We start from the raw sequence: 72,089 nt of genomic DNA on the forward strand, positions 1-72,089 counted from the left end.
GGGTAATATTACGTTAAGTTAGTTACCGGGTGCCCACGGATAAGCATATACTTTTCATACTGTTTTGATTACGAAATCTAGTGGTCTACATTACATTACTGAATACAAACAAACTATAGTTCACCAACATTCGTGTTGACCTTTTAAGCGTGTATTTCTCAGGTGCTTAGACGTTGTTGCTTCCGTTGTTAGACTTGCCGTCTTGGTGTTATAGACTTGCTGTTACAGACTCGCTGTGTTAGACTTCCGCTGCATTACTTAGAGATGTCTCAATCATGGAACTTTTATTTTGCATTCACAACTTATGTTATTTTGAATAATGGCTTTGCGACGACCTTTAGGTCACCTTATCTTTTGTAAAACATTTGAAGTTATCTTTTCATGAATGCAAAACTCGTTTTAAAAACAGCATGTAGTATTGTACCATGTAATGGACCTGTTGTTGACGATTCGTACACGTTTATTTTGTACGAGGCGTCACATTTGGTATCAGAGCATTGGTTGTAGGGAATTAGGTTGCATTATAGTGTGTCTTGACCGAGCCGAGTAGGATTCGCTAATAGGACTAATCTACAACTTGCTCGTTTACTTGTTTCTGCGGAACTGCTGCATGCTATCGTATTATATTACTGCATGTTACTGCTTACTACTACTGCATGCTACTGATTACCTTTACTGCTATGTGAACTTGCTGTATGCTACTGCTATTTTCTCGCTACTGCATGCTACTATCTGCCTTTGATTGCATGTTACTTTTGTTTGATACTGTTACGATTGCCATGCTATGTACTGCTAGGATGCTATAGTGCCTGATTACGTGCTTGTTATATGTCTTACTAACATGGAAAAAGTTATTTTTCCTTGTTCAGATGTCGGACATGATACCCATGACCTTTGACTTCGAGAGCGACTCAGATACTTCTGCTACCTTGCCTACTATTGTTGTTGACTCACCGCTACCCTCCGGCGACTCTGGCGATTCGTCTTCTGGAGATAGTAGACACGCGCCTGACCTAATGGACATCTCAGACGGAGACGAGGATCCCGAGGAGATTTCAGCTCCACCTAGCCCTAGACTCACAAGCCACAACACTATTCCGGTGGTACTGTAATTCCTGGGGGAGACAGGGATGGTCCCTTCCGTAACGAGCGTGGACATTGGGTTAGACGCACCGCTGACAGACGCGTCGTACCGATTACACATGGCAGATATCGACTTATGACCACCGGCCAGACGCTTTCTCCTGCCCGCGATGTACCTGCACTACCTTCGGACGATTCAGACAGTTCATCATCCGATGACACCAGTAAGGAGGACCCCGAGAAGGATTCCGAGGAGGATCCCGTGCAGTTACCCTCTACCCCGCCGAAGAAGCGGTACCACTTCGATGGTACTGTTATTCCAGGGGTTAATGGAGGTAAGCCGTTCGTGAACGCACATGGACAGTTGGTTAGGGTCACAGCCAGTAAGCGGGTTGTACCGTATCCTGCCGATCCATTTGTGCGTTAGGTCGCCCGCTCAGTGCCGTCATCTGTACCATCTAGACCATCTGCACCACCGGCGTCGCCTGCACCATCTGCACCATCTGCACCACCTGCACCACCTGCCCCACCAGCATCTCCCACCGTCGAAGAACTGACGAGAAAAGTGCATGCCCTCCGTGCTCGGGTAACTGAGCTCGAGGACCAGATGACCCACCTGATGGACATCATTTACCTACCCTCACCCTAGGACTGTTGTATTAGATTTATTTATGTATCCCGTTAGTAGTTTCCTTTTTTTTGTTTATGTATTGTACGAACCTTATGCTATTGTATGCAATTTTCCTACTATAAATGGAATTACTGTTGTTGATTTATTGTACGACGTTTTCTTGCATGTTGACTTTTGTGCTATCTGCTGCTTGCTTGCCATGCTTAGTTAATGTGTATTGTGTTGCTTCCATGTTGTTTACCTTATGCCGTGATGTTTTTGGTTAATGGATTATGACTTAAGTCGAAATTTTTGTTTGGAAGATCGATGGCTAATGGAAGAGGTCCAAGGGAAATGCCCACAGCAGCACAGATTGAGGAGATGATTGCCGCTCGAGTAGTCGCAGCTATGGCGAATGCCAACCCCCAAGCTCCACCGGCTAACCAGAACATTCGGAATGGGTGCACTTTCAAGGAATTTCAGAGTTGTAAGCCCCACAATTTCAGTGGAACAGAAGGGCCAGTTGGGTTGATAAGATGGTTTGAGAAGTTGGAATATGTGTTCTGTGTGAGTAACTGCTCCGAAGTGAATAAGACCAAGTTCGCGTCGTGCACGCTGTCGGATGGCGCTTTGACTTGGTGGAACACGTTCGCCCAGGCTCAGGGAATTGACGAAGCTTATGCTACACCATGGGAGGAGTTTAAGAGGGCTATGATTGAGGAATACTGCCCCAGAATCGAAATTCAGAAAATGGAGCAGAATTTTGGGAACTGAAAGTTATAGGAACTGACCTTGATGGCTACAACCGAAGGTACTTGGAGTTAGCTTTGATGTGCCCCACAATGGTTACTCCGGAGTACAAACGGATGGAGAGGTATCTGTGGGGACTCCCCAAGGACATTAAGGGAAATGTCACTTCTTCGAAACCAGCAAATGTCCCGGAAGCTATGTGAAGACCCGTCCTAATCCATCCGGACGAAGTCCACATCGATTATAAACGATTCAAAACAGTTGATTACATCGCGAGGTACTTGACCTCTATATGATACATTTTACAAACATTGCATTCATTTTTGAAAAGACCATCTTTCATTACATCAAAAGTTGACAACATGCATACCATTTCGTAATATATCTTACTATAATTGGCTTAATAATAATAATCTTGATAAACTCAACGACTCGAATGCAACGTCTTTTGAAATAGGTCATGAATGACTCCAAGTAATATCTCTAAGATGAGCAAATGCACAGCGAAAGATTTCTTTCGTACCTGAGAATAAACATGCTTTCAAGTGTCAACCAAAAGGTTGGTGAGTTCATTAGTTTCACATAAATAATCATTTCCATCATTTTAATAGACCACAAGATTTTCATTTTCAGTTCTCATAAATATACGTCCCATGCATAGAGACAAAATATCATTCATATGGATTGAACACCTGGTAACCGACATTAACAATATGCATATAAGAATATCCCCATCATTCCGGGATCCTTCTTCAGACATGATATAAATTTCGAAGTACTAAAGCATCCGGTACTTTGGATGGGGCTTGTTGGGCCCGATAGATCTATCTTTAGGATTCACGTCAATTAGGGTGTCTGTTCCCTAATTCTTAGATTACCAGACTAAAAAGGGGCATATTCGATTTCGATCATTCAACCATATAATGTAGTTTCAATTACTTGTGTCTATTTCGTAAAACAGTTATAAAAACAGTGCATGTATTCTCAGTCCCAAAAATATATATTGCAAAAGCATTTAAAAAGGGATTAATGAAACTCACCATACTGTATTTTGTAGTAAAAATACATATAACAATATTGAACAACTGAACAATGCAGGGTTTGCCTCGGATTCACGAACCTATATCATTTGTATATTTATTAATACACATATTTGTAACCGAACAAATATATATTATTATTAGTGATATAATTTTTTTTTATATTATTAACTTATATATTTTTCATTATTAATTGTACTCATATTTGTATATAAAAGTATTAATATTGTTAAGTTATATATGTAAATATATTTTTATATCAATCTTTTGTTGAAACTAATAATTGTAATAATACTGAAATAATATTTGTAATGATAAAAATGATAATATTGATAATACTTAATATTACTAATAATAATAATAATATTAATAATCTTAGTAGTGATAAGTATAATGATGTTGATAATAATATCTATAAAAATATTAGATTTACTGTAAATGATAGTTTTGATAGTAAATCTTATAATAATGATAATAATAATAGTTTTTAATAAAATGAAAAATTTAGTATTGATGATAAGGAAAATAATCATTTTGATAATAATACTTAATACTTAATAATAATCTTATTACTAATGGCAATCTTGATAATAATAATACTTTTGTTAATAATAATAAGTCTAAAATGATACTAATACTAATATTAATAATAATAATAATTTATAAATTTTTATTACGTTCATAGTAATAATAATAATCTTAATCATGATCTTAATGATAATATTAATACTAAATGATAAGATTACAAATAATAATAATGTTATTAATACTTTTAATAATATTAATGATAATTATTATAATACTTGTACATATAGTATTAATAATTAATAATATTTATTATAACACCAATAATAACAATAATGATAACATTACTAATTAGTTTAATGATAATGATAATCATTTTAGTATTGTTTGTAATGATATTAAGTAACATAATAACAATTAATAATAATAATGATAATAATAATAATAATAATAATAATAATAATAATAATAATAATAATAATAATAATAATAATAATAATAATAATAATAATAATAATAATAATAATAAAAAGAACTACCTTATAATTCGGCCCAAAAAGAATAAATTAACCCTGCCAAGGTTCGAACCCGAGACCCCTCGTTCCCCGCAAACACTCTGAACCGTTGGACTGTTGCCCAGTTTCTGTTTTAAAACAGAAACTATTTTTATAAAACCTTTATTATTTGTTTCTCCCTTATAATCTTCTTCACCATCTGAATCAAACGAACAGGGAACCAACCCACTAACCACTCGATAATTAATTGGATTCAGGACTAACTAACCGAGACATAAACATTGATTTGAGAAAGTGGGATTTGCAGCAGAAGGAAAGAACATAAATAAAAAAAAAAAAAAAAAAAAAAGCTGTGAACCCGTTAAAAACCAATTTCCACATTTCGAATTCCAATTTGTTTTACCTTATACTTACAACATAAAAGATGTTTTAAATCATTAATAGAATCTTTACTAATCGCCAATTTCTCCAGAAATCCAAAAACGACTTCGAATTTGAATGAAGAACAGAAGTTGACTTTATGATTTTAAAACTTTGACCCGTAAATTAGAGTTTGATACTACAAATTGAACGTTGAAACTTTTCAAATAGTTTAAGCATATGATTTAAAACAACACTGCATTAACAAAATTTGAAATTGCTTACTAGATCGTTGAATGTGAAAAATGAAGAAGAACAGGGTACGAAGGGGATTGGTTCGGTTTCTTGTTAAAATTCAATCAGATAAAATGTTGTAATGATTTTAATTAATAATGATAGTGGATAAAAGGAACGACTTAATCAATAACTTTGTATAATTCGTGGGGCTCGTAGTGAATCGTGGTTGAAAGAAGTATCTAACAGATACTGAAAAATAAATAAAATAAATAAAATAAATACTACATGGTGTATGATTTCATAACTGATTTTGTTATCATCTGTGTTATAGTTCGATAATTACAGACAATAAACAAAATTCGAAATAGTTGATTGTGATTGAAACAGATTCCATCGACATCATTCTTTGTTATAATATTTTTAATAGTAATTACATATAAGTTTATTAATAACAATAATTCTTTGATAATAATAAAGGATAAAAATAATACTACTGATCTTGGTAGATTAAAATTCTATTACGCATTCTCAGTTTATTTTTGTAATTATATATATATTATCCTGTATTATATTCTAATATTATTTATATAAATATATTTTTGTATTTATAATATTTAAATTTATATCATAATTAATTTTAATAATAATAATAATACTCTAAATATTATAAATAATAGTAACAAAATTTAAGATCATATAATAGTAATGATAATATTATTATTAGTATTGATAATAATAATGATGACTATAAAATTTATAACCATAATATTATTAATAATAATACTGATTATAATAATACTAATAATAATTATTTTAAAATAATAATGATATTTTGTTACTGATTATAGAAATAATAATAATTCCTATAATACTAATAATAATTAAATGTATCAAATTTAATATCTATATGTTATTTAGTAATATTAACATCATTGATATTAATATAAATCTTTATTTTTTTATCATGATGAAAGTAATAATAATAATGTCAATACTATATTTTAATCTGTAATTTCCTCTAATATATTAATGTTACAATTTTATTATTTATGTAATGTTTATTATTTATATAATTGAATATTTATATACTATATATATATTACAATACACATTTAATTACACATAGAATCATATCTATTTATATATAGTTTTATTTTAAATTACAACATAATTATTTCATACTTTATTTACATATTTAATGATAATGTTTAAATTATATTTTATTATATCAAATTAATATATATACATTTGTTTACATTTATATATATATATATATATATATATATATATATATATATATATATATATATATATATACACACACACATATATATACATACATTTTTACTTACACACAATTGTTCGTGAATCATCGGGCATGGTCAAAGGGTAATTGAATACATGAATATAGATTTCAAAACTTTCGAGACTCAACATTAAAGATTTTGCTTATCGTGTCAGAAATATATAAAGATTAAAGTTTAAATTTGGTCGGAAATTCCCGGGTCATCACAAGCTATGCGCATGGCGCACACCCTGATGAATCAAATTACCCGCCAAGAGCCAGAGAAGGCGAAATCAGAATCATGATCTAGTAATGGGAAACGTAAGTGGGATGGAAACAAGGGAAAAGGTTTTGATCAAAACCCAGCTAAGAGGTATGAGAATTTTAAGGGAAACAACGACTGGAGGAACCCTAACCCGAACCCTAGCTCTAACCCTAATGTAACGGCCCTACTTTTTCCGTTATCTTTTACCGTTTATTATTTAAAGACCGTTAACTATTTTTAGTGCCACGTCATTTCTATGACCTATATTATTATTTTTGTAATAACATATTAATTATTATGTGCTATGTGAATATTTGTATTCATATTTTAAGTTTTACGTTTCTATGTATCGCGAATTTCTATCCGGCGAATCTTTTTGGTTTTCAAACCAACGGTCAAGCTTTTAGGATTTTTAAGTCCTAATTATTTTAAATATGATATTTTAATGTCATAGGTTTATATATAGTGTTTATATATATTTTTCGCCGCGTATTTGTTATCTCTCCGAATTTTCAATCGCGTAGTCGTGTTTTCGCGTTTCGGGTTTCGATCGGGCATTCGGGCCATAAGGAAGTTGCAAGATATCAAAATTAGGCTAGTGAGGCCCACCCCACACCCACCATTTGGCCGAACCCCTTAGGGGGGAGCGTTGCCTTTTGTTTTTCCCATTTCCACATTTTACACTTTCATATTTTCCCTAAACCTAATTTTAGTATTTTTCTCCCAACTTTTCCCCTCCCTCTTTTCTCCCTTTTGGCCGTCACCCTAGCAACCATCATCATCATCATCTTCATCTAGAATAAAGCTTGTATCACCATATCATTCACATAAACGGATTCCTCTCTTCGATCTCTACAAGTTCATATCCTTCAATTCTTGATTAGGGTATAAACCCTAACCCTAGTTTTTTGATTTTTTATATATTTTACTGATTTTATATGTTATATTAATGGTATGATGATTATATGTTATTGTATTGTTGATTGTATGTGTAGAAATGCTCGTTAATTAATGTTTTCGGTTTGATTGTTTTGGGACAGCGGTTTGATTGTTGTTTTCTGTAAATATAATTTATATAAAAGTGAAATTAAAGTGTATATATGAGTTCCTCTCATCAATACATTAATTTTAGACTCCGGATTCATGTCATTTCGATTCCCGGAGCTCTAGTTATGCTTAAAATGGTGTTTTATTGAGATTAAAATATAAAAATGAATTGAATCAGGTATGGTTCAACTTTGTGACCACCTTTGGAGTCTTTAGGGTGTACGTGTGTGTTATGATTGATGATGGGATGAACTTTCATGTTCGGGTCATCGAAATCCGAGCCACGGATCACCCGGTATGACTAAAACATGTTTTTGAACGGATTAAAGCTACAAGTTGATTTATGACTGTAAGTCACGACTTGGTGGCTGTTCTTGGGATGTTCTTGAGCACACTAATTTTTCGGGTGGGTTGGTTAGGCGAAAATATATATAAGACTCGCCGAAAACTGATTCCCGGGGCTCAAGTTATGACCCGATTAACTTTTAATTTAAACTTATGGTTATTAAATAAGACTTATGATATAAATAATGAATTTCATTATTAATAAATTACTTATGATATAAAATTAATTATTTCAATTTAAGACTTATCATATATATATTTATTATATCATTTATTAATTAATTATGATTTAATTAAACATTTAATTAAACTTATGATTAATAATACTTTTATTATTAATGAAAAATACTTATGGTAAGTATTAAACTTATATTATGAGATTATTATAATAAGACTTATAATAAGGATTAATTAATTATTTAATTATTATAAGGCTTAGTTATTATTTAATTATAATTTAATTATTAAATTCTTATGATTTAATAATTATAATTAGAAACTTATGATATGATTAATAATTCATTATTGATTAATAATACTTATGATATGATTTAAAATCTATTATTAATTAATAATACTTATATTATGATTAATATTTAATTAATTAATTAAATATTTATATTATATTAATTATATCATTTAAACTTATGATAACTTTAATAATTCATTTTAATTTAATTAAACTTATGTTATGACATAATTATACATATATGACTTTAAATAACTTTATAACTTATATTATTAATACAGCTTATACTTTTAAAATTAATGTTGACTATGTTTGACCAAGGTTGACTTTTGAGTTGAATTTCGGTTGACTTTGACTTTCAGTTGACTTCTGTTGACTTTCTAATTAAGGAAACTTTCCTAATTTAGAAACTTTCCTAAAATAGAAACTTTCCAAAAATAGAAACTTTCCTAAAATAGAAACTTTCCTAAAATAGAAACTTTCCAAAAATGGAAACCTGCTAAAAATAGAAAGAGTGTGTCCGTACGCTGTTCCGATCAAACCGATGCATGTTGAGTATTGTTCTATGTCTACTTGCAACATGTACAATAGCTATCATACTAGGACTTGACCTAAGTTGGTTATTTATATCGATCTGCTTTATTTATAGGTCGGCGTTGTGATCATTCCTGATCACTTTACTTCATTGCTGTTCGCATTTTTGTCTGGTTACTTCATTTGCTTTAATGTGAGTTATAGTCCCATTTTTACATACTTTTTAAAGTATATTTTTGGGATGTGATTACATGCATTTTATTTTACGTTTAGACACAAGTGGAAATTAAAGTTAAATTATTCATTATGAGTTGAACAAAAATATTCCCTAGTCTAGTTACTGTAATCACTGGTTTCTACTGGTGAACACGAATCCTACTAATAAATCTATCGGGTTTGACAACCCCATTTCGAGCTAGTCGCGCTAGCAATTTTTAATCGGAATGTTTAGTACTTCGTATTTAGTTGAAGATACACTTGTTCAGTGTATATTATTATTATGTTTGGCAAGGTTAAATAAAGGATTAAGTGGTTACCAGGTGGCTCATTGATAATGGAATAATGTTTAATATTTTATAACATTTTAAATCTTGTGGTCTAAAGTTTATTCAATTATTTAAACCTATAATTCACTCAACATTTTTGTTGACAGTTTACTCACATGTTTTCATAGGTACTTAAGTTTGTTTGATGCTTCCGCTGTGTTAGAAGAGTCTGCATGCATTTGGGCAGATTTTTATTAAACAATTATGAAACTTTGAACTTGCATTCTATTTTGGAATAATTTAAACTTGTGGGTTTTGTTGACAATATTTTATGTCAACTTTGGTATTTAATATGTTGGGTTACTTAAACTACATATTTTTAGATATGTTTCCTTTTTGGGAAACTTTTGAAATAAAAGAAATCAATGTCGTTTATTAAATTCATTTAAGTTCGATCAAGCTGTGGGACCAAGTGACGGAGTCGTTAAGTGTATTGACGGGGCCATGACAGTTGGTATCAGAGCTCTGGTTGTAGGGAACTAGGCAGTCATAATCTGGTCAACTCGTGGTTTTTAGGGTGCATTAGAGTCTAGTCTACAGCCCGACCTTCCTTGTTATAGTATTATTATGCATTTCATTTCGTATAAGGAATAATTATAAGTCATTGCTTATGATATTTCTATGTTGTATGTGGTTTGTGGTTTTACTGTTTGCAGATGTCGGCTTCAAGAAACAATTCCGTTCCTACTCCCGTTTCACCGTCTACTGCCGCTCGTCGTGCATGACAGCCTTGCCTAAGAGATCCTGTTAACTACTACATGGCTACCATCACTCACATGACCAGGGCATATACGAATGAGACTCGTATTGATGCTCTTAGCGGTTGTATGCGCGTTTTGCCGCATAACGAGGTGATGGATGAGATTAGAGCTGCTATAGATTCGTTCGTTAGCTTCGAGCATAGGATCGAGTTCGAGACTAGGAAGCGTAACTGTGAGGTGGACGCTAAGTTCGAGGCTCTTGAGAGCGTGGTTCGTGGTTTAAAGACGGAGTTGGAGGATGTGAAGGGAAAGTTGAGGAAGTATGAGACTCCTGACGAGCCTCATACCGGCCCAGCTTATCACACCCGCTCCAAGCAGATGTGATGTGATGATATCATGATTGATTATTTATTTCATAAGACTTAATGTCCTTTTATACATTCATTTTAGGGTGATGTACGGCGTTTTGCCGAGGATTTTATTAAGGATTTTGTTATGGGATATTTTTCATTTATGTATGGATGGTTATTTCTTTATGACATCTGTTATTATGACAACCCGGAAATTTTTGACTAAATTTAAACCAAACTTCGACTAGTTCCGACGACTCACGAACAATTATTTGTAAATAATTACGCATTAATTTGATATATTAATATTAAAAATATTATTATTATCATTATTATTATTATTATTATTATTATTATTATTATTATTATTATTATTATTATTATTATTATTATTATTATTATTATTATTAACATTATTATTACTTTTATTATTATTAATAATATTATCAAATTATTATTATTAATATATTTATTAATTAGTTATTAATATATTTATTAATATATATTTTATAATAATATCAAAAAATAAAAAAATAAAAGTCAAAAATAATGTACTGAATTATATATAAATCTGATTTTCTAAAATTGTGAACTACTTGTGATTTAAAAAATAATAATAATAAATAAACATAAACAGACAGGAACCTAACACCTAATTTAGGTCGCCATTTTTTTATTATTTTTTTGTGATCTGCTTCTGACTTTACATATAATTTATAAAAAGCAGATTAGGTATTTTGCTTTTTAATTTCTTTATATTTTTTTTCTATTACCGTAGACCATTACAAGCTACTCAACAAAGGAAATCGAATCTTATGGTTAATTTAAACTGATATACACTCTATAAAACCTTGACTACAATTCAAGAAGAAGGAGAAAAGAAAAATCAAACGGAAATTATAAAAAAAAAACCGATAACTCTGTTCTTGTTTCATTTTTCAAAGTCTCGAATTCGAAACTCATTTTAAAATCTAAAAATGCAGTCTTGTTAGTAATCTCATAATCAAACTATCTGCAAAGTTTGATCTCCCAATTCCTCGTAACGATTCTTAATTTTTGAGTCAAAGTTATTTTTCAAAAAGTCAACCGAATCGTTCTTGGTGAAATTCGAATTCGTTTTGATGATTCCAGTTAAATTAATGATTGAGAAACATTCTAGAAGTGATTTAAACATATTTTGTGTTGAATTCTTTGGCTAACATGTTCTCAATTTCAAAATCATAATATGAGTTCATATTTTTTTCGAAGCTTAAGAGCTACTACTGCTATATATATATATATATATATATATATATATATATATATATATATATATATATATATATATATATATATATATATATATATATATATATATATATATATATATATATATATATATATATATATATATATATATATTTTTTTTTTTTTGCAAATCAATCACAACAGATCGTTTTAATTAAATTACAAGACTTGTTAGTTTGGATTTTGGGTTCTGGTCGATTGAGTTTTATGAAGAAGATGATGAAGCAGAAATACGGTTTATATATATACTTGTTATCTATTAAAATAGAAAACCAGAAATGGTTCAATGGTTTGGGTGTGTTTGTGTTGAGCGAGAGGCCACCGGTTTGAGCCCGGCTTGGGGCATTTTTTTAAAGGGCTTTTAAAGGTTCGTGAATCTGAGGTCAACTCTGTACTTGTTCAGTGCCATCCTATGCATATTTACTACAAACTATCGTATAGTATCGTGAGTTTCATTTGCTCCCTTTTTATCTATATTTTTGGGCTGAGAATACATGTACTATTTTTATAACTGATAGACACAAGTACAAACTATTCTGCGACCAACATGAGTACTTTTATTGTGTTCATTTGAAACATGCAAAACTCTGCTTTGTAATATCATTAATTGCTAGATAATGAAGAGGCAAACGGAATTATTATAAATAGAGCTATTGGGAGTAACGTCCCGCACTGTTGACCTCAGGTCAATTGGTGGTATAATAATGATCTCGACAATTACATATGTATTGTTACGGGGTAAAATCATTTAGTTTTGATATTATACGCTCATGGCAAACTTTTGATATACATGATATATCGTCTTTTATTAAATCTTGTGATCTATTACTGAAATCATTATTTATGACAAACCTATGAACTCACTCAACCTCGTGTTGACTTTTTAAGCATGTTTATTCTCAGGTACTTAAATATTGCTTCTGCTGTATATCTGCTGCTTTGATGATGATTTTTGCCATGCTTGGAGTCTTCATGCATTACTTACCAAATCATTTAAAAACATTTAATGCTCTAAATACAATGTAATATATTTATCTTTCGCTGCAAAACTCAATAAAATGTCTCATATAGAGTCATTCTTGTTTATCCAACTGTGATTTGATATAATTAGTCACAAATACCCCAGGCCCTATTTTGGGGTGTGACAGAAATGGTATCAGAGCAGTATTATTGTAGAAAACCAGGATTGCATTTTATGTGTACCTTATACAATTAGGTACCGTAGCAATGTAGGACTACAACTTTTCTTGACTATAGTGCCTTTATTTGTTGCCTTTAATTGTTAAATGCTACACTATACCTTAGCAACTTTGCTTATTGAATTCTTTAATCTTTCTTAGAATGCCGAGCCAAGTTAAGAACTCTGCTCACTCTCCTAAGTACTATCCAATTCCGCCACCATATTTAAATACGACACCATGATTTCTGAAATTCTCGACATTCCTTTGTCATCTATCATAGTTTTGTGTATTACATATGTATTACATGAAATGTTATCCATGATTCTTGAAATCTCTATTATTCATATTCATTACTTTCAAAATCTTTGCTTTCTCGTTATTTTTGATCATTGAATTTTCTTGACGAGTGGCTTCTACGAAACTCTAGAATGGAAGGGTTTGGATTACTGATTTAAAGGATCCTATAGCTCAAGCCCCTAGACCTGAATAGGCCATTACAAATTGAAAGTCTTTAATCGAAATATTATCTGATTACATACTTATCATTTTTAATCTCGACACGTCATACTGCAATTATTGCATAAATGGAGTATAGACAAATCATATCTTATCATATCTATCCCAATAGACTTTGTCTAACACTTTTTCTAAATTTCCTCCGTAAATTACGGAAATCTTTTTGCTATATATACGTATACAAGGAGACGAATATATCATTCAATATCCAACACCCATTTCACATCAAACCTTATTCCAAACACATAATATGGATTAATTACTTGATTCCTCGTGCTCCACAGGCAGCATAACCAGAACGAACCAATCAGTCATCATCTTTTCTGGATGGATTGGGGATGGGTTCATAGCCTACTTAATCAATGGAGAAGTGAAGAAGGTGATCCTTTTCACCCACCACATTGCCCTATTGGCAAATAACCTGAAGCACTTACCGGCGAACCAATCTGAAACACCATTTTCACCCTCATTTCCAGGATATTCCGCCACCAGTATATAATATCTAGAATTCTAGATTTTATTCATCCTCTTGTCCGAACCGCCAATCATCCCGGAATAATAGCAGAGGTCAACGAGCTTCGTGTTCGAGTGGTGGCTCTAGAGAATATGGTGCAAAATCTAAGAGCATCAGCAGCATCAGTAGCATAACCAGTACTGACAGCACCACTAGTATCAGCAACAACAACATCAGTACCAAGAACAACATCCGCATCACACGCCTCAACATCACACTTAGTACCTCAAACATCAACATCATACGCCCCATAGATACCAAGGAATATTAGTAATAATGAGTTAAGATGTATTGACTCATTCTTCGTGAAGAATTATATATGTATACTTTATATATATATATATACATATATATATACATATATATATACATATATATATATATATATATATATATATATATATATATATATATATATATATATATATATATATATATATATATATATATGATTTGGAACAATAATAAATCTTGTCGTACTAAGCTATTACGTGTGAATCTTAACTAGTAAGTGTAGTGACCCGAACTTTTCCATGTTTATATATATTAATTGAGATTGATATTTACATGATTAAATGTTTCCAACATGTTAAGCAATCAAACTTGTTAAGACTTGATTAATTGAAATATGTTTCATATAGACAATTGACCACCCAAGTTGACCGGTGATTCACGAACGTTAAAACTTGTAAAAACTATATGATGACATATATATGGATATATATATAGTTAACATGATACTATGATAAGTAAACATATCATTAAGTATATTAACAATGAACTACATATGTAAAAACAAGACTACTAACTTAATGATTTTTAAACGAGACATATATGTAACGATTATCGTTGTAAAGACATTTAATGTATATATATATCATATTAAGAGATATTCATACATGATAATATCATGATAATATAATAATTTAAAATCTCATTTGATATTATAAACATTGGGTTAACAACATTTAACAAGATCGTTAACCTAAAGGTTTCAAAACAACACTTACGTGTAACGACTAACGATGACTTAACGACTCAGTTAAAATGTATATACATGTAGTGTTTTAATATGTATTTATACACTTTTGAAAGACTTCAATATACTTATCAAAATATTTCTACTTAACAAAAATGCTTACAATTACATCCTCGTTCAGTTTCATCAACAATTCTACTCGTATGCACCCGTATTCGTACCCGTACAATACACAACTTTTAGATGTATGTACTATTAGTATATACACTCCAATGATCAGCTCTTAGCAGCCCATGTGAGTCACCTAACACATGTGGGAACCATCATTTGGCAACTAGCATGAAATATCTCATAAAATTACAAAAATATGAGTAATCATTCATGGCTTATTTACATGAAAACAAAATTTCATATCCTTTATATCTAATCCATACACCAACGACCAAAAACACCTACAAACACTTTCATTCTTCAATTTTCTTCATCTAATTGATCTCTCTCAAGTTCTATCTTCAAGTTCTACGTGTTCTTCATAAATTCTACAAGTTCTAGTTACATAAAATCAAGAATACTTTCAAGTTTGCTAGCTCACTTCCAATCTTATAAGGTGATCATCCAACCTCAAGAAATCTTTGTTTCTTATAGTAGGTTATAATTCTAATACAAGGTAATAATCATATTCAAACTTTGGTTCAATTTCTATAACTATAACAATCTTATTTCAAGTGATGATCTTACATGAACTTGTTTTCGTGTCATGATTCTGCTTCACGAACTTCGAGCCATCCAAGGATCCGTTGAAGCTAGATCCATTTTTCTCTTTTCCAGTAGGTTTATCCAAGGAACTTAAGGTAGTAATGATGTTCATAACATCATTTGATTCATACATATAAAGCTATCTTATTCGAAGGTTTAAACTTGTAATCACTAGAACATAGTTTAGTTAATTCTAAACTTGTTCGCAAACAAAAGTTAATCCTTCTAACTTGACTTTTAAAATCAACTAAATACATGTTCTATATCTATATGATATGCTAACTTAATGATTTAAAACCTGGAAACACGAAAAACACCGTAAAACCGGATTTAAGCCGTCGTAGTAACACCGCGGGCTGTTTTGGGTTAGTTAATTAAAAACTATGATAAACTTTGATTTAAAAGTTGTTATTCTGAGAAAATTATTTTTATTATGAACATGAAACAATATCCAAAAATTATGGTTAAACTCAAAGTGGAAGTATGTTTTCTAAAATGGTCATCTAGACGTCATTCTTTCGACTGAAATGACTACCTTTACAAAAATGACTTGTAACTTATTTTTTCGACTATAAACCTATACTTTTTCTGTTTAGATTCATAAAATATATTTCAATATGAAACCATAGCAATTTGATTCACTCAAAACGGATTTAAAATGAAGAAGTTATGGGTAAAACAAGATTGGATAATTTTTCTCATTTTAGCTACGTGAAAATTGGTAACAAATCAATTCCAACCATAACTTAATCAACTTGTATTGTATATTATGTAATATTGAGATACCATAGACACGTATACAATGTTTCGACCTATCATGTCGACACATCTATATATATTTCGGAACAACCATAGACACTCTATATGTGAATGTTGGAGTTAGCTATACAGGGTTGAGGTTGATTCTAAAATATATATAGTTTGAGTTGTGATCAATACTGAGATACGTATACACTGGGTCGTGGATTGATTCAAGATAATATTTATCGATTTATTTCTGTACATCTAACTGTGGACAACTAGTTGTAGGCTACTAATGAGGACAGCTGACTTAATAAACTTAAAACATCAAAATATATTAAAAGTGTTGTAAATATATTTTGAACATACTTTGATATATATGTATATATTGTTATAGGTTCGTGAATCAACCAGTGGCCAAATCTTACTTCCCGACGAAGTAAAAATCTGTGAAAGTGAGTTATAGTCCCACTTTTAAAATCTAATATTTTTGGGATGAGAATACATGCAGGTTTTATAAATGATTTACAAAATAGACACAAGTACGTGAAACTACATTCTATGGTTGAATTATCGAAATCGAATATGCCCCTTTTTATTAAGTCTGGTAATCTAAGAATTAGGGAACAGACACCCTAATTGACGCGAATCCTAAAGATAGATCTATTGGGCTTAACAAACCCCATCCAAAGTACCGGATGCTTTAGTACTTCGAAATTTATATCATATCCGAAGGGTGTCCCGGAATGATGGGGATATTCTTATATATGCATCTTGTTAATGTTGGTTACCAGGTGTTCACCATATGAATGATTTTTATCTCTATGTATGGGATGTGTATTGAAATATGAAATCTTGTGGTCTATTGTTACGATTTGATATATATAGGTTAAACCTATAACTCACCAACATTTTTATTGACGTTTTAAGCATGTTTATTCTCAGGTGATTATTAAGAGCTTCCGCTGTTGCATACTTAAATAAGGACGAGATTTGGAGTCCATGCTTGTATGATATTGTGTAAAAACTGCATTCAAGAAACTTATTTTATTGTAACATATTTGTATTGTAAACCATTATGTAATGGTCGTGTGTAAACATGATATTTTAGATTATCATTATTTGATAATCTACGTAAAGCTTTTTAAATCTTTATTGATGAAATAAAGGTTATGGTTTGTTTTAAAATGAATGCAGTCTTTGAAAAACGTCTCATATAGAGGTTAAAACCTCGCAACGAAATCAATTAATATGGAACGTTTTTAATCAATAAGAACGGGACATTTCAGTTGGTATCCGAGCGTTGGTCTTAGAGAACCAGAAAATTTGCATTAGTGTGTCTTATCGATTTTGTTAGGATGCATTAGTGAGTCTGGACTTCGACCGTGTTTTCTTTAAAAATGATTGCTTAACATTTTTGTTGGAAACTATATATTATTAACATGTATATATTATGTGATATATTAATCTCTTAACATGTTTGATATTGTGTGATAGATGTCTACCTCTAGCACAAATCCCATTGACTCACCTAATAATAACGAAGAGTCGAATATATATTGGACTGATTCACAAGTTCCCGAAGAAGAACCGGAAGAAGAATCAGAACCGGAAGAAGAATCAGAACCGGAAGAGGAGGAACCGGAGGAGGAAATAGAACCGGTGGGGGAAATAATAAAACGGTTAAGTAAAAGAAAATCCTCAACTAACCGACCAAGGTTAATTATGGTCAATGGTGTTTCCGCCAAGGAAGCAAAATATTGGGAGGATTACCAATTCTCCGATGAATCGGATTCCGACGAGAATTCCGATGATGTTATAGAAATTACCCCAACTGAATTTAAAAAGGCAAAAGAAAATAATAAGGGAAAGGGCATAAAAATAGAGAAATCTAATTCCAACCCCGATGAACTTTATATGTATCGTCAACCCCCGAAGCCCTTAAGTTGTAACAATTACCCGGGAACCTCTAAACCACCAGGTTTTTCTAAACCGTTGTGGAAAACAACAGCTCGTATTAGGGGAACATCATATATCCCTAGAAACTTGGCAAAACGAACCAAAACCAACGAAGAAGAAACGAGCGAGTCAGAATAAGATAGTTGTATTCGTGTGGTGTAATATATGTAATATAGTGTGCTTATGCTTTATGATATATGTAAAAATTGCTTGTATTAATAAGTATTTTTTTTTTATGAATCTAACTCTTGTCTATTTTACAGTATAAAAACACAAAATGGATAGACAACCCAATATTTTAAGAGACCTACCCGGAGACATGATTGATGAAATCTTGTCTAGAGTCGGTCAGAATTCTTCGGCACAACTATTTAAGGCGAGATCAGTTTGTAAGACATTCGAAGAACGTTCCAAGAATGCCTTGGTTTATAAAAGGCTTTCGTTTGAAAGATGGGGGATATCACATTGGGAAATCCATAAGTTACGATGTGTTTACTTTGACGCATATATTGCGGGGAACCCAAATGCTATTTTACGCAATGGGTTAAGAAATTATTTTGACTCAATATATCCGAATATTGGACTTCGTGATTTAGAAAAAGCGGCTAACATGCAACATAAAGAAGCATGTTATGCATACGGATTAGTAATGTTCGCTTCTCACCAAAGTGAGAATAAGAACATCGGGCTACAACTATTAAACAAAACGTTCCCACAAGTGACAGAGTCGGTAATTGGGGTAAGAAATGAGGTTTTTAGATTGTTACGGGACTGTTGGACATTACGTAACCCTCGTCCCTTTTACGACGTTACAACATGCTGTCTTATCAATGGCCATAACGGTTATGTTCCACAAGACCAAGGATGGGAAGTAATCCTAGTAAAACCAGAATGCATGACTTGTTTCTGGATGTATGAATTACGTGTCTTTATTGCCTTTGCTGAATGACTTGTGTACTAGCTAGAATTATCTTCACAACTATCTTGTATCAAATTTATTGTGTGCTATATTTCATGCTATATGTAAAATAAGCGGTATTGTAAGTTTGTAAAATATTGTGTAAAAGTTTGAACGCAAAATATTATTATAATCAGTTTTTCATATAGAATTGTAGTAGTTGAATTGTATATTAGCAACTAAGTATGAACTTAACGGATAGGTACTACCCGAATTTAAACTTATAAAACGCTAATATGAAGAAAAAGCTTTTATAAATGAGTTCATATTATGCTACGAAATACTATTAACTACTCTTAATATTCTGTATGATCAACTTGTTCCATTTGACTATTTTGAAGGAAATGGCACCGACTAATCGACACACCGTGAATATGAATGAAGAGGAATTCCGTACTTTTCTAGCTTCAAACATAGCCACAGTACAGGCTGCGCTACATACCAACAATAACCTTGGATCCAGCAATACAGGAAATCGTGTAGGATGCACCTACAAAGAATTCACTACCTGCAAACCTTTGGAATTTGATGGAACCGAAGGACCGATCGGATTGAAACGGTGGACCGAGAAGGTCGAATCGGTGTTTGCCATAAGTAAGTGTACTGAAGAGGACAAAGTGAAGTACGCTACGCATACCTTCACAGGTTCTGTGTTAACATGGTGGAATACCTATCTAGAGCAAGTGGGACAAGACGATGCGTACGCACTACCGTGGTCAACATTCAAGCACTTGATGAACGAGAAGTACCGTCCCAGAACCGAGGTCAATAAGCTCAAGACAGAACTTAGAGGGTTATGAACCCAAGGATTTGATATTACCACGTACGAAAGACGATTCAAAGAATTGTGCCTATTGTGTCCGGGAGCATTCGAAGATTAGGAAGAGAAGATCGACGCGTTTGTGAAAGGATTACCGGAAAGAATCCAAGAAGATATAAGTTCACACGAGCCCGCCTCCATACAACAGGCATGTAGAATGGCTCACAAACTAGTGAACCAGATTAAAGAAAGAATTAAAGAATAGACTGCTGAAGAGGCCAATGTGAAGCAAGTCAAAAGAAAGTGGGAGGAAAACGGTGATAAGAATCACCAATACAACAACAACAGCAATTACAACAATAATCGCAACAATTATCCCAACAATCGCAACATCAATCGCAACTACAACAAACGGCCCAACAACAACAACAACAACAACAACAACAACAACAACAGCAACTACAACAATCATCCCAACAACAATAATAACCGCAACAACAACAACAATCAGAAGCAGCTATGCCAAAGGTGTGAAAAGTATCACTCGGGGTTCTGCACCAAATTTTGCAACAAGTGTAAAAGAAATGGTCATAGCGCGGCAAAGTGTGAGGTCTATGGACCAGGGGTTAATAGAACGAAAGGAACAAATGGTGTCGGAACGAGTAATGGCGGAGCAAGTAGTGTCGGAGCAAGTTATGCCAATGTAGTTTGTTATAAATGTGGAAAACCGGGCCACATTATTAGAAATTGCCCGAACCAGGAGAACACGAATGGACAAGGCCGCGGAAGAGTTTTCAATATAAATGCGGCAGAGGCACAGGAAGACCCGGAGCTTGTTACGGGTACGTTTCTTATTGACAATAAATCTGCTTACGTTTTATTTGATTCGGGTGCGGATAGAAGCTATATGAGTAGAGATTTTGTGCTAAATTAAGTTGTCCATTGACGCCTTTGGATAGTAAATTTTTACTCGAATTAGCAAATGGTAAATTAATTTCAGCAGATAATATATGTCAGAATCAAGAAATTAAACTGGTTAGCAAAACATTTAAGATTGATTTGATACCAGTAGAGTTAGGGAGTTTTGATGTGATAATCGGTATGGACTGGTTGAAAGAAGTGAAAGCAGAGATCATTTGTTACAAAAATGCAATTCGCATTATACGAGAAAAAGGAAAACCCTTAATGGTGTACGGAGAAAAGGGCAACACGAAGCTACATCTTATTAGTAATTTGAAGGCACAAAAACTAATAAGAAAAGGTTGCTATACTGTTCTAGCACACGTCGAGAAAGTACAAACTGAAGAAAAGAGCATCAATGATGTTCCCATTGCAAAAGAATTTCCCGATGTATTTCTGAAAGAATTACCGGGATTACCCCCACATCGATCCGTTGAATTTCAAATAGATCTTGTACCGGGAGCTGCACCAATAGCTCGTGCTCCTTACAGACTCGCACCCAGCGAGATGAAAGAACTGCAAAGCCAATTACAAGAACTTTTAAAGCGTGGTTTCATTCGACCAAGCACATCACCGTGGGGAGCTCCTGTTTTGTTTGTCAAGAAGAAAGATGGTTCATTCAAGTTGTGTATCGACTATCGAGAGTTGAACAAACTTACCATCAAGAACCGCTACCCACTATCGAGAATCGATGATTTATTTGATCAACTACAAGGCTCGTCTGTTTATTCAAAGATTGACTTACGTTCCGGGTATCATCAAATGCGGGTGAAAGAAGATGATATTCTAAAGACTGCTTTCAGAACACGTTACGGTCATTACGAGTTTATGGTCATGCCGTTTGGTTTAACTAATGCACCAGCTGTGTTCATGGACCTTATGAACCGAGTGTGTGGACCATACCTTGACAAGTTTGTCATTGTTTTCATTGATGACATACTTATTTACTCAAAGAATGACCAAGAACACGGTGAACATTTGAGAAAGGTGTTAGAAGTATTGAGGAAGGAAGAATTGTACGCTAAGTTTTCAAAGTGTGCATTTTGGTTGGAAGAAGTTCAATTCCTCGGTCACATAGTGAACAAAGAAGGTATTAAGGTGGATCCGGCAAAGATAGAAACTGTTGAAAAGTGGGAAACCCCAAAAACTCCGAAACACATAGGCCAGTTTTTAGGACTAGCTGGTTACTACAGAAGGTTCATCCAAGACTTTTCCAGAATAGCAAAACCCTTGACTGCATTAACGCATAAAGGGAAGAAATTTGAATGGAATGATGAACAAGAGAAAGCGTTTCAGTTATTGAAGAAAAAGCTAACTACGGCACCTATATTTTCATTGCCTGAAGGGAATGATGATTTTGTGATTTATTGTGACGCATCAAAGCAAGGTCTCGGTTGTGTATTAATGCAACGAACGAAGGTGATTGCTTATACGTCTAGACAATTGAAGATTCACGAACAAAATTATACGACGCATGATTTGGAATTAGGCGCGGTTGTTTTTGCATTAAAGACTTGAAGGCACTACTTATATGGGGTCAAAACTATTATATATACCGACCACAAAAGTCTTCAACACATATTTAATCAGAAACAACTGAATATGAGGCAGCGTAGGTGGATTGAATTGTTGAATGATTATGACTTTGAGATTCGTTACCACCCGGGGAAGGCAAATGTGGTAGCCGATGCCTTGAGCAGGAAGGACAGAGAACCCATTCGAGTAAAATCTATGAATATAATGATTCATAATAACCTTACTACTCAAATAAAGGAGGCGCAACAAGGAGTTTTAAAAGAGGGAAATTTAAAGGATGAAATACCCAAAGGATCGGAGAAGCATCTTAATATTCGGGAAGACGAAACCCGGTATAGGGCTGAAAGGATTTGGGTACCAAAATTTGGAGATATGAGAGAAATGGTACTTAGAGAAGCTCATAAAACCAGATACTCAAAACATCCTGGAACGGGGAAGATGTACAAGGATCTCAAGAAACATTTTTGGTGGCCGGTGTAACGACCCGGAATTTTCCGATCGTTCTATACTTATGAGATTAATATTTACATAAATTAAACCTTACCAACATGATAAGCAATCCAAACTGTTGAGACTTATATTTTTGAAAAGAGTTTTACACAACGTTTGACCGTCCAATTTGACCGATGATATCACGAACTATATAACACACGATAATTATACGATTATGTATATGTACATATCTATACATATTTAACATGATTTAAGGATGGTTTAACATTTCATTGTGAACTAACAACAATGAGTTATAAGTATACTTTGAGACCACTAACTTAAGTTTTCAAAACGATAACTATATGTAACGTTCTTTGACATATATACTTACAATCTATAATGTGTTGTGATTTATGTCACCAATATGATTTAAGTGTAATGGGATTAATTTGTAACCAAAATAATCTTGATAAATATCGAACAAGTTTGGGGAAGTGTGGAGTGCACACTTGTTTGAACTTATCTTGATTATGACGGGGGTTCGGGGGCAGCGCCCCCGATAAGCGGGGTCCAAGGTGTGGCAACCCCTGGCAGGGTCCAAGGTTGCTTTATTAAAAATGTCTTAAAATTTTATTTTTGGCCCGGTTGGACCCAAAATAAAAGCCCGATTTTGAGCTTCTTTTACCGTATCATACCCATCATCCATACGTATTTACTATTGGTTAATACACATCAAATCAATATCCTTATCAGCTTTAGATCTGCCCTAGATAAGAGGGAATCTTATTTGTAAGCTAGCATACATTATTACTCAAAAATTCAACACAATAATTTGTCCTTGTTCCCTCAACAACCAGACTGTCCTATAAGTATCACCATCACCTTGGTTTTTCATTTCATTCTTACAACCATCTTTCTCTAACCCCAAAAAAAAAAAACACACTCTTAGGAACTCTAAGTGTTCTTCACAATCTCAGCAAATACTCATGAAGAATTAGCTTCATGAACAACCTATAATCATCATAAGAAAGTTTGATCAAGATTATTTTCTATCTTTTCCAGTAGCTTTATCCAAGTAACTTGAGGTAGTAACCTTATTCATAATCTTATTCGATTCATATTTATATAGCTATCTTATTTTGTGTTATAAAATTTTTAACAACAAGAACATAGTTTGAATGATTTCAAACCTGTTCGCAAACTAAATAGATCCTTCTAATTTGATTTTTAAAACACTTCAAAACCTGTAATATATCATATTATGACAAAATCGGATTAATCATATCTTGGCTAATTAACATAATATTTAATATATATTTACTTATGATTTGGTTTTATATATTCCAGGACCACCCGTAAACAACACGAGAAGATTAATCATAAGACCTCATGATTGTACGCAACACGTCATCTGACAACACGGTACTTTATGTACGCAACACGTCATTTGTAAACATGGTACCATGGGTCGAGATTAATTCTGATCAATACGAATACGATGGGGTCTTTATTTATTTTATTGAGCAACTAATTATGGACCATTAACAACAGACTGCTAACTACGGACTAAGAAAATATTAAAAGTATTATAAGTATATATATATATATATATATATATATATATATATATATATATATTTATATATAACGATTACTTGAAAAGAAAATATGTTGATATATTATATATATGGTTAGGTTCGTGATATCTATCGGAGACCAAGTCAAGTTAAATACCTTCAAGGAAAAGGTGAGTATATAGTCCCACTTTTAAACTCTAAATATTTCGGGATGAGAATACATGCATTTTATGATTTACGTTATGGACACAAGTGATTAAAAATATATATTCTACGTTGAGTTGTACCACTGGCATACTTCCCTGTAACTTGGTAACTATTATTTACATGAGGTATTGTAAACGCGAATCCTGTTGATAGATCTATCGGGCCTGACAACCCCAACCGGACTGGACGACCAGTATTCAACGGTTGCACAGTACTTCGTTTCGGTAACTACACTTGGTACGGTGTAGTAAGATTTCATAATAAAGGGAATATGCGACGTTGATTAAATGTTAAGTATGGTTATCAAGTGCTCAACAACTTAGAATATTTTTATTAAAACGTTTATATATGAAATCTTGTGGTCTATATTTATAACGCTGCCGGCATTAAACCTATATCTCACCAACTTTATGTTGACGTTTTAAGCATGTTTATTCTCAGGTGATAACTAAAAGCTTCCGCTGCAACATGTTGAATTTAAGCAAGATCTTGAGTATGCATATTTGTGTCAAAAATAAAACTGCATATCGGAGGATTTGTAATGTAAAATATGTTGGAGGTCGTATTGTTATTATCACATGTAAAGTTTGTAAGTCTAAGATTATCGCTAAACGATAATCATTATTAAGTTGTTTAAACCTTGTATTTGTAATAAAAGCTATGGTTTGTATTGTAAAAACGAATGCAGTTTTTGAAAAATGTCGCATATAGAGGTCAATTCCTCGCGATGAAATCATATGTTATTGTATTCGTCCTTATGGTTAAGGTCGGGTTATGACATGTGGTATCAGAGCGTTGGTCTTAGAGAACCAGAGAATTTGCATTAGTGTGTCTTATCGAGTTTGTTAGGATGCATTAGTGAGTCTGGACTTTGACCGTGTTTGATTTCGAAAACTATTGCTTATTCTTGTTGGTTAAAAATTAATATGTAAATATTATGTAGTATTAACGCGCTAGTTGTTATGTGATAGATGTCTGGCTTAGAACTTAGTATCACATTCAGCGACTCCGAACCAGACTCTTCAGATGGTGTTCCAGTCATTAATCTATCCGATGATGAAAACGACACCTTTGGGGAAGACTCACAAGTTCCGGATGAATCAATTGAAGAGGAACCGGAAAGTGATCCTGAGGAGGAAGAAATACAGGAAATTACGAAAGACAAGTTCGAACGAGGAAAGAAACGAAAGGCTACTGAAATGGAAAATCTAAATCCCGAGTCTAGAGAGGATGTTGTGGAACCAACTCCACCAGATACTTCCACACCTATTCCCGCTATTCCTATTAGTTCTATCCCGACATCCAGTTCTTCGGTTCCTCAGCCAAAATGCAGGGAGACAACCAGGATAACCTTTAAGCGATTTCTTTGAACACAAACGCTTTGGGTTAAATGATGCGCTGTTGTTTTAAACCATGGGATTATATAATGTTTTGTATAATATTACTAGTGTGGTTTGCTTAATGTTTGATGTAAGATAAGCATATGTAAAATAGTGAAGTGTGAAATGCAATAATTTTCCATGGTTAAGTATTATTTGGGTGGTAGTAATTGATTTTCGTACTAAGCTATTAAGTATGAACTTTAACGGGTAGGTACTACCCTAGATATAATTATAAAATGCTAATAAGAAGAAAAGGCTTTTATAATAATAACTGGTTCATATTATTAATAAGCTACGATGTACTGTAAATACATACTACATCTATAATATTCCATATGAATAATTATTTTTTCATTCTTATTGAAGATTATGGCGCGATTGAACCGAATGACGGAACAAGAAATCCAGGAACTCATCAATCAGCGAGTGAACGACAGAATGTTATGGGTCGAGACTGCAAGAGGTGCTGCAGTTAACCCAAATTCTCGTGTGGGGTGCACTTACAAAACTTTTCAAGGTTGCAAGCCCTCATCATTCAGTGGAACAGAAGGACCGGTCGGTTTAACCCGGTGGATCGAAAAGATTGAGTCTGTGTTTAAAATCAGTGGTTGTATTGAGAAGGACATGACCAAGTATGCATCGTGCACCCTACAAGATAGTGCACTCACGTGGTGGAAAAACTATGAGAAGGCCGTAGGAGGAGATGTAGCTTATGATACTCCTTGGGAAGAATTCAAAACAATGCTAATCAATGAATATTGTCCAAGGAACGAGGTTAGGAAGTTGGAAGCTGAATTACGAAGCCTGAAAGCTGTTGGTACTGAACTCACCAACTACAATCAGCGATTCATGGAATTAGCTTTGCTATGTCCTGAATTGGTACCAACCGAAGAACAGAAGATTGAACTGTACAAAGACGGTTTGCCTAAAAAGGTCAAGGCAAATGTTACAGCATCCAAACCCAAGACTATTCATGAAGCTATCACCAGGGCGAACAAATTGATGGACCAGATTATTCTGGATAAGAACACCGATGTCAAGACATCGGGAAACAAAAGAAAGTGGGAAGGTAATCATCAACAATCCAACAAGAAACAAGAAACCACGCAAGGTGCGGGTAGCGGTTCAAACTCAGGTTACAAAGGACGAAATCCTTTATGTAACAGATGCCACAAACATCACTCTCGTTATTGTAATGTGGTGTGCAACAATTGTAATCGAAAAGGTCATCTTGCTGAAGATTGTAGGGTTCCTGCTACAAATACAAACGGTACCAAGACTCCTGCCACCAATGCAAATAGAACTGCCTTGGCCACTGTTACTTGTTATGGGTGTGGGAAACAGGGTCATTATAAGAGCCAGTGTCCGAATCCAGAGAAGAATAATGGATCTGCACGTGGAAGAGCATTTGTTATTAATGCTAGAGAGGCGTGTGAAGACCCGGAGCTTGTTACGGGTACGTTTAGCATTAATAACTTATCCGCATCTATTATATTTGATACTGGTGCCGATAGAAGTTACGTGAGTAGAGACTTTTACGCTAAATTGAATTGTTCATCATTACCTCTAGATGCTAAGTACATGATTGAGTTAGCTAATGGTAAACTAATTAAAGCCGATAAAATTTGCCGTGATTGTAAAATAAATTTAGCCGGAGAAACATTTAAGATTGATTTGATACCCGTAGAATTAGGAAGTTTTGATGTAATAGTCGGCATGGACTGGATGTCCAAAATAGGAGCTGAAGTTGTGTGCGCCAAGAAGGAAATTCGCATTCCTCGTAAGGATAAAACGCCAGTAATGATTTATGGAGAGAAGGGTAACTCAAAGCTAAAACTCATTAGTTATTTGAAAGCTCAAAAGAGCTTGAAGAAAGGGTGCTATGCTATCTTAGCATATGTTAATAAAGTCGAAACGAAGGAAAAAGTGAAGAGCATCAACGACGTGCCTGTGGCAAGAGATTTTCCTGAAGTATTTCTGGAAGAGTTAACAGGATTACCTCCATTTAGATCTCTAGAATTTCAAATAGATCTAGTACCGGGAGCTGCACCAGTGGCTCGTGCTCCATATAGACTTGCACCATCTGAGATGAAAGAGTTACAAAGCCAGTTACAAGAATTACTGGACCGTGGTTTCATTCGACCGAGCACTTCACCGTGGGGAGCTCCGATTTTATTCCTCAAGAAGAAAGACGGATCTTTCCGAATGTGTATAGATTATCGTGAATTAAATAAGTTAACTATCAAGAATCGGTATCTACTACCGAGAATTGATGACTTATTTGATCAATTGCAAGGATCATGTGTTTACTCGAAAATCGACCTATGGTCGGGCTATCATCAACTACGCGTCAAAGAAGAAGATATTCCGAAAGCTGCTTTTCAGACACGCTACGGTCATTATGAATTTTTGGTCATGCCGTTTGGATTAACGAATGCGCCAGCTGTATTCATGGACCTCATGAATTGAGTTTGTAGTCCGTACATAGATAAGTTTGTTATCGTTTTCATTGACGATATTCTTATCTATTCCAAGAGTGAGAAAGAGCATGAGCAGCATTTAAGATTGGTATTAGAATTGTTAAGAAAAGGACAATTATACGCCAAATTTTCTAAGTGTGCGTTTTGGTTGAAAGAAGTGCAATTTCTTGGCCATGTTGTTAATAGCAAAGGAATTCAGGTTGACCCAGCTAAAATTGAGGCCATTGAAAAATGGGAGACTCCTAAGACACCAACGTAGATACGCCAATTTTTGGGTTTAGCTGGTTATTATAGAAGGTTTATTCAAGATTTTTCCCGAATAGCTAAACCATTAACAGCGTTAACACAAAAAGGGAAGAAGTACGAATGGACTTCTGAGCAGGAGAGTGCATTTCAATTACTGAAGAAGAAGTTGACTACAGCACCTATTTTATCGTTACCTGAAGGGAACGATGATTTTGAGATATATTGTGACGCTTCACGACAAGGTTTTAGTTGCGTCCTTATGCAACGGAAGAAAGTTATAGCATACGCATCCCGACAATTGAAGATTCATGAGCGGAATTATACGATGCATGATTTAGAACTGGGAGCAGTAGTGTTTGCATTGAAGATATGGAGACACTACTTATATGGAGTTAAATGCACTGTGTTTACCGATCATAAAAGCCTTCAACATATCTTCGATCAGAAACAGCTGAACATGAGGCAACGTAGGTGGGTCGAGCTGATAAACGACTATGATTGTGAGATTTGCTATCATCCTGGGAAAGCGAATGTAGTGGCCGACGCTCTAAGCAGAAAGGAACGGGAACCAATTCGAGTACGAGCAATGAACATAAAAATTTGCATGAATCTCAACTCACAAATCAAAGAGGCTCAACGAGAAGCTCTTACTAAAGAAAACATAGGAAATGAAATAATGAAGAAGTATGGGAAACAACTCGTTATACGGGAAGATGGAATTCGATATTTTGCAAACCGTATTTGGGTACCAAAGTTGGGTGGATTAAGGAAGTTGATATTGAATGAGGCACATAAGACAAGATACTCGATACATCCTGGAGTTGGAAAGATGTATCAAGATCTTAAGACGCATTATTGGTGGCCTAATTTGAAGACAGACGTTGCAACATATGTTGGGGAATGTTAACTTGTTCCAAAGTCAAAGCAGAACACCAGAAGCTGTCAGGATTACTTCAACAACCAGAAATCCCATAATGGAAATGGGACGGTATTACCATGGATTTCATCACAAAATTACCTAAGACTTCCTGGGGTTATGACACCATTTGGGTAATAGTTGATCGTCTCACCAAATCTGCACATTTCTTGCCTATAAAGGAAACGGATAGAATGGAGAAACTATTACGATTATACATAAAGGAAATTGTTTCAAGGCATGGAATACCTATTTCCATTATATCCGATCGTGATAGTAGATTTACATCAAAGTTTTGACAATCACTACAGGAGGCCCTGGGAACTCGTTTGGATATGAGCACCGCATATCATCCACAAATTGACGGGCAGAGTGAAAGAACAATTCAGACTCTTGAAGACATGCTCAGGGCATGTGTGATCGATTTTGGAAACGGATGGGATAAATATCTACCATTAGCAGAATTCTCGTATAATAACAGTTATCATGCGAGCATTAAAGCTGCACCATTCGAAGCATTGTATGGAAGGAAGTGTAGATCTCCTATATGTTGGAATGAAGTAGGAGATCGACAATTAACTGGTCCCGAGATCATACACGAAACGACTGAGAAGATAGTACAAATCAAGGAGAGATTGAAAACAGCCCGTAGTCGCCAAAAGAGCTACGCCGATGTCCGAAGGAAACCATTAGAGTTTCAGATCGGTGACATGGTTATGTTAAAGGTGTCACCTTGGAAAGGTGTAATACGTTTTGGAAAAAGAGGTAAACTGAACCCAAGGTATGTAGGCCCGTTCAAGATCATCGAACGCATTGGACCGGTAGCTTATCGACTTAAATTACCACAACAACTCGCCGGAGTACATAATACATTTCACGTTTCAAACCTTAAGAAGTGTCTTGCAAAGGAAGACCTCACCATTCCTCTTGAAGAAATCCAAGTCGACGAGAAACTACAATTCATAGAAGAACCGGTCGAAATCATGGACCGTGAAGTTAAACAACTCAAGCAGAGCAACATACCAATCGTTAAGGTTCGTTGGAATGCTCGAAGGGGTCCCGAGTTTACTTGGGAATGAGAGGATCAGATGAAACAAAAGTACCCGCATTTGTTTCCCGAGAACGCAAAATAGGTACAATTTTAAAATTTCGGGACGAAATTTATTTAACGGGTAGGTACTGTAACGACCCGGAATTTTCTGATCGTTCTATACTTATGAGATTAATATTTACATAAATTAAACCTTACCAACATGATAAGCAATCCAAACTGTTGAGACTTATATTTTTGAAAAGAGTTTTACACAACGTTTGACCGTCCAATTTGACCGATGATATCACGAACTATATAACACACGATAATTATACGATTATGTATATGTACATATCTATACATATTTAACATGATTTAAGGATGGTTTAACATTTCATTGTGAACTAACAACAATGAGTTATAAGTATACTTTGAGACCACTAACTTAAGTTTTCAAAACGATAACTATATGTAACGTTCTTTGACATATATACTTACAATCTATAATGTGTTGTGATTTATGTCACCAATATGATTTAAGTGTAATGGGATTAATTTGTAACCAAAATAATCTTGATAAATATCGAACAAGTTTGGGGAAGTGTGGAGTGCACACTTGTTTGAACTTATCTTGATTATGACGGGGGTTCGGGGGCAGCGCCCCTCGATAAGCGGGGTCCAAGGTGTGGCAACCCCTGGCGGGGTCCAAGGTTGCTTTATTAAAAATGTCTTAAAATTTTATTTTTGGCCCGGTTGGACCCAAAATAAAAGCCCGATTTTGAGCTTCTTTTACCGTATCATACCCATCATCCATACGTATTTACTATTGGTAAATACAAATCAAATCAATATCCTTATCAGCTTTAGATCTGCCCTAGATAAGAGGGAATCTTATTTGTAAGCTAGCATACATTATTACTCAAAAATTCAACACAATAATTTGTCCTTGTTCCCTCAACAACCAGACTGTCCTATAAGTATCACCATCACCTTGGTTTTTCATTTCATTCTTACAACCATCTTTCTCTAACCCAAAAAAAAAAAAACACACTCTTAGGAACTCTAAGTGTTCTTCACAATCTCAGCAAATACTCATGAAGAACTAGCTTCATGAACAACCTATAATCATCATAAGAAAGTTTGATCAAGATTATTTTCTATCTTTTCCAGTAGCTTTATCCAAGTAACTTGAGGTAGTAACCTTATTCATAATCTTATTCGATTCATATTTATATAGCTATCTTATTTTGTGTTATAAAATTTTTAACAACAAGAACATAGTTTGAATGATTTCAAACCTGTTCGCAAACTAAATAGATCCTTCTAATTTGATTTTTAAAACACTTCAAAACCTGTAATATATCATATTATGACAAAATCGGATTAATCATATCTTGGCTAATTAACATAATATTTAATATATATTTACTTATGATTTGATTTTATATATTCCAGGACCACCCGTAAACAACACGAGAAGATTAATCATAAGACCTCATGATTGTACGCAACACGTCATCTGACAACACGGTACTTTATGTACGCAACACGTCATTTGACAACATGGTACCATGGGTCGAGATTAATTCTGATCAATACGAATACGATGGGGTCTTTATTTATTTTATTGAGCAACTAATTATGGACCATTAACAACAGACTGCTAACTACGGACTAAGAAAATATTAAAAGTATTATAAGTATATATAATATATATATATATATATATATATATATATATATATATATATATATATATATATATATATATATATATATATATATATATATATGTATATATATATATATGTAACGATTACTTGAAAAGAAAATATGTTGATATATTATATATATGGTTAGGTTCGTGATATCTATCGGAGACCAAGTCGAGTTAAATACCTTCAAGGAAAAGGTGAGTATATAGTCCCACTTTTAAACTCTAAATATTTCGGGATGAGAATACATGCATTTTATGATTTACGTTATGGACACAAGTGATTAAAAATATATATTCTACGTTGAGTTGTACCACTGGCATACTTCCCTGTAACTTGGTAACTATTATTTACATGAGGTATTGTAAACGCGAATCCTGTTGATAGATCTATCGGGCCTGACAACCCCAAACGGACTGGACGACCAGTATTCAACGGTTGCACAGTACTTCGTTTCGGTAACTACACTTGGTACGGTGTAGTAAGATTTCATAATAAAGGGAATATGCGACGTTGATTAAATGTTAAGTATGGTTATCAAGTGCTCAACAACTTAGAATATTTTTATTAAAACGTTTATATATGAAATCTTGTGGTCTAGATTTATAACGCTGCCGGCATTAAACCTATATCTCACCAACTTTATGTTGACGTTTTAAGCATGTTTATTCTCAGGTGATAACTAAAAGCTTCCGCTGCAACATGTTGAATTTAAGCAAGATCTTGAGTATGCATATTTGTGTCAAAAATAAAACTGCATATCGGAGGATTTGTAATGTAAAATATGTTGGAGGTCGTATTGTTATTATCACATGTAAAGTTTATAAGTCTAAGATTATCGCTAAACGATAATCATTATTAAGTTGTTTAAACCTTGTATTTGTAATAAAAGCTATGGTTTGAATTGTAAAAACGAATGCAGTTTTTGAAAAATGTCGCATATAGAGGTCAATACCTCGTGATGAAATCATATGTTATTGTATTCGTCCTTATGGTTAAGGTCGGGTTATGACAGCCGGGTATGAAAGTCGATGTTGTTAAATACGTAGGAGAATGTTTGACGTGTTCGAAGGTCAAAGCTGAGCATCAGAAACCATCAGGTCTACTTCAACAACCCGAAATCCTAGAATGGAAATGGGAAAACATTACCATGGATTTCATCACTAAATTGCCAAGGACTGCAAGTGGTTTTGATACTATTTGGGTAATAGTTGATCGTCTCACCAAATCAGCACACTTCCTGCCAATAAGAGAAGATGACAAGATGGAGAAGTTAGCACGACTGTATTTGAAGGAAGTCGTCTCCAGACATGGAATACCAATCTCTATTATCTCTGATAGGGATGGCAGATTTATTTCAAGATTCTAGCAGACATTACAGCAAGCATTAGGAACTCGTCTAGACATGAGTACTGCCTATCATCCAAAAACTGATGGGCAGAGCGAAAGGATGATACAAACGCTTGAAGACATGCTACGAGCATGTGTTATTGATTTCGGAAACAGTTGGGATCGACATCTACCGTTAGCAGAATTTTCCTACAACAACAGCTACCATTCAAGCATTGAGATGGCGCCGTTTGAAGCACTTTATGGTAGAAAGTGCAGGTCTCGGATTTGTTGGAGTGAAGTGGGGGATAGACAGATTACGGGTCCGGAGATTATACAAGAAACTACCGAGAAGATCATCCAAATTCAACAACGGTTGAAAACCGCCCAAAGTCGACAAAAGAGCTACGCTGACATTAAAAGAAAAGATATAGAATTTGAAATTGGAGAGATGGTCATGCTTAAAGTTGCACCTTGGAAAGGCGTTGTTCGATTTGGTAAACGAGGGAAATTAAATCCAAGGTATATTGGACCATTCAAGATTATTGATCGTGTCGGACCAGTAGCTTACCGACTTGAGTTACCTCAACAACTCGCGGCTGTACATAACACTTTCCACGTTCCGAATTTGAAGAAATGTTTTGCTAAAGAAGATCTCACTATTCCATTAGATGAAATCCAAATCAACGAAAAACTCCAATTCATCTAAGAACCCGTCGAAATAATGGATCGTGAGGTTAAAAGACTTAAGCAAAACAAGATACCAATTGTTAAGGTTCGATGGAATGCTCGTAGAGGACCCGAGTTCACCTGGGAGCGTGAAGATCAGATGAAGAAGAAATACCCACATCTATTTCTAGAAGATTCGTCAACACCTTCAACAGCTTAAAATTTCGGGACGAAATTTATTTAACGGATATGTACTGTAGTGACCCAAACTTTTCCATGTTTATATATATTAATTGAGATTGATATTTACATGATTAAATGTTTCCAACATGTTAAGCAATCAAACTTGTTAAGACTTGATTAATTGAAATCTGTTTCATATAGACAATTGACCACCCAAGTTGACGGGTGATTCACGAACGTTAAAACTTGTAAAAACTATATGATGACATATATATGGATATATATATATATAGTTAACATGATACTATGATAAGTAAACATATCATTAAGTATATTAACAATGAACTACATATGTAAAAACAAGACTACTAACTTAATGGTTTTTAAACGAGACATATATGTAACGATTATCGTTGTAAAGACATTTAATGTATATATATCATGTTAAGAGATATTCATACATGATAATATCATGATAATATAATAATTTAAAATCTCATTTGATATTATAAACATTGGGTTAACAACATTTAACAAGATCGTTAACCTAAAGGTTTCAAAACAACACTTACGTGTAACGACTAACGATGACTTAACGACTCAGTTAAAATGTATATACATGTAGTGTTTTAATATGTATTTATACACTTTTGAAAGACTTCAATAAACTTATCAAAATACTTCTACTTAACAAAAATGCTTACAATTACATCCTCGTTCAGTTTCATCAACAATTCTACTCGTATGCACCCGTATTCGTACTCGTACAATACACAACTTTTAGATGTATGTACTATTGGTATATACACTCCAATGATCAGCTCCTAGCAGCCCATGTGAGTCACCTAACACATGTGGGAACCATCATTTGGCAACTAGCATGAAATATCTCATAAAATTACAAAAAAATGAGTAATTATTCATGACTTATTTACATGAAAACAAAATTTCATATCCTTTATATCTAATCCATACACCAACGACCAAAAACACCTACAAACACTTTCATTCTTCAATTTTCTTCATCTAATTGATCTCTCTCAAGTTCTATCTTCAAGTTCTACAAGTTCTTCATAAATTCTACAAGTTCTAGTTACATAAAATCAAGAATACTTTCAAGTTTGCTAGCTCACTTCCAATCTTATAAGGTGATCATCCAACCTCAAGAAATCTTTGTTTCTTACAGTAGGTTATCATTCTAATACAAGGTAATAATCATATTCAAACTTTGGTTCAATTTCTATAACTATAACAATCTTATTTCAAGTGATGATCTTACTTGAACTTGTTTTCGTGTCATGATTCTGCTTCAAGAACTTCGAGCCATCCAAGGATCCGTTGAAGCTAGATCCATTTTTCTCTTTTCCAGTAGGTTTATCCAAGGAACTTAAGATAGTAATTATGTTCATAACATCATTCGATTCATACATATAAAGCTATCTTATTCGAAGTTAATCCTTCTAACTTGACTTTTAAAATCAACTAAACACATGTTCTATATCTATATGATATGCTAACTTAATGATTTAAAACCTGGAAACACGAAAAACACCGTAAAACCGGATTTACGCCGTCGTAGTAACACCGCGGGCTGTTTTGGGTTAGTTAATTAAAAACTATGATAAACTTTGATTTAAAAGTTGTTATTCTGAGGCAAGTCAAACATGTCAAACATGTTCCCAAACCCTGAGGCAAGTCAAACATGTCTGTGGGAGTGGGGGGCTAAGTGAAAATAGGATATACGTGTGTTAGTTGTGATTGAACTAACTGTTATCCACTAAGCTTTTGTGTGAGCTGTTTTGTAGCACAGGTATGGCTGATAGAAACGCAACTGGCCCATCTAACCCCGGAACATTCAGAGCACCAGAAGAAGGTGTTGAGTCAGATGATGATCAGAGTAGTTACATCCTTCAGTTAGAAAGCAAGCTAAAAGAGGCTGAGGACAAAATTAATGAGCTTGAATTGGCGAGGCATTCTGGAAATGATGATACACCACCTGGATTCCCAACAGCGCAATCCCAAACGATACCTAATGTGCCCCAGAACCAGTTTCAGAATCAAATGCCTAACCAATATTATATGCCACCACAAAACACCTTTACTTACCAAAATCCCATGATGATGAATCCATACCAAATGCAAATGTTCCATCAACCTTACATGCAACTACCCAAAAGATGTACTTATAAGAACTTCCGTGATTGCAAACCCTCCGAGTTCTCTGGAAGTACTGATCCGACTGTAACTCTCAATTGGTTGCGAGAAGTTGAAAGGGTATTTGAAGCGTGTCAGTGTGAACCCGAGTTGAAGGTAACATATGCTAGTAGACTGTTGAAAGGTAGGGCTATGATTTGGTGGGTTCTTTGATTTCTAGTATACCAAAAGAGCAAGTGAGTATGATCACATGGGAGCAGTTTCATGGGAAGGTGTGTGAACAATATTGTAATCCATTTGATATGAACCGAATCAAGACTGAGTTTCTTGAAATGAAGATGACACCTCAAATGACGATCGATGAGGTAGTAGAGAAGTTTATGGATAAACTGAGGTTTGTACAACAATGGGTGCCAGACGAAGCGTCTCGTATCCAGCATTTTGTTAATATCATTCTGCCTGAGTACAGAACTTTTGTTAGAACAGCTACATCATTGTCTCAAGCTGTTGTGATGGCTAAGATGGTAGAAAGTGATGTTCAGGCTGCCAGAAACAGAATGTTTGGTAATGTGCTACAACAAGGTGGACAAGTATCTGGTCAATCAGGATCTAAATTTAAGAAGTCTAGTGGGTTTAAATCGAAGGGTAAAAGTGGTTGGAGTAGTACTGGATCTGGATCAGGTAAAGGGAATTGGTGTCACACGTGTCGATCTTCTCACAGTGGTCAGTGTTCTGAGGCTACAAGAAGATGCTTAAAGTGTGGTGTTGTTGGGCATGAGTCTTCAGCATGCCCGTATCCGAATAGTGTGTGTTGGAGTTGTCACAAACCAGGGCATCGTGCAATTAGTTGTCCGTCGAAGAGTGGTAGTTCCGGGGCAGGGTCAGGGGCGCGTTCAGCATCAGCTGGAGGGTCAACTGCCTCGAGTGGGCAGAAGAGGAAGAACCCTCCAAAAGCAGAGGCTAGAGCTTTTCAGATGTCGGTGGAAAATGCTGTGGCAACCGACGAAGTAATCACCGGTATGTTTCTAATCAACTCAATACCTGCTCGCGTATTGTTTGATTGTGGTGCCAATAGGTGTTTTATGTCCCTAGATTTCTGTGCTAAGTTGAATTTACCAGCTACTGTGTTACCCAAGCCGGTTAGTGTAGAAGTAGCTGATGGTAAGACCACACCCGTCACAACCTATGTGACTGGGGTTTGTATAGAGATCGAAGGGAAGTCTTTCCCGGTGACTTGTTTAGTGTTACCTAGTCCTAGCTTTGATGTAGTACTAGGAATGGATTGGTTGAGCTCGCTTAGGGCTAATATTAAGTGTGATAGGAAAATGATTACCTTTCGTTCGACCGATGGAACCCGTGTTGTGGCCCGAGGGGAGCGGGGAGGGTATAATTTTCTGTTGATAACCATGATGAAAGCAAAAAAGTCGATGGCAAAGGGTTGTGAATCATTTCTTGCATATGTGATTGATGCGAAGAAAGAAAAGAAAACAGTGGCCGACATTCCCATAGTATCAGAATTTCCCGAAGTGTTCCCAGATGAGTTACCAGGTCTGCCGCCGGTAAGAAAAGTTGAATATAAGATTGAATTGGTTCCTGGAACAACTCCAGTTGCAAAAGCTCCATACCGATTAGCGCTGTCTGAAATCCGTGAAATGATGTCACAGATTCAAGAACTATTAGATCGTGGGTTTATCCGACCGAGTTCTTCACCGTGGGGTGCTCCGGTATTGTTTGTTAAAAAGAAAGATGGGTCAATGCGTATGTGTATTGATTATCGTGAATTGAACAAAAGAACAGTGAAGAATAAGTATCCGTTACCTCGAATAGACGATTTGTTCGATCAGTTACAGGGTGCTTCATTCTTTTCTAAGATAGACTTACGATCCGGATATCATCAGGTTCGTGTTGCTGAATCAGATATACCGAAAACAGCGTTCAGTACAAGGTATGGTCATTATGAATTTCTTGTCATGCCGTTTGGGTTGACGAATGCGCCAGCAATCTTCATGGATCTAATGAATAGAGTGTGTCGCCCGTTCTTAGATAAGTTTGTGATTGTCTTTATAGATTATATACTAGTGTATTCAAAGACCGAAAGTGAACATGCTGAACATCTGAGACAGGTATTGAACATGTTGAAACGTGAACAACTATTTGCAAAATTTTCAAAGTGTGAATTTTGGTTACGTGAAGTGCAGTTTTTGGGTCATGTGATTTGTGCCGAAGGTATAAAAGTTGATCCGACAAAGATAGAAGCGGTAATGAATTGGAATTCTCTGAAGACTCCGACTGAGATTAAGAGTTTTCTGGGATTAGCCGGTTATTATCGCAGATTTATCAAGGATTTCTCGAAAATAGCGGGTCCGTTGACTAAGCTGACTCGTAAAGATGTAGCCTTTCTATGGACTGATGAACAGGAAAAGGCTTTTCAGATTTTGAAACAGCTACTGTGTCAGGCACCAGTGTTAGCTTTACCAGAAGGTTCAGACAACTTCGTGGTATACTGTGATGCATCATATGCTGGGTTGGGTTGTGTATTAATGCAAAGAGATAAAGTAATCGCCTACGCCTCGCGACAGTTGAAAGTTCATGAGAAGAATTATCCAGTGCATGATCTTGAAATGGCTGCAGTAGTGTTTGCTTTGAAACTGTGGAGACACTATTTGTATGGAACCCATTGTGTTATATGTACAGATCACAAGAGTTTGCAGTATATCTTCTCATAGAAAGAATTGAATATGCGTCAGAGACGATGGCAAGAGTTGATCAAAGATTACGATTGTGAAATTAAATACCATCCGGGTAAGGCAAATGTGGTTGCAGATGCGCTAAGTCGTAAAAAGTCAAGTGAAAATGTGAAATTTCTTCGTTTGAATATAACTTCAGATTTGATTAACAACTTAAAAACCATCCAGGCCTGTGCTTTAGAGGACGAACATATTAAATCTGAACAAATGACCAAAAGAAAAATGGACTTAATTGATGACTCACGTGGACTAAAGACCTTAAACAATCGTATTTGGGTGCCTAAGCTTGGCGATTTGAGGGATTTAATTATGACAGAAGCTCACAAATCCAGATTGACAGTACATCCGGGTAGTAATAAGATGTATCATGATTTGAAAACAGTGTATTGGTGGCCAACTATGAAAACAGATATCGCCCTTTATATCGAAAAGTGTCATATTTGTGCTCAAGTGAAGGCAGAACATCAGAAACCTTATGGTTCGCTACGTCAGTTACAGATTCCGGAGTGGAAATGGGAACATATAACGATGGATTTTGTGACCAAACTACCAAGAACTCAGAAACGACACGATATGATTTGGGTAATAGTGGATCGTCTAACTAAAAGTGCTCATTTTCTTGCTACTCGTGAAACAGCTTCGTTAAGTGAGTTAGCCGAATTGTATGTTAAAGAAATAGTTAGTCTGCATGGTGTGCCGTTATCGATCGTTTCAGACAGAGATTCCAGATTTGTGTCAAACTTTTGGAATAGTCTTCAACAGAATCTGGGTACACGTGTGAATTTAAGTACAGCTTCTCAGACAGACGGACAGAGTGAAAGGAAAATACAGACTTTGGAGGATATGTTAAGGGCTTGTGTGTTAGAATACGGTGGTTCGTGGGATACACATTTGCCGTTGGTCGAATTCGCGTATAATAATTCATATCATTCGAGTATAGGGATGCCGCCCTATGAAATGTTATACGGTCGCCGTTGCAGAACTCCGACTTGTTGGTTAGAAGCCGGGGAGAAACAGTTTGCAGGTCCCGAAATTGTTCAAATGACAGCCGAAAAAGTTGCAATTGCGAGAGAAAAGTTAAAAGCCGCTAGAGATAGGCAGAAAATGTATGCTGATCCGCGTAGACGTCCGGTAACCTTTAATGTGGGTGAACGAGTGTATCTGAAAGTTTCGCCATGGAAAGGGGTTATCAGATTCGGTAAACGTGGTAAGTTAGCACCGAGATTTATTGGTCCATTTCAGATCAGTGAAGTGTTGAATGATCAGACTGTGGTGTTAGATCTTCCGCCAGAGTTAGCCGGTATTCATAATACATTTAACGTGTGTTATTTTCGTAAGTGTAAAGTCGACGATGAAACACAACTTCTTCCTTTAGAAGATTTAAGGGTTGATTTGAATAAGAAATTGGTGGAAGAGCCGGTCCGTGTGGTTGACCAAAAGGTGACTAAGCGGAGAAAGAAAGAGATTCCGATGGTGTTGATTGAGTGGAAACACAGTTTGGGATCTAATCTTACGTGGGAAACGGAAGAGTTGATGAGAAAACGCTACCCTCGTTTGTTTGACCAAGACCAGATTTCGAGGACGGAATCTTTTTAAGGGGGGTGGATTTGTAACAGACTGAAACCCGGGATAGTTGTAAGTTGCCTATTTTGCCTTAGGGTTTGTGCTTAGTCTTAAGTGCTTTTATTTTAATTATTTTATTAGTGTTTTATTATAATTTTGTTGTGACCAGTTTGTGACAAGGGTCCCAGAACAGGTTGGTTTATTTAATTTGGACTCCGTTAGGACCGCCTAAGGAGATACGAAAGGTTATCAGATAAGATAACTGGTAAATACCCGTGTGATATGGGGTATGGGTTTATAACCCATTTATATGTATGTTTCTGTATGTTTCTTCTCATTTCCATAAATAAGAAAATAAGTACTCCGTACCCAAACTTCATCCCTTCACAAACCCTAATTGAATCTAAGTCTTAAATTGGATTGTGAGGCTTTAAGGATTGATTCATATCATCCTTGTGATCATTTATCCAGGTTTGTTAGCTTGAATTCGTGTTTTAATTCATAGAAATTGGGTTTTGGGTGTAAATGGGTTTTTGATGAATTTTGAGCTTGAATCTTCATATTATGTGTTTGTATGTGTTAATTGATGTTAGAAATAGGTTGTATATATGTTTAGTAGCTTCCATGTGCTTAAAAACGGATCAAAAACACTCAAAAATCGAGTTTTGGGCGAAAAATGCTCAAAATCAGCGTAAGAAGTTCGAAACCCAGTTGCTACAGTATTTTGCTACAGTATTTTGCTACAGTGTCACGAACTGCTACAGTGTCACTATTTGCTACAGTGTCACAATTTGCTACAGTACCGAGTTGGTACAGTGCTCGAGTTGCAACAGTACACGAGTTGCTACAGTGTCACTATTTGCTACAGTACCGAGTTGCTACAGTGTCACTATTTGCTACAGTACCGAGTTGGTACAGTGCTCGAGTTGCTACAGTACACGAGTTGGTACAGTGCTCGAGTTGCTACAGTGCCACTATTTGCTACAGTACCGAGTTGCTACAGTGTCACTATTTGCTACAGTACTTTTATGAAATTGAAACGGGCGTAACTTTCAAAACGTAACTCCGTTTTTGATGAATAAACTATCGTTAGAATCGTAATAAAGAATACTTTTCAATGGTGAACTTTTAAGAAACTAGATCAAACTATTTTTGGGCCGAAAAAGGAGTTTTAGTGTGTATGTCGTGTTTTGCACGCACCTGTATGCCATTATTGAGTGGAGTCATGATGTAGACTCATAAAATTATGAATATATGGTGTTATGACCTAGTTAATCGTATGAGATGATTATATTATTTATTGGATATGTATATTAACTTTGTTTGTGTTGTTCTCAGGTTATAAGGACAAGGAGGAAGCTCAGAAATAATAACTGAGCAGTTGCTAATAATTGGTGAGTGGGTCTATCTCCGGATAGAGTTTAAGTGGCATATCATGCTGCTGTGGTTGACTCTTTTACCATGCATAGTGTAGAAATTGTCATGTTAGAATAATATAGTATGCCTGATGTTGTATGTGAATTATGTGTACACTGTGTGAATGGCACCAGTCGGGCCTAGGGAGACTGGGGACTCGAGACCGTGCCTAGGAGAGGTTAGAGTCTGTATGAGGTCAACCGTGCCTAGGGGAGGTTGGGTCCATAGGCTACTGATTGTAGAGTATAGTGTGAATGATGCATCCCCTGCATCTGGATAACTATACTGTGAATTGAGTAGCAGGGACTATCGGTAGACTCAAGTCCGATCAGCTAGGAGTCGTGTGCTCGTACAAGCCGCCGATCCTCGTATTGTCTTATTGTATGCTAGTTGATAGTTAGCATGTGTTGTTGTTAGTATATAGCTTGTGTGTGACTTAAGCTATATCTGTTAGATAGATTCCATTCACTTAGCGGTGCGCTAATCCCCCACATATTCTCCCCTTGCAGGTTTAGGTACTGCTAGTCGGGAAAGGTGCTATTGCAGAAGACATGTTTGACAACCCAACTCTGATGTGGACTTTTGTATAAATAATGTTTTGTGATAACGTAACACCGTTGTGTAAACTTAAACGTAATGACATGACTTATATTGTGTTTGTTAATAAAGTCTTCCGCTGTGTAATTAAAAAAAAATGGCCGGTGTTACAATATTCATTCGTATTCGGTGATGAATTATCACATCAAACCACCGATATTATCATTCATTACTTTTGAAATTTACCACATTTCTTCGTCAACCGTTAGATTTGTTGATAGGTTACATCTTGCGTTCAACGATCAAATTCAAAATCCTTGAAAACACCTTAGAACTATAACCAACGATTCAGATTCGTTAACCCTAATAATGCTGATGAAGCAGCAAAAGCTGTAGATGGTCTTAATGACCAGAAGCTTGATAATAAAGAATTGTGTGTTGGAAAAGCTCAAAAGAAAATCTGGTATTGAGAAACGGATTGAGCAAAACATGAAGGAAGCTGTGGACAAATCCCAAGGACTAAACCTATAACCAAAGAATCTAGATGATTCAATTTCTGAAGGAAATCACAGAAGATCTTTTTACGCATTCTAAATCTTTACAGAAGAATTTCCATCATTATCCTTTGATTTTAAATATTTTCATATTCTTCGTTATAAATATCCTCGATATTTCTGAAGATATCTTCATAACGAATCTTGTCCACAATTAATAATCTCTTTGCGATATCTTTATTACATCATAAAGGAAACTGTTTAAGTTTCTATATTTTGTAAAATTCAAGTTTAAATTATAAATGTTTTGAAGAAGTGTTGGGAATTGAAGCATGAGTTAGTATATAATATAATGACGTTAGGCCAACATGATTATATTACAGTAAGTCATGCTAAGTTTCTAGTGGAAGATGATGATTCATAGACTTTATAATCATCATTTTCCATGTTACACGACTCTTACATTCTACTTAACCTCTGAACATATCAAGAAAATATATTCTTGATAGTTCTATCCTCAGTGATTATGGTAATTTAACAAATCAAATTATGATATTACGTTCCTTCCTACTTAAAACATTAGGTTCATTTGAAACTTCATACCTACGAATTCTGGACCATTATTCGCTTTACTTAAAGTCGAGAAGAGAAAATAAGAGCATAGAGCTTCGACATATAAGGAAAATATAAAGCCCGATAACAACACCAAAATTTCAAACCGTGTATATCAATGCGTATAGCAATATAAAGACACGGGAGAACTAAAAACACAATAAATCCAAGAGCATAGTAGAAGTAAACTGACTCTTCCGGCGACAGATGAAAAAGAAGGACGATAGATATATAAGTCAGGACTATATCCAGAATTTGAACTGGATGGAGCATTTTCACAATCTTTGGAAATATGAATTAAGGAAGAAAGTATAGAAATTGTGAAGATAATAAAACGGAAGAAGCTAATTTATAGCGAAATTCCAGACACAGCAATCAAGGCAATTCACCACATTTAATCAAAGAAAATCTTAATTTCCTTAATTACAGGAGAATCAAATCTTATAAAGATTTCGAAGATTTCTTTAAATCCCTTGAATTCCGGAAATCTACTTTAGCTATGTCAAAAGTTAAGACGAACATTTAATTTCCTCATTTCACTCTTTTGTGATAGCTTCGTTTATACTCTTCCTATAATCGAATCGTTTCATCCATATTACCCAATGTTGATAAAACTTTATTTTTCAACTCATATTCATCATTCTTGTTGTAAACAATGACGATCTCTATCAAATTTCATGACTGTGATTTTCCTGAACTCCTCTCTGTTTTGTCTACCCTAATATTGTGGCATAAATGCTCAAGGTTTAAATAAGCTCACTATTATTCATGACACATTTCATGTGTATTGAAATGCTTATATAGCGTCATCATCTCTTTCTGAGTAAACTTAATCAATGACACTCTTGTTAAATCCTTTAGATAACCTCCGCACTAATAATAAAATGCACTTCGTAGAATTTATGGATCGTAAGATTTAAACGCTAGAAACAAAACAATATTCTATCTGTTGGAATTCACACAAGGCCCCGAGTATAGCTGGGAACGTGAAGACCAAATAAAACTTAAATATCCTCATCTATTTACGAACAACGCTGACTGATGGCAACAACTAAATTTCGGGACGAAATTTCTTTTAACGGGTAGGTACTATGATAACCCGGAAATTTCCGACTAAATTTAAGCCTAACTTCGACTAGTTCCGACGACTCATGAACAATTATTTGTAAATAATTACACATTAATTTGATATATTAATATTATTATTAATATCCTTTTTTAAACAATATATCAATAATTAATATCATTATTATCAGTATTGTTATTATGAAAAAAAAACAATATTATTATTATTATTATTATTAAGAGTATTATCATTACTAATATTATTATTAATGATATTAAAAATATTATTATTATCAATATTATTATTATCAATATTATTATTATTATTATTATTATTACTTTTATTATTAATAATAATATTATCAAATTATTATTATTAATATATTTATTAATTAGTTATGAATATATTTATTAATATATATTTTATAATAATATCAAAAAATAAAAAAATAAAAGTCAAAAATAATGTAGTAAATTATATATAAATCTGATTTTCTAAAATTGTGGACTGCTTTTGATTTTAAAAATAATAATAATAAATAAATAAAAAGAAACAGACAGGAACCTAATACCTAATTTAGGTCGCCATTTTTTTATTATTTTTTTGTGATCTGCTTCTGACTTTACATATAATTTATAAAAAGCAGATTAGGTATTTTGCTTTTTAATTTCTTTATATTTTTTTCTGTTCTTGATTGGAGCCGTCGACCATTACATACTCAACAAAGGAAATCGAATCTTATGGTTAATTTAAACTGATATACACTCTATAAAACCTTGACTACAATTCAAGAAGAAGGAGAAAAGAAAAATCAAACGAAAATTATAAAAAAAAAACCGATAACTCTGTTCTTGTTTCATTTTTTCAAAGTCGAGAATTCGAAACTCAATTCAAAATCTAAAAATGCAGTCTTGTTAGTAATCTCGTAATCAAACTATCTGCAAAGTTTGATCTCCCAATTTCTCGTAACGATTCTTAATTTTTGAGTCAAAGTTATTTTTCAAAAAGTCAACCGAATCATTCTTGGCGAAATTCGAATTCTTTTTGATGATTCCAGTTAAATTAATGATTGAGAAACATTCTAGAAGTGATTTAAAACATATTTTGTGTTGAAGTCTTTGGCTAACACGTTCTCAATTTCAAAATCATAATATGAGTTCATATTTTTTTTAAGCTTAAGAGCTACTGCTGCTATATATATATATATATATATATATATTTATTTATTTATTTATTTATTTATTTTATTTTTTTGCAAATCAATCACAACAGATCGTTTTAATTAAACTACAAGACTTGTTAGTTTGGATTTTGGGTTCTGGTCGATTGAGTTTTATGAAGAAGATGATGAAGCAAAAATACGGTTTATATATATACTTGTTATCTATTAAAACAGAAAACCAGAAATGGTTCGATGGTTTGGGTGTGTTTGTGTTGAGCGAGAGGTCACGGGTTTGAGCCCGGCTTGGGGCATTTTTTTTAAAGGGCTTTTAAAGGTTCGTGAATCTAAGGTCAACTATGTACTTGTTCAGCACCATGCTATGCATATTTACTACAAACTATCGTATCGTATCGTGAGTTTTATTTGCTCCCTTTTTATCTATATTTTTGGGCTGAGAATACATGTACTATTTTTATAACTGATAGACACAAGTACAAACTATTATGTGACCAACATGAGTACTTTTATTGTGTTCATTTGAAACATGCAAAACCTTGATTTGTAATATCATTAATTGCTAGATAATGAAGAGGCAAACGGAATTATTATAAATAGCGCTATTGGGAGTAACGTCCCGCACTGTTGACCTCAGGTCAATTGGTGGTATAATAATGAACTCGACAATTACATATGTATTGTTACGGGTTAAAATCATTTAGTTTTGATATTATACGCTCATGGCATACTTTTGATATACATGATATATCGTCTTTTATTAAATCTTGTGATCTATTACTGAAATCATTATTTATGACAAACCTATGAACTCACTCAATCTCGTGTTGACTTTTTAAGCATGTTTATTCTCAGGTACTTAAATATTGCTTCCGCTGTATATCTGCTACTTTGATGATGATTTCTTGCCATGCTTGGAGTCTTCATGCATTACTTACCAATTCATTTAAAAAGATTTAATGCTCTAAATACAATGTAATATATTTAGCTTCCGCTGCAAAACTCAATAAAATGTCTCATATAGAGTCGTTCTTGTTTATACAACTGTGATTTGATATAATTAGTCACAAATACCCCAGGCCCTATTTAGAGGTGTGACAGTTATCATTATCATATTTTATTTCTGATGTTGTGACTCTTGGTATGTTATATTATGCATAATATAGTTCATGTATGTTAGGTGCTATGTACGTTGTATGATTTCTATCATAAAGTATGTATGCATGTGGTGGCTATTTCTATAACTATCATAACTGTTATGTTATTACTCATAGTGTTTATTGACTATTATTTTAATGGTTAATCTTTTTGTGTTCGATCTATTCCTTTATAACACTGGTATTATTCTTAGTACTAACAGTTGTGTTATTCTGTTTTGAAGATCATGCCTCCCCGTGAGTCCAACGAAGCTCGCATGCAACGTCTGATTTCTGAAAGGATTACGGCTGCTATGGCAGCTAATTCTAATGCTAATGCGAATGTGAATGCCAACAACTAGGTGGGATGCTCCCACAAGACGTTTATGGCAAGTCGTCCGCAAGAATTTAGTGGCACTGAAGGACCCATTGGACTTACTCGTTCGTTTGAGAAGATTGAGTCTATTTTTAGGGTTAGCCGAGTCCGAGAGGAAGATAAGGTCAGTTTCGCAAGCTGCACTCTTAAAGATAGTGCATTGACTTGGTGGAACAACTTGGTGAATAGTCTGGGTAATGATGTGGCGTATGGTTTGACTTGGAACAACTTTAAAGAAAGAATGATCGCCCGTTATCGTCCCCGGGGTGAACTTAAGAAGTTAGAGGCTGAGCTTAAGAACTTGAAGATGAAGGGCACCGAGTTAGATGCCTATGAGCAAAGGTTCTTTGAACTGACATTGTTGTGTCCAAATACTTATGCTGGTGAGAACCTTAAGATTGAAGCTTATATTAATGGGTTATCTGAGAGAATTAAGCATGGGGTTGAGTCTAGTGAGCCCCAGACTATTGAAGCTGCTATGTCTATGGCGCATAAGCTTAATGATAAGATTTTAAGGAGAAGTAAGGCAGCTGTGACTGATGCCAGTGAGGAGGTTGTTAAGAAGGCTGATAATGGGAAAAGGAAGTGGGATAACAACCGCAACCAGAACCAAAATCAGCAGAAGAAACAAGATACTTCTGGTTCTAATAACCGTAATCAGCGTGTTTTTCCTCGATGTTATAAGGCTCATGATGGTTATTTTACGGTTACTTGTAAGAGGTGTTCCAAGCAGGGACACATTGCTAAAGATTGTACGGTGCTTATGCCGGGTACTACTACTCCTGCTGCAGGTGGTGGTAATAATGCTGGTAATAATGGTGGTAATGGGAAGCTGAGAAATGGTGGAAATCAGAGAGTTTGTTATGAATGTGGTAAGCCGGGGCATTTCCGTGATGCCTGCCCAAACAAAAAGACTACTTAGAATGCACGTGGAAGGGCATTCAACATTAATGCCAGGGATGCTGAGGAAGATCCAAAACTTGTTACGGGTACGTTCTCGGTCAATGATTTATCAGTTTATGTACTATTTGATTCAGGGGCTGATTTGAGTTTTGTGTCAAGTAAATTGAGTCCAAAAATCAAAACACCGTTAACTCCTCTAGACAGAACTTATGTTGTAGAGATAGCTAATGGTAAAGTGCTTACTGCTAAAACTGTGTATCGTAAATGTAACATTTATCTGGCTGGTAGAGATTTTGAGGTAAATTTGATACCGATTAACCTAGGCAGTTTTGACGTTGTTATTGGTATGGATTGGTTGTCTGCGAATCGTATTGAGATTATGTGTTATGAGAAAGCTGTTCGTGTTACTAATGTGGTTGGACAGCCGCTGATGGTTTTTAGGGATAAGAAATGCAGACAGTTAAATCTTGTTAGCTGTCTGAAAGTTCAGAAATATCTTCGCAAGGGCTGTCATGCTATTCTATCTCATGTTGTTAATTCAAATAGAGAATAGAAGAGCATCGGTGATGTTCATATTGTTAGAGATTTTCCCGAGGTGTTTCCCAAAGACTTACCTGGCCTTCCATCGCAACGCGCGGTAGAATTTCAAATCGATCTTGTTCCCGGTGTTGCTCCTGTAGCACGTGATTCTTATCGACTTGCGCCTTCCAAACTTTAAGAATTGTCAAGTCAACTCCGTGAGTTGTTAGACAAAGGTTTTATTCATCCTAGTTCGTCCCCTTGGGGAGCTCCTGTTCTATTTGTTAAGAAGAAAGATGGTTTGTTTTGTTTATGCATTGATTATCGTGAATTGAACAAGCTTACTATTAAAAACCGTTACCCTCTTCCAAGAATTGATGATCTGTTCGATCAGCTTCAAGGTTCGTCTGTTTATTCTAAGATCGATCTTCGTTCCAGTTACCATCAATTGCGTGTTAAAGAATCTGATGTTCCAAAAACTGCTTTTCGCACCCGTTACGGTCACTACGAATTCCTTGTTATGCCGTTTGGATTGACAAACGCACCTGCTGTGTCCATGGATCTCATGAACCGTGTGTGTAGACTCTATCTGGACAAATTCGTTATTGTTTTCATCGACGACATCCTTATTTATTCCAAGAGTGATGAAGAGCACGAAGAACATTTGAAGTTGGTGCTTGATCTGTTGAGGAAAGAAGAGTTGTACGCTAAGTTCTCTAAGTGTGCTTTCTGGTTAAGAGAAGTTCAATTCCTTGGACATATTGTTAGTAAACAGGGAATACAAGTTGATCCTGCCAAGATTGAGGCAATTGAAAAGTGGGAAATTCCGAAAACTCCTACTCAGGTTCGTCAGTTTCTAGGGTTGGCAGGTTACTACAGAAGGTTCATTCAAGATTTCTCTCGCATAGCGAAACCTCTGACTGCTTTAACGCACAAGGGGAAAAAGTATGAGTGGAAGGATGAACAAGAGACTGCTTTTCAAACTCTGAAGAAGAAGTTGACTACCGCTCCGATATTGTCGCTACCTGAGGGTAATGATGATTTTGTCGTTTATTGTGATACATCGCGTCAGGGTTTTGTTTGTGTTTTGATGCAATGAAAGAAAGTTATTGCGTACGCATCACGACAGTTGAAGATTCACGAGCAGAATTATACAACCCAGGATTTTTGTGACGACCCGGAAATTTCTGATCAAATTTAAACTTAATTTTTATATGATTCCGACACTGTAAGCAAAGTCTATAATATTAAGTCTAGAAATTTTTGAACTGTTTATTGAAATCAATTACCCTTTGGCTATGCTCGATGATTCACGGACATTTTTATGTATAGATATGTATATATATAAGATATAATTATATTAATTAAAAACGATAACAAAGTATTAGATGTATAATACTTTACATGAACGTGTTTGTTTCATTATATATATTTATCGACGGAATTAAAAGATAATATCAAATGATTGAATTATCAGATACATTGTGATTATGATTATGGATCTCTGTTACGAGGTCCACTATGATTTAAGAAATCTGTTCTTTTTAACAATATTCGGAATAAATAGTAAAGTGAACTACAAGTGAGAACAATGTGTCAATTAATGAGAACTAGACAAATGTTAGTGCGAAATTTTTGTTTGATTTCCAATACAAGTTTTACAATAATTTTCTCGTAACTCTTGATAAGTTAATTATTTAGTTTTCAAAATATTTAATATAAAAGTGAAATTATAGAAAGTAAATAATTTGGATAACGGTTGTCGACAAGATAAACTCAGATGACGTATTACATTAAAATAATTTCATACGTTTAATTAACTGCTGGACTTAACCCTACGATTCACGAACAATTATGTGTGTGTGTGTGTGTGTATATATATATATATATAATTATATAAATATAAGTGTATATATAATATTTTTAATTAATAAAGTACACTTTAATCATCTGAATTAAAATGTAAAATAATATATTGAATAATTAAGTTATTATTGAAATGAATATATATATGATTTCTATATAGATGGTAATGTTTGAATATTAAATATTTAATGTATGTTATTATATACATTACATAATTAATAATATGTAATACAAATATTTAATATAATAAGTTTAATTATAATTTAAATTATAATTATTATAGTAATATTATTATTACTTTCAATATTAACATCTATAACAGTATTATTAATATTAGTATGTAAATGGATATATATACAAATTATTATATTAATATTACTATAATTAGTATTATTATTAGTTCCAATAATAATATGATTATTATTTTTACTGTTAAAAATTATCATTAGTTTTATAATTATCAATATTGTTATTATTAAAATAATACAATTTATTATAGTTATCATTAATAATATTATTATCATTTTTATAATTAATTTTATTCTTATTATTATCAGTGTAATTTGATAAAATTATTATTATCATTATTATTATTATTATAAAGATTTATTATCATTAAAAATATTATTATTATCATTTTTATTTATTTATCATTATTAGTCATTATTATTATATAAATTTATTATTTGGATTATTATTATTATTATTGGTATTATTAATTATTAATATTAACATATTACTATATTTAATAAATTTATCAATTACTATTGTGATTAATATGTTTATTAATTATTATTATTAAACTTTATATATATAGAAAAGAGTTTTATACGCGTATACATATCCCTATCAGTTCTTTTTTATTTTTTTCTGTGTTCCTGTTTTCGCGTGAATTATGGTCGACGATTACCTTCACTACATAACAATTAATCGTCTCAAATTTATTGAAAGAATCATTCGACTAATTCTCTATCGTTATCATTCATCATATACAATCACTTCTGTTTGAAGAATTAAGCAAAAATACCAATAAAACTGCTCGATACCTCTGTAAGTATAACTTTTTACTCATAATTCTATTTCTAATTAAACTTCAAAATCTATTAAAGCAGTTATGTTAGGATTCATATGGTTGAACTTTCTTTAAAGTTTCAGGTCTCAATTCGATGTATTGAATTCGAATTTTTGAGTCAAAACTTCGGTGTAAAAAGTCAAACGATTCTTTTGTGAACAAATTCGTGTAATCTGTCATGATTTAGATTAAATTGATAACTCACGAGTATTTTAACAGTGATTTGAAACAAGTTTCATGAAGGAAACATTATCTAAAACTCTTTATATTTTGAATTTCGATTTTTGGGTTCAAATATGAAATAGCGTTGCTATGTTTGAGGTAAAATATTATATGTGAAGCTGATAAGGATCAAATTAATTTTCAGATAATATTAAACGATGTGTAGAGGATCTGTTTTAAATCGTTGAATGAACATCAAGTGATTGAATCACACATATGTGTTACTCTGATCGATTAAAATGTTACGAGGAAGATGAATACAGAGTTTAAAGTTAAATACAGTTTTGTTGTGAAACAAATCAGAAATGGTGTAACAGCTCAATGGTTTGGACTAGTGTCGGGTTAGCGAGAGGTCGAGGGTTTGAGTCCCGTCGTGGGCAGTTATTTGTTTTAGCCTTTTTGAGGTAGTTATCTTTATCATTATTATTGTTATTATCATTATTATTATTAATTATTGTTGTTATTATATACTAATACTAAAAATATGATTATTATTATCACTAATATTATTATTATTGTTATAGTTATTAAATAATAGGATGATAATTATTAAGTATAACATAATTAGGATTAAGCTTAAGACTATGATTATTAAGAGATTATGAATTATTAAAGAAGTATATTATGAATATTATTGTTAAGATTAAGATTATGATTATGAGATACGTATGGTTCTGATATAAAAATGAATATGCAAATAAGGTTGAACTTATAATTTAAAAGATGATCTTATGGATAGGAAAATGATATGTATAAATATTAATACGATACATAGAAGTATATGAATATAAAGGTTTTAGATATAAAATTATTATGAAAATGACTAAGTTACTATTTAAATGAATTATTAATGTTATTATTATCATTATTAGTAAAAGTATTATTATTATAGATATTATAGTTATTATTATTATTATTATTACTATTATTTTTATCATTCTTATTATTAAAAGTATCAAAATTATCATTTGTATTAAAATTATCATTTTGCCTTTATTATTATGATTATCATTGTTATTATCATTAAATATTGATATAATTAATTAGATAATTACTATTACTATAAATATTATCATTTAGATTAAAATTAGTATTATTATTAGAATCACTATTTTTATTATTATTATTAGAATTATTATTAATTTTATGAATATTACTATTATTTTTATAAATATGATTAATAATATTAACTTTATGAATATTATAATTAGTATTATCACAATAAAATTTGTTAGTAAAATACTTATATAAAACATATATAAAAGTATATATATATATATATATATATATATATATATATATATATATATATATATAAAATATAAACAATTGAAATAATATATATAATAATATAAAACTTGTTCGATTACGATTATATGTCTTAATATATATAAATGATATAGGTTCGTGAATCCGAGGCCAACCCTACAATTGTTCAATGTCGTCATATGTATTTTTACTACAAAATACAGTACCGTGAGTTTCATTTGCTCCCTTTTTAAATGCTTTTGCAATATATATTTTTGGGACTGAGAATACATGCGCTGCTTTTATAAATGTTTTACGAAATAGACACAAGTAATCGAAACTACATTCTATGGCCGGATTATTAAACCGAATATGCCCCTTATTAGTCTGGTAATCTAAGAATTAGGGAACAGACACCCTAATTGACGCGAATCCTAAAGATAGATCTATTGGGCCCAACAAGCCCCATCCAATGTACCAGATGCTTTAGTACTTCGAATTTATCATGTCCGAAGGGAGTCCCGGAATGATGGGGATATTCTATATGCATCTTGTTAAGGTCGGTTACCAGGTGTTCACCATATGAATGATTTTTGTCTCTATGCATGGGACGTATATTTATGAGAACTGAAAATGAAATCTTGTGGTGTATTATATTATTGAAAATGATTGTTTATGATAAACTAATGAACTCACCACCCTTTTGGTTGACACTTGAAAGCATGTTTATTCTCAGGTATGAAAGAAATCTTCCGCTGTGCATTTGCTCATTTTAAAGATATTACTTGGAGTCATTCATGGCATATTTCAAAAGACGTTGCATTCGAGTCGTTGAGTTCATCAAGATTATTATTAAGTCAATTATAGTTGGATATATTATGAAATGGTATGCATGCCGTCATCTTTCGATGAAATGAAAGATTGTCTTTTAAAAACGAATGCAATGTTTGTAAAATGTATCATATAGAGGTCAAGTACCTCGCGATGTAACCAAATGTAATTTATTCGTCCAGATGGATTAGGACGGGTCACGACATGTGGTATCAGAGCGGTGGTCTTAGCGAACCAGGTCTTGCATTAGTGTGTCTAACTGATAGTTGTTTAGATGCATTAGTGGGTCTGGACTTTGACCGTGTCTGCATGTCAAAAGTTTTGCTTATCATTTTGTGTCGAAAATCATCTGTTTATCATCCTTAGAAAATTACCTGCTTATCTTCCTTAAAGTCTAGACACGTCTTACTGCCTCTATTGCATAGACAGTGTATAGATAAATTCATATCCTAGCGTATCTGTTATTGTTACCTTTGCCTGACTGCTTTCATAGATTCCTTCGTAACTTATGGGATTTTAGTATTATATAAGCATATGTAAATTATGTATTGCAGGGTACTAATCTACATCCTATTATCTATTTCTTATTGAAAATCCTTTATCTGATCGTACGAGACGAACCCCTCAACCAATTCGAATCCCTCGAATTTCGACAGCTATTCCGATATGGAGTTTCACCTAAGCTCCGAAAACAGTGTTACCAGAACGAATCAACCAATTCATTTGATGGGTTCGTAGCCTACTTAATCATTGGAGACAAAAAGAAGATGATCCTTTCTATCAACCAAATTCACCTCTTGACGAAGAACTTGAAGCACTTACCGATGAACCAGTCCGAAATACCATTCTCACCCTCATTTCCCGAATATCTCGTCATGATTACATACTATCTCAGATTCTAAACCTTATTCATTCACTCGTTTTGACCGACAATCATCTCGGAATAATAAAAGAAGTCAACGAACTTCACGCTCGAGTAATCAATTTGGAGAATATGGTACAAAACTTACCAGCTTCAGCAACACCACCGGCACCAACAGCACCACCAACAACCCAAGTTTCAACATCACATGCCTCAACATCTCATTCTGTATCTTGAGTATAATCATCGTTCTACATGACGTTCTACATTATTTATCTTCGTTCGACATGGCGATTATATAATCTTTAATATTTTAGAGATTATATATTCTTATTCTAACGGTAAATCAAATGAGTCTAATATCATATTGACTCATTAAATCCATGATTACATCTGAGGAAAATATATATGTAAGTATATTTTCATAAAGATTGTAATTAAAAATTCTTTTGTACAAACTGTTAATGGTGAAAATATTTTAACGGGTAGGTAATACCCTAGAAATATTTAGATTTCACATTAATAAGTTACACTGTACATTATTCGAATCTGATTCAACAGTCATTTACTATCCTACCTACATCCACAGATATACGAATCCGTTCACCACAGAATAACCATTTTCATACAATTTCATATTTGGATTTTGACCTATCAGAATCCAACAAGTGGCATAATGAAGAAAACATTGGACAAAATAAAATTTGTTAGAAACAAACAAATTAACTATGAGAAAAATTTTGTTAAGAATCCACGCTAACTGTTCCTAGCTAACTGTTCACATTTTATTTATCGCAATTTATATTCTCGCAATTTTATTTATCGTCATTTAATTTTTGTTATTTAATTTACGCACTTTAGATATCGGGACACGTATACAAGGTTTTGACATATCATATCGACGCATCTATATATATATATTATTTGGAATAACCATAGACACTCTATATGCAGTAATGCGAGAGTTAGCTATACAGGGTTAAGGTTGATTCTATAATAATATATATACTTTGAGTTGTGATCGAGTCTGAGACATGTACACGGGTCACGATACGTATTAATTAATTCGAATATTATATATTAAACTATATATGAATTATTGGACTATTAACTGTGGACTATCGACTGTGGACTAATAACATTGGATAATTAAAATGAATTAAAATGTTGATTATAACATATAAAACTAAACATTTCTTCAAGTTTGCCACTTGATCTCATCTTAAACCTCATTTGTATCTTGACAATTACAATCTACGTTTAAACCTTTCATGATTCTTGAAAACATCTCAATCGAGAGGATGAACCAACCACACTTCATCTACGGAAGGAAAGATCGATGCATATAGTTATGTGCCTGAAAAACTCTCGAAATCGAAGTAAAATTTTTACACGAATCCGTACCTGATCCTGTCAGCATTATTATTACCCAAAATAACTTAGTAATCCCTTTCAAAGTAGCAAATTTTGTCAAAGCTCCAGCAAATCAACTTCGACTTTTCGTTCGAAACAACCATATTATAACTTTGATATATATGCGTGCTCTTTATTGTTACCGGGGAACCTTTTAGATTTCACCATATTACCATCAGCGTTTAATCATTAAAAACACAATTCTCCTGAAACCACCTCGGATTGATAACCGATGATTCAGATATCGTAGCATTAAATGTAGAGGAAACAGAAAAATTGTAGATGGTCTAAACAGCCAAAAGTTGATGATAAAGAATTGTATGTTGGCAAAGCTCAGAAAAAGTTTGAAACGGAAAAACTGATTGAGCAAACTACGAAGGAGTCTCTGAACAAATCACAAGGACTAAACTTGTACATTAAGAATCCTAATGATTCTGTTTCTGAAGAAATCTTTAGCGAATACCTTGCTTCTGACTCCAAACTCCTGTGGACAAATTTTCTTCACCATCTTTCGATATTAGAAATTCCAAGATATCATCGTATCTTTCATTATAAATATCCTCCATATTTCTGAGGATGTTTTCATAACTATTCTTATCTGAAATCATTAATCTCTTCGTGCTATCAGTGTTACATCATATAGAAACTGTTAGTTTCTGTATTCTGTAAATTTTTGAGCTTAAAATATGAATGTTATTGAAGTAATGTTGGGAACTGATGCATGAGTTAGTATAATATAATGACACTTGATCAACGTGATTATATTACAGTAAGTCATGCTGAGTTTTTAATGGAACGTAATGATTCACAGATTATAACGTCATCACGCGCCATGTTACATAACTCTTTCATTCTGCTTAACTTCTGAACATATCAAGAAAGTATATTCTTGATAGTTCTATTCTCAGTGATTCAGGTAATTTGACAAATCAAATCGTGCGATTACGTTCTTTCTTGTTTAGAACATTAAGTTCATTCAAAGTTCCATACTTACGAATTCTGGACTGTTACTCGCTCTACTAGAGGTCGAGAAGATAATAAAAAGGCAAAGAGCTCCAAAATATAAGGGAGAATATAAAGCCTGATAACAACACATAAATTACAAACCGTGTATATCAATCTTTATTGCAACAAAAAGACACGGGAGAATTAAAAACATTATAACTCTGAGGGCGAAGTAGAAGAAAACAGTTTCCTCCGGTGGAAGTTGGAAAAGGAGAATGATTGTTGTGATAGTCAGGATAAGAACAAGGATCGGAACTGGATTAAGCATTTTCACAATCTTTTAAATTTGGGAATTTAGTATAGAAGTGGTGAAAACCAACAGAACGGAAAGGGTAAATTTATAATGGAAATAGCAGACGTAGTAAATCAGGACAGATCATCGCATTTAATTAAAGAGATCCTAATTTCCTTAAATCTCGAAGAATCAGATTTTATAGATTTCTAAGATTTTCTGTAGAATCCCTTGAATTCCGGAATTCAACCAAGACAATGTCAAAAGGTAAGACGCACCTTATTTTCTAAATTCCAACGTGACTACATCAAAAGTTAAATATCTATCTCAATCTTTTATGACATCTTCATTCGTACTCTTCGAATAATCGAATTGTTTTATCTATATTACTCAATGGTGATAAAACTCTCTTTTATCAACTCATATTTGTCATGAAGATATTTTTATTGTTAGCCATGACCATCTCACTCAAATTTCGGGATGAAATTTCTTTAACGGGTAGGTACTGTGATGACCCGAAAATTTCCGATCAAATTTAAACTTAATCTTTATATGATTTCGACACTGTAAGAAAAGTCTATAATATTAAGTCTCGAAATTTTTGAACTGTTTATTGAAATCAATTACCCTTTGGCTATGCTCGACGATTCACGAACATTTTTGTGTATAGATATGTATATATATAAGATATAATTATATTAATTGAAAACGATAACAAAGTATTAGATGTATAATACTTTACATGAACGTGTTTGTTTCATTATATATATTTATTGACGGAATTAAAAGATAATATCAAATGATTGAATTATCAGATACATTGTGATTATGATTATGGATCTCTGTTACGAGGTCCACTATGATTTAAGAAATCTGTTCTTTTTAACAATATTCGGAATAAATGGTAAAGTGAACTACAAGTGAAAACAATGTGTCAGTTAATGAGAACTAGACAAATGTTAGTGGAAAATTTCTGTTTGATTTCCAATACAAGTTTTACAATAATTTTCTCGTAACTCTTGATAAGTTAATTATTTAGTTTTCAAAATATTTAATATAAAAGTGAAATCATAGAGACTAAATAATTTGGATAACGGTTGTCGACAAGATAAACCCAGATGACGTATTACATTAAAATAATTTCATACGTTTAATTAACCACTGGACTTAACCCTACGATTCACGAACAATTATGTGTGTGTGTGTAAATATATATATATATATGAATATTTAATGTATGTTATTATATACATTACATAATTAAATCTTATATATGGGATGTGTATTGAAATATGAAATCTTGGGGTCTATTGTTACGATTTGATATATATAGGTTAAACCTATAACTCACCAACATTTTTGTTGACGTTTAAAGCATGTTTATTCTCAGGTGAATATTAAGAGCTTCCGCTGTTGCATACTAAAATAAGGACAAGATTTGGAGTCCATGTTTGTATGATATTGTGTAAAAACTGCATTCAAGAAACTGATTTCGATGTAACATATTTGTATTGTAAACCATTATGTAATGGTCGTGTGTAAACATGATATTTTAGATTATCATTATTTGATAATCTACGTAAAGCTTTTTAAACCTTTATTTATGAAATAAATCAAGAAGCGCGTGTCTTTTTCTCGGAAGACTTTACTTCCTTTTAAATTTTATTTATATTACAATAAACTGGGTAAAACTGATTAATATCGTCCAAAACAAAAGTATCTTCAATTATTTGTACAAAAATATGTGATATATGTTTTAAATAACTTGGTAAATTTTTCCCACACTTGGCTTTTATTTTTCTTTCTTTGCCTTTTTATTCTCTTCTATTCCATTTTAAATGAATTCAAGCATTTTGGGTTGTTTCTTAATTTATATCCTTTCGGAGGTAACAATAATTTCGGTGTTAACACCTAGTTTTATCGTTCATAAATATGTATAAACATGATTTTAAGTTCATTTAGTTGAAAAAAAATTTTAAAATTTTTTACTAGAGGTGGGTAGTCAGTATATAAGACTAGGGCTGTTCTTTATTATCAGAGAGCACTAGATTCTAATACAACTACTGCGTTACTAGTATTTTAATGGTGGCTATTAAACCAAGTGTATAAGTCAAATGTTTAAAACCTAAAGAATTTAATCCCTTCCCACACTTAAGATCTTGCAATGCCCTCATTTGCAAGAAATCTGTAACAATTTAAATTATTGAGGGTGATTAGCGTAGAAAAATGATTAAATTTTACCAAAGTTTCCAAACATATTGTTGTTTGTTTGAATGATAAATGGTGCACATCATTTGTTCATTCCTGCAGTTGTTATATCACATTTATTTTTCGTCTTGTCGTCAAAATTAATAGCTTTTGCTGAACTTAATGCCAGTCCTTGAAAGTGTGATGTTTACCATGTTTTGTACATGAGATAAACTACAAACATATATATACATATTTTTGAAGTTGGGTATATCACCCCACATTCAAAAATTATTAAAATCTAATAATAAAAGTTAGAAAATTATAAAAACTATTACAGTATCAAAAGAAGTATTAAAAGTATAAAATTACAAGTTACAAAATAAATAAAAATATGAATAAAAGAAAATTACGGTTGATGAGGATAGTTCCAGTAGGGATTCCATTCATAGCCGTAAGTGCTGTAGAATGCTTGAGCTGGGTTATATGTAGGGAACGGTGGTTGGGTCTGTATAGTCCAGGGAGGAAATATGGCCGGTTGAGTAGGAATGTAGTTTGTGATGGCTTATAATTTGGCTTTGATGATATTGCCAATCTGCAAATGCTCGTTGTCTAGCCATTTCATACTCATTTTGGGCCAATAAAATTTGCATTTCTGTCATCTGATTCCCTCCTCCCGCATTACCTTGCTCCTAATCTCTTTCTACCTGTGGATGTGTGCCATCATATGGTGCTGCAGCGTTATGTCGTTTCTTTAAAACCTTTGCACCATGATATACTTGCAAACCAATTCTATCACGGGGTTCTGGTACTGCAATTAATAATCCCCCTGACTTCTATCCACATTGAGATACTCAGTAATTAAAGTAATAAAGATACCACCTCTTATTATACTATTAGGCCGCATACCCCTAACCATTACTGATAAATAATAACCCACACAATAAGGTATGTTCACAATGCTCTGTGGGTCTCTAATACACATTAGGTAAAATAGATCATTTTCATTTACCTTCTCTTTATTCCTACCTCGTTGTGTAATAGAGTTTGCTAAAAATCTATGGATCACTCTTAGCTCAGCTCTATTAATATCTGTATAAGAGTGAGTTCCCCCATGAAATCGGTTATGGCTAGTCATTCTACTCCATATTTCATTCATATCAAAATTTTCATCAACCCTTCTACCATTACTTATTAACCTCTGATAATCTGTAGATGCTAATTCCTCAGGCGTATATATACACAAAGCATGAGCCATATCTAGTAGAGACATATGGCGCATCACACCTCCTAACAAAAATCTAATAAAACTCCGATCGGTTAAGCTAGCTACCCGATCATTTATTTCAACACTACATAATAATTCCACACACCATTCTTTATATACAGGCCTACATATATTGAATAATCGTTCTGAATCATTAAAAGTAGAATTACCATACCTTTGTTTAAGTAATTCTCTGATTGGCTCGGCCAATCTCACTGTTTCTAATGGTTCCCAATCTATTACCCTGGGTACTTCAACATTATTTGACTGAAGGGTGTGTAAGTGAAATGTCCCGTTCTTATTGATTAAAAACGTTCCATATTAATTGATTTCGTTGCGAGGTTTTGACCTCTATATGAGACGTTTTTCAAAGAATGCATTCATTTTAAAACAAACCATAACCTTTATTTCATAAATAAAGGTTTAAAAAGCTTTACGTAGATTATCAAATAATGATAATCTAAAATATCCTGTTTACACACGACCATTACATAATGGTTTACAATACAAATATGTTACATCGAAATCAGTTTCTTGAATGCAGTTTTTACACAATATCATACAAACATGGACTCCAAATCTTGTCCTTATTTTAGTATGCAACAGCGGAAGCTCTTAATATTCACCTGAGAATAAACATGCTTTAAACGTCAACAAAAATGTTGGTGAGTTATAGGTTTAACCTATATATATCAAATCGTAACAATAGACCACAAGATTTCATATTTCAATACACATCCCATACATAGAGATAAAAATCATTCATATGGTGAACACCTGGTAACCGACATTAACAAGATGCATATATAAGAATATCCCCATCATTCAGGGACACCCTACGATTCATCTGAATTAAAATGTAAAATAATATATAGAATAATTAAGTTATTATTGAAATGAATATATGTATGATTTCTATATAGATGGTAATGTTTGAATATTAAATATTTAATGTATGTTATTATATACATTACATAATTAATAATATGTAATACAAATATTTAATATAATAAGTTTAATTATAATTTAAATTATACTTATTATAGTAATATTATTATTACTTTCAATATTAACATCTATAACAGTATTATTAATATTATTATGTAAATGGATATATATACAAATTATTATATTAATATTACTAATATTATTATAATTAGTATTATTATTAGTTCGAATAATAATATGATTATTATTTTTACTGTTAAAAATTATCATTAGTTTTATAATTATCAATATTGTTATTATTAAAATAATACAATTTATTATAGTTATCATTAATAGTATTATTATCATTTTTATAATTAATTTTATTCTTATTATTATCAGGGTAATTTAATAAAATTATTATTATAATTATTATTATTATTATAAAGATTTATTATCATTAATAATATTATTATTATCATTTTTATTTATTTATCATTATTAGTCATTATTATTATATAAATTTATTATTTGGATTATTATTATTATTATTATTATTGGTATTATTAATTATTAATATTAACATATTACTATATTTAATAAATTTATCAATTACTATTGTGATTAATATGTTTATTAATTATTATTATTAAACTTTATATTTATAGAAAAGAGTTTTATACGCGTATACATATCCCTATCAGTTCTTTTTTATTTTTTTCTGTGTTCCTGTTTTCGCGTGAATTATGGTCGACGATTACCTTTACTACATAACAATTAATCGTCTCAAATTTATTGAAAGAATCATTCGACTAATTCTCTATCGTTATCATTCATCATATACAATCACTTCTGTTTGAAGAATTAAGCAAAAATACCAATAAAACTGCTCGATACCTCTTTAAGTATAACTTTTTACTCATAATTCTATTTCTAATTAAACTTCAAAATCTATTAAAGCATTTATGTTAGGATTCATATGGTCGAACTTTCTGTAAAGTTTCAAGTCTCAATTCGATGTATTGAATTCGAATTTTTGAGTCAAAACTTCGGTGTAAAAAGTCAAACGGTTCTTTTGTGAACAAATTCGTGTAATCTGTCACGATTTAGATCAAATTGATAACTCACGAGTATTTTAACAGTGATTTGAAACAAGTTTCATGAAGGAAACATTATCTAAAACTCTTTATATTTTGAATTTCGATTTTTGGGTTCAAATATGAAATAGGGTTGCTGTGTTTGAGGTAAAATATTATATGTGAAGCTGATAAAGATCAAATTAATTTTCAGATAATATTAAACGATGTGTAGAGGATCTGTTTTAAATCGTTGAATGAACATCAAGTGATTGAATCACACATATGTGTTACTCTGATAGATTAAAATGTTACGAGGAAGATGAATACAGAGTTTAAAGTTAAATACAGTTTTATTGTGAAACAAATCAGAAATGGTGTAACAGCTCAATGGTTTGGACTAGTATCGGGTTAGCGAGAGGTCGAGGGTTCGAGTCCCATCGCGGGCAGTTATTTGTTTTAGCCTTTTTGAGGTAGTTATCTTTATCATTATTATTGTTATTATCATTATTATTATTAATTATTGTTGTTATTATATACTAATACTGAAAATATGATTATTATTATCACTAATATTATTATTATTGTTATAGTTATTAAATAATAAGATGATAATTATTAAGTATAACATAATTAGGATTAAGCTTAAGACTATGATTATTAAGAGATTATGAATTATTAAAGAAGTATATTATGAATATTATTGTTAAGATTAAGATTATGATTATGAGATACGTATGGTTATGATATAAAAATGAATATGCAAATAAGGTTGAACTTATAATTTAAAAGATGATCTTATGGATAGGAAAATGATAGGTATAAATATTAATACGATACATAGAAGTATATGAATATAAAGGTTTTAGATATAAAATTATTATGAAAATGACTAAGTTACTATTTAAATGAATTATTAATGTTATTATTATCATTATTAGTAAAAGTATTATTATTATTATAGATATTATAGTTATTATTATTATTATTACTATTATTTTTATCATTCTTATTATTAAAAGTATCAAAATTATCATTTGTATTAAAATTATCATTTTTCCTTTATTATTAAGATTATCATTGTTATTATCATTAAATATTGATATAATTAATTAGATAATTACTATTACTATAAATATTATCATTTAGATTAAAATTAGTATTATTATTAGAATCACTATTATTATTATTATTAGAATTATTATTAATTTTATGAATATTACTATTATTTTTATAAATATGATTAATAATATTAATTTTATGAATATTATAATTATTATCATCACAATAAAATTTGTTAGTAAAATACTGATATAAAACATATATATATATATATATATATATATATATATATATATATATATATATATATATATATATATATATATATATATATATATATATATATATATATATATATATATATATATATATATAATATAAACAATTGAAATAATATATATAATAATATAAAACTTGTTCGATTACGATTATATGTCTTAATATATATAAATGATATAGGTTCATGAATCTGAGGCCAACCCTACAATTGTTCAATGTCGTCTTATGTATTTTTACTACAAAATACAGTACCGTGAGTTTCATTTGCTCCCTTTTTAAATGCTTTTGCAATATATATTTTTGGGACTGAGAATACATGCGCTTCTTTTATGTTTTACGAAATAGACACAAGTAATCGAAACTACATTCTATGGCTAGATTATTAAACCGAATATGCCCCTTATTAGTCTGGTAATCTAAGAATTAGGGAACAGACACCCTAGTTGACGCGAATCCTAAAGATAGATCTATTGGGCCCAACAAGCCCCATCCAAAGTACTGGATGCTTTAGTACTTCAAATTTATCATGTCCGAAGGGAGTCCCGGAATGATGGAGATATTCTATATGCATCTTGTTAAGGTCGGTTACCAGGTGTTCACCATATGAATGATTTTTGTCTCTATGCATGGGACGTTATGAACTCACCACCCTTTTGGTTGACACTTGAAAGCATGTTTATTCTCAGGTATGAAAGAAATCTTCCGCTGTGCATTTGCTCATTTTAAAGATATTACTTGGTGTCATTCATGGAATATTTCAAAAGACGTTTCATTGGAGTCATTGAGTTCATCAAGATTATTATTAAGTCAATTATAGTTGGATATATTATGAAATGGTATGCATGCCGTCATCTTTCGATGAAATGAAAGATTGTCTTTTAAAAACGAATGCAATGTTTGTAAAATGTATCATATAGAGGTTAAGTACCTCGCGATGTAATCAAATGTAATGTATTCGTCCAGATGGATTAGGACGGGTCCCGACAATTTAGAGTTGGGAGCTGTTGTGTTTGCGCTTAAGATTTGGAGACATTATCTTTATGGGGTCAAAAGTACAGTGTACACTGATCACAAAAGTCTTCAAACATATCCTTGACCAAAAACAGCTGAATATGAGGCATCGAAGAGGGATTGAGACATTGAATGATTATGATTGCGAACTTTTATATCATCCAGGGAAGGCCAATGTTGTGGCCAATGCGTTGAGTCGAAAAGAGAGGGTTGAACCTCGCAGATTTAGAGCTTTGAATATGATAATTCGAACTAACCTCGCTAGGTAGATTCTTGAGGCACAACAAGAAGCCTTGAAGGAGGAGAACTTTGTGAATGAGAATGTCAAAGGTATGGCTAAGAAGTTTGAGGTACGAGCAGATGGTACTAGATATTTTGCGGGATGTCTTTGGGTTTCGAAGTTTGGTGATCTGCAGCAACTTGTTTTGGATGAGGCTCATAAGTCTAGATACTCTATTCATCCTGGTTCAGGAAAGATGTATCATGATCTTAAGGAGCTTTATTGGTGGCCTAATTTAAAGGCTGATGTGGCTACTTACATGGCTAAGTGTTTGACCTATTTTAAGGTTAAAGCTGAACATCAAAAGCCGTCTGGACTTTTGGTGCAACCTGAGATTCTCGAATGGAAGTGGGAAGGTATATCGAGGTTTTGGCGATCTTTACAGGAAGCTTTAGGGATGAAATTGGATATGAGCACCACTTATCATCCGCAAACGGATGATCAGAGTGAAAGGACCATTCAAACGTTAGAAGACATGTTACGAGCGTGTGTTATTGATTTTGGTAATGGGTGGGATAGATATTTGCCGCTAGCTAAATTTTCTTATAACAACAGTTATCATGCAAGTATTAAGGCCGCACCATTTGAAGCACTGTATGGTAGGAAGTGTAGGTCTCCTGTCTGTTGGAATGAGGTTGGGGATGCTCAACTCACAGGTCCAGAAATTATTCATGAGACTACCGAGAAGATCGTACAGATTAAGGAAAGATTGAGAACCGCTAGAAGTTGGCAAAAGAGTTATGCCAATAAGAGGAGGAACGATATTGAATTTCAGGTCGGTGATCGTGTTATGTTGAAGGTATCGCCTTGGAAGGGCGTGATACATTTTGGTAAAAGGGGAAAGTTGAGTCCTCATTTTGTTGGACCGTTTGAGATTATTAAGAGAGTTGGACCAGTGGCTTATCAATTGAAATTGCCACAAGAACTCAGTGCTGTTCACGACATTTTTCATGTATCGAATTTAAAGAAGTGTTTGGCCGAGGCCGATAAGACTATTCCTCTAGAGGAATTTCATGTTGATAAGCAACTACATTTTATTGAGGAACCTGTTGAAATTATAGACCGAGAGGTTAAGACTCTTAAGCAGAGTAGAATTTCTATTGTCCGGGTTAGATGGAACGCCAGACGCGGTCCCGAGTTCACTTGGGAGCGTGAAGATCAGATGAAGCAGAAGTACCCGCATTTGTTCCCAGATGCTGAATCAACCCCTGCACCTGCTTAAATTTCGGGACGAAATTTCCGTAACGGGAAGGTACTGTAACGACCCTACTTTTTCCGTTATCTTTTACCGTTTATTATTTAACGACCGTTAACTGTTTTTAGTGCCACGTCATTTCTATGACCTATATTATTATTTTTGTAATAACATATTAATTATTATGTGCTATGTGAATATTTGTATTCATATTTTAAGTTTTACGTTTTTATGTTTCGCGGATTTCTATCCGGCAAATCTTTTCGGTTTTCAAACCAACGGTCACGCTTTTGGGATTTTTAAGTCCTAATTATTTTAAATATGATATTTTAATGTCATAGGTTTATATATAGTGTTTATATATATATTTCGCCACATATTTGTTATCTCTCCGAATTTTCAATCGCGTAGTCGTGTTTTCGCGTTTCGGGTTTCGATCGGGCATTCGGGCCACAAGAAAGTTGCAGGATATCAAAATTGGTCTAGTGGGTCCCACCCCACACCCACCATTCAGCCAAAACCCTTAGAGGGGGGGAGCCTTACCTTTTTTTTTTCCCCATTTCCACATTTTACAGTTTCATATTTTCCCTAAACCTAATTTTAGTATTTTTCTCCCAACTTTTCTCCTCCCTCTTTTTTCCCTTTTGGCCATCGCCCTAGCAACCATCATCATCATCATCATCATCATCATCATCATCTTCATCTATAATAAAGCTTGGATCACCATATCATTCACATAAACGGATTCCTCTCTTCGATCTCTACACGTTCATATCTTTCAATTCTTGATTAGGGTATAAACCCTAATCCTAGATTTTTGATTTTTCATATATTTTACTGATTTTATATGTTATATTAATGGTATGATGTTTATATGTTATTGTATTGTTGATTGTATGCGTAGAAATGCTCGTTAATTAATGTTTTCGGTTTGATTGTTTTGAGACAGCGGTTTGATTGTTGTTTTATGTAAATATAACTGATATAAAAGTGAAATTAAAGTGTCTAGATGAGTTCCTCTCATCAAGACATTAATTTTAGACTCCAGATTCATGTCATTTCGATTCCCGGAGCTCTAGTTATGCTTAAAATGGTGTTTTGTTGAGATTAAAATATAAAAACGAATTGAATCAGGTATGGTCCGACTTTGTGACCACCTTTGGAGTATTTAGGGTGTACTAGTGTGTTAGGATTGATGATGGGATTAACTTTCATGTTCGGGTCATCGAAATCCGAGCCACGGATCACCCGGTATGACTAAAACATCTTTTTGAACGGATTAAAGCTACAAGTTGATTTATGGCTATAAGTCACAACTTGGTGGATGTTCTTGGGATGTTATTGAGCACACTAATGTGTCGGGTGGGTTGGTTAAGTGAAGCTATATATAAGACTTGCCGAAAACTGATTCCCGGGGCTCAAGTTATGACCCGATGAACTTTTAATTAAAACTTATGGTTATTAAATAAGACTTATGATATAAATAATGAATTTCATTATTAATAAATTACTTATGATATAAAAATAATTATTTCAATTTAAGACTTATGATATATATATTTATTATATCATTTATTAATTAATTATGATTTAATTAAACATTTAATTAAACTTATGATTAATAATACTTTTATTATTAATGAAAAATACTTATGGTAAGTATTAAAATTATATTATGAGATTATTATAATAAGACTTATAATAAGGATTAATTATTTAATTATTATAAGGCTTAGTTATTATTTAATTATAATTTAATTATTAAATTCTTATGATTTAATAATTATAATTAGAAAATTATGATATGATTATGTGAATACCCAGAAATTTCTGATCAAATTTAAATTTTATCTTTAAATGATTTCGACACGATGAGTAAAGTCTGTAATGTTGAGTCTCAAAAAGTTGTGGAACTATATTCATGTATTCATATAATCTTTGACTATTCTCGACGATTCACGAACAATTGTGTGTAAACAAACTCTATACATAAGTAAAATTATATATATTGTAATTTATAAATATTAAAGATTTAATAAGTTATATAATTGATAGTAATATATTTGTAATATTAATATTATTACCATTAATTTCATCATCATTATCAACATTTGTATCACTAATATTATTATATAAAGTATATGTGAAATTTGACATGTACAAGTGTTATTATTAATATAAGTATTATTATCGTTATTAATTCTAATGATATTATTATTATCTGTTTTATTAATATTAGATGTTAAATTTTTTATAATTAATGTTATTATGATTCTATATATAAATAATATACCGATATATAGATATATAAGAAATATGAAATTTGATATAAGTTATTATATTATTAAAATTATTAATATTATTATCAACAATATTATGAAAAGTAGAATTATTATTAATATTAATAAACATATTATTATTATTATTGTTTTATTATGATTGTTATTAGTAAACTTATTAAAATTATCAATTTTATGATGTCACTACTATTTATAGTTATTGTTAATACAATTATTATTATTGATATTATTATTATTATTATTTTTATTATTATTAGTATTTCAAAATTTCTATTAATAATTTTATTATAGTTATTATTAGTACTTTATTTTTAATAACATTATAAATATTAAAGTTTATGGAGTATATTTAATCAAATATATAAACAGATTTAAATAAACACTTATAGATATATAAAATACTGATAGATATATAAATAATTATATAAATACAGCTACATAAATAAATAAATAAACGGATATAAAAATCAAGTTATTAATATATATATATATATATATATATATATATATATATATATATATATATATATATATATATATATATATATATATATATATATATATATATACAAGAATATATACGAATATAAATACAGTTAAATGCCAAGTAGAGTCCAAAAGCTGTTGTGGGTCATTTTCTGCTTTTGAATGTTTCTTGCTCGTGATTGAAATTTGTCGACCAACTGGAGTTATAAAACAACCATTTAATCAGTCCAACACTTCACTGAAATATCCGTTTTTAAACAAAAAAAAAGAGAAGAACCCATTCTCTGTTTTTATTTTATTTTTCAAAATCCTTAGATTCGAATGAAACTCCAAATTGTAAAAATGCAGAGTGATTAGGAATCCCTTACTCAAACTAATTTCAAAGTTTCAGTCATTAATTTACAAAATCAAGTACGAATTTTGAAGTCAAACTTCAAAAAAAGTCAAAGGGCGTTCTTCGCAAAATTTGATTTCAATGTTAAGTTTCTGTTCAATTAACGAATCATGAAGTTTCTAATGAAAATTTCAAACACGTTTTATGTTGTAAAAATGTTGTAAAACATCTTTAATTTTTAAATCAATATTTATTTATTTATTTTTTTCGCGAAGCAACCGCAGCTATGTGCTGTTATATTTTTTTTATATTTTTTTATTTATTCAGTTCACTTCTAACCAAGTCGTGTTGTTCAAATATGAGTCCCAAACATTTAAATTAGTTCCTGTATTAATGCTTAACTGCCCTGGTCGATTAGCTGTATAAAGGAGGAAGAAGAAGTAAGAACAGGAAATAAATGAGTTATAAAAATTAAAAGGTATTATAAATCAAAAAAACAGATGGGTTCGGATGGTTTGAGTGTTGTGTTGGTTAGCGAGAGGTCTCGGGTTCAAGTCCGGTCCAGGGTTTTTCTTTTTACAAAAAGCCTTTAAAGGGTATATTTTTATTACTTTTATTTCAATTATTATTATTATTATTATTATTATTATTATTATTATTATTATTATTATTATTATTATTATTATTATTATTATTATTATTATTATTATTATTATTATGATTATTATGATTATTATGATTATTATTGTTATTACCATGATTATTATTATTGTTGTTGTTATTATTACTATTATTATTAGTATTATGATTATAATTATTATCACATTTATATCTATAAGTTTTATAATTATTATTAGTGTTAGTATTATAATTATCATTATTATTAATATTATCATAATTATAAATATCATAATCATTATTATTATTATTATTATTGCTATAAGTATTACTAATATGTTGATTATGGTTAAATTTTATCAATTATGTATTATAGCTATTGTTACTAATATATGTATTATGATAAAACTTTCATTCATTGTGATTATAAATACAAGTATGAATATTATTATTAGTATCACTAATAGTTGTATTATTATTATTATTATTATTATTATTATTATTATTATTATTATTATTATTATTATTATTATTATTATTATTATTATTATTATTATGGATAGGATTATTAATATTATTATAATGAGAATAATATAAGTTATCAGTATTTTCATTAATATTAGTATTAGTATCACT

Source organism: Rutidosis leptorrhynchoides, chromosome 3, assembly GCF_046630445.1.
Source record: "Rutidosis leptorrhynchoides isolate AG116_Rl617_1_P2 chromosome 3, CSIRO_AGI_Rlap_v1, whole genome shotgun sequence".
In the NCBI taxonomy this organism is placed as follows: Eukaryota; Viridiplantae; Streptophyta; class Magnoliopsida; order Asterales; family Asteraceae; genus Rutidosis; species Rutidosis leptorrhynchoides.